A 70,566-nucleotide genomic window follows, 5' to 3' on the forward strand; every position below is an offset into this window, starting at 1 on the left:
GCTCTGGTCTTCTTCTCCAGCATCACACTGGTCTGTTTGTCACGCTGCTTGGTTTTAGTCAAACACAGAATCCTGAAGGAAAAACATTAACGTCACTTTAAATAAGGTCAAAACTACCAGCATTAAATAAAGAAATAAGTGGGTTACCACCACATCCAAATAGACTTGTTTGAGATTAACTTCAGCACATCTTGAAAATAGACATGAGGAGTTAAATGTGTCTCTCATCATCCTTGTAGTTGCTGAATCACTGGAAAGCACCTTGCTTTAAAAACTGGAGCATGTCTTATCGGAACTGGTGGCGCTGATCCAAACTGTGCATAACATGCTCATCTCAAAAAGATTTAAAGCCTCTGGCTGGTGGATGTGGCTTTGATGTAGGAAATGTGTCGAGAGTTCATCTGTAATTGGATGGACTAAATTATAAAGTCAATTTTTTTCAGCATGATTTTTGCAACTTAGTGTATTCTTTTTTCTTTTTTTTTAAAGATAAAACTGTGTCAATAAGAGAAACATAACATATGCTTAAAGAAAATGTCTTAACTCAGGAAAACAACGCCTTGTATTCGCCGTTTGTGCTAAAAAAATGCACAGCCAAAGAAAATTGGTGAGAGTGAGTGTTAATATTGTGATAACTATGAAACAATTACCATGGTTAGTTAAAATAATTGTATTCAGAATAACATAATCAAAACTGTAATCCATGTTCATTACAGTACACCGAAATATTCAAATAAATTATTCAAAAAAGTGTATTACCAGACAAGATTTTAGATTTCAGTAATATTCAGGTAGTTTGAGAATTAAGAACGACAACTTTAAGCCACAATAGTTGAATATGAAATATGATGTGATATTAATTGGTGCCCTGCTCTGGTAGAGGATAAAAAAATCTGTCAAGTAACTGTGAACCCAAAATGCTGTCTGCATGCCTCCTGCTAATCCTAGCCCCATTTCTGCTTGCATACATCCCTGTCTTAGTTTTCATTTATAGACTGATGCAACGTGTCAAACAGCCCACAGAAGGAGCCAGAGACAAGCTTTCCCCTGTGGGTTCGGTGCATCACTCACTTGCTCTGGAGCAGCATGTTGGACTGTCTGAGCAGGGAAACCTCTGGTCTCAGGCTCCTCTCGCTGTTTGTTAAGTTGCAGACGTGACTTCGAAGCTCCTGCTCGCTCTGCCTGGTCGCCTGCAGCTCACCCTTCAGCCTCCTCAGCTCCTGCTCCAGCCTGAAATATAGAAAAGAAAGATGTGATTTTTTTTGGCACCGATTTCAACATCGCATGACTAATTTCAAACTCAGCTGAACTGAATTATTTGTGACTTACTTGCTCATCTGTTCGGCGTGGTAATTCTGAGCTGCTGTGGTATTCTTGTCTGTCACATCCCGGTTGGGGCTGACTGTTTTTGAGCTGGATCTCTGTTTCTTCTCAGTCCTCGCTGCAGGTGGTGAAGGCGTGTTTGTGCTGCCCCTGCGAGCTTTCGGCGAGGAGCTTTTAGCTGCCCGTGTGGCTTTGCTTCCCTGCTCCTCTTGAGGTAGATTATCTGGGGTTGTAGAGGATTCTGGTCCTCCTGCCCCACTGTGGAGCAAATCTCTGGACTCACTGACACTGTGTTTGGATGATGATGATGGCCGTCGGTTTGATTCAGTTGACTTCACCTCCTGTGTTCCCTTCTCTGTTGCTCTCTCCTCGCTGCAGATCTGGAGGCAATCCACAGTGTGTACCTCGTCATGGGTCACTACAGCACCGTTCTGACACTGATACTGACTTGACTCTGGCTTTATCTTCCATTTCGAGTCTGCAAAAACAGACAGAAACAAACAAAAAAAAAAGGTTAATGCCATCATTGAATGGCATGTCTAGTACCAGCCCTTTTCTTCTCTTCTTCAATAATCTTATTGTGTTTTTATTGTGTTTATGTTGTTGTGTTTTTATGCTGCAAAAATTATTGTCTTACAGAACAGTAAAGATCTAAACTGAATTCTGCGCCTGGGATTGGAAAATGTACAACACAATAGGTTGAACAACATTTACACTCTGCTGCCTTTTGTATGAGCAACGGTAGAGGGAGTTCAGTTTGTTGCATTTAGGTGTTTTAGAGATTTTGCTGCAGTATTTATACCAAAGAACAATGTATAAGAAAGTATGAAAATGAGCAGCAGTCCCCCCTCATAGGAAACTGTTGTGTATTTGCTTTCACTTCAGCTCTGCTGTCATCGTTTTCATCTGGACAAACCCCCCAAAACACTAGTGAATTCCCTTATTCAACATGATTCCTTCCCCTTTAAATATTCTCTAAATCTCTGCAGGGATCCTCTTTGGTCTTGTTGTATGAAGAGTTTGCAAATTAACTTGTATACTAATGGGTGATGTATAGTTATATTTTCAGAGCTATAGAAAATCTAGAGGATGTCATTGATGCACTAAAGTAATATCGATTTTCATATCAATATCATTCATCAGCCACCCAGTCCAGTTGCAGTTTACATCCATGTGTGTCCAGTCAAGACTTTGAAGGACTTTCATAAAATGTATTAAATTTATTTTCTCATAATTAGCATATGAATTCTTGAGTTATTTGGCCAGAAACGTATTTTTGAGGTCACAGTTATCTTGACCTTCAACCACCATATTCTCACCAGTTCATCTTTGAGTCTAAGTGAACATTTGTGCCAAACCTGAAGAAATTCCTTCATGGTGTTACTGAGATGAAAAGAAATGAGAAACAGTGAGCGTGGTGGTTGAAGTGTAAATGAATGGGTGGCGCAGATGCACAGACTTACTGCTGCTGCCATCTGTGCCAGTCTTGGGGAAAACCTGCAGGCCTGGAGGGAGCGAGTGCTGCAGGAGGTGCATGTGGAAGTCGTTCTCACTCTGCACAGCTTTCTGTATGCGCAGCTTAAAGATGTTGGTGAAGTAGCAGGTGGCATCAAACCCCAAATATACTACAGGATATCCAATACTGAATGTGAACACAGACGGAAAGAGAGAGAGGGTTAGGATATGAGTGCCACATTATAAAGATACAAGCATCTTGGCTGACATATTTCTATTATTAATGGTTACTCTATTAATAAATATATGCATATTCTAAATATTTCAAATCATACTTGATTGGTCTTTAGCTAGAAGCATAAAAGTGAATTTACTCTTGTAATCTATGGTACACAAACATCTTGATGGTTGATTCATGATTTCACAAGGGGATTCATAAAAGTTTAATACAAATGCTTTTTATGACAGTTCAATTTATTTCCCTGCAAGAATTCTTAATCTAGAGAATTAGTTTTCCTCTTGCTAAAGGGATACTGGGTGATTTTGAACACATCAACATTACCAGTGTGCAGCAAAAAGATGAGAGAGGTTGGCATGAGAAGTTTTAAGGTCTTTGAGTCGAAGTGAAGCCTCTGTGTAGACAAGCAGAATCCACAGGGTAACTGTCGATATACAGATGCCCTTCTCTGCGAAAGAAATGTGAAATAATCAGACGTGAACAGAGGGAGAAAGAGTCTACTGTAATATTTATTCAAAGAAATCTTTGCTGATTAAATTACATTTGTAGTAGCTCACTAAAATGAAGCGTATCCATTACAAGCAAAACTTCATTCTTATGAGCGGTAAGGTTAAACATATTCTGTCATAGATGTGGGGAAAAAAATAAACAAAAACACAAAACAAACAATCCACATACTCACCTGTGTGCCATATGTAATTGAATAATACATAGGTGCTCGCCACAAAGAACAGCCAGTGCAAAGGAACAAAAATCAAACAAAAGATATCAAGAGTGAAGGCAGCACAAACAAAAACAATACAAATAACCTGCAAACAAAAGAAAACATTAATTTAGTTAAATGCACTGGAAATGATCCTCATCTGGCGTACTGCACACAATATAAAATCGCACAGTGGGGACTCTCACCAGCCCGTGGCAGTGGAAAGTGGTGTATACACTCCCGAAGAAGAGCCAGCATGGCCACAGGTACTCCAGTCTGAATTCAAGGATGAAATCTGCCAGCAACACCAGTGTCCACATCATCATAAACTTCAGGAAGGTGTACGCACTGGAGAAAAACAAAGAGAAATTACAAAAAGTCCATTAATGTGGCTTTCAAATGTCAAATATCAGCAATTCAGTTTGGACAGATGTGAAACAAATGTGTAGTCTAGCCTCTGATTGGAGTAAATAAAGACATTACTGACACACGAAAGCCTCTTAAGCCAAGGCTTTAAACACACACATAAGCCAATAAAACACTACAGATCGGATACACAGTGCTAAACCCTAATTGACCAGCTGCATCTTAAAAATGTAGTCAGTAGCGGCAGTAAAGAACAATGACTGTTCCCTCATTCGTTTTATTAGGCGATCACGAGCCAAACAGGAGCTGTGGTTTCCTCCTTTGTTCTGCTCGTCCATAGGCTGCTATCACATCGCCCCTTCTTTGTTTGGTAACCATGGCAATATTTCATCTGGGGGAGAGAGGGAGCACCACAGCATCCTATGACACATCCAAGCTCAAATATTCCTTTTGACAATAATGATAGAGGGGTTTTCATTTTGAATCTTTCTTACAGGCATTTTTATTATAGCTAGCAAATACTTAAGTTAATTCACAATTATTTTATTATTGATAAAAGTATTTAATCTGACAGAATGAGGTGGGACAGAGAGGAAGCACCATGGCATCTTAAAAACCCTATTACAAGTTCAAATTCGCCTTATAATGTCATCAAAAGGGCATTTTAACTTATCCCACTGGTATTTTAAACAGCAAAATATTAAAATTATTCCTCCACAAATTGATTTTTAATGTAACTGCAAAACATTAAAAGTTATTCCACAACAACAAAAAGCAATACTTCATATTTAAGAGAAAGGAAGGAAAACAGCATCTTAAATTCCTGATACAAGTTCAAATTTGCCTTATAATGTAAAAGGCATTTTTACAGTAGCTTTCAAACAGGCAAGCTATTTCACAACAAAAGGAGCAAAATTTTTTATATTTGACCTCTTGCAAATTCAAGTAAAATGTATTCAAATAAGACATGTTTGCATTTATTTTCCAAATAAATGATATAGCTTTGATTTTTTTTGGTCTCTCTTTTTCTTTTATGTGAAACAATGCACCATTAAAACAAGTGGTTTCTTCCTCCTGAGTCTTTTCTTGTCTCGACTCTGTCTAGACGCTTTCAAATTATGCTTTTATGTGCAAAATTAGCCGCTTTCCTTTAGTCTGGTATGAAAATACAGTTGTTAATATCTCGCATTATGTATTAATCGTGCGTATGATTCGTACAGAAGACACAGGAGACAGTGACTGGAGGGGAAGCAGGCCGATGTTAACTTGCACACAGCTGCTTATTTCTGTTTTTCTGTAAACAATGTAGGCTGAAGTAACTCGGCACAAACATTTCTACGCTCCCGTCTCTTCAATTCAGCTGTGTTGACGCCTATGAAAACCCCCAGAGTGGTTGATATAAAAAAAAAAAACGGCAGACAGGGATGAAGCGATGGGATGTGAGGCAGACAGGTGAGCGGGATGAAATTTCACACACAAAGACCACAACAAAAGCAGCCTCCGCCAGGCAGGCTACGCGGCTCGCGGCGCTAGCTACCTCTCAGACAGCTTCTCCGTTATTTTCAGTTTTTTCATTTTCCGTAGCCTGCTCGCGTCCACATAGCGTTTCTTCATCTTATGGCTTCTACTCCCTCCGTGCTGTTGTTTGACACCGCAGCAGCAGCGGCAGCAGCGAGGAAAGAAAAAGAAACAGAGCACAAGTAAATAAATAAATAACAAGACAGAGAGAGATGCCTCTTTGTGGGAGAAGATGCTCAGTTCAACCTGTGATGATGATGATGATGTCTGGGAACAAATACAGGCGACTAACGGCTCTGCGCATGCGCAGTAGAGGTTGTACCTACAAGTTGTCATCGCAGGAGGGGAGCAGACCAACATACTGTAGTCACTGCACTAAATCTGTTGTATTAATCAATCAATAGTGCCAACAGTATTGCATTTCTCTCAGTTGCTCAAAGACTATTTGTACCAAATTAACTAAACTTTTATATATTATACGTATTACCCATATCATTAAAAAATTATATGACATATCATTTACAATTTTTATTTGAATAGAAGAACTCAGATGTTGTAACCCTGGGGACAGTTGCAAACACAGGGGTGGTAGCAACATATTAAAAATACACAATTCACAAATTAGCTTGCTTTTTGTCTGAATGCATATAGTATTCTGAAAATATGCATTGTTTTATATATAATAATATTGTATATATTCTATCATGATGTTCAATGTTGAATACATGCCATATTTTCAATCATGGCTGACACTGATTCAATGCTGAAGCATATCTTTTTAGATGTTTTGTGTCTTTTTGTAGTCTTTTTGCATCTCTTTGTGGTCGTTTTGTGTCTCTCTTTGGTTATTTTGTGTCTGTTATAGATTGTTTTGTGCTCATTTATGGTCAATTTGCATGTCTTTGTGTTAGTTTTGTGTCTCTTTGTGATGTTTTTAGTGTCCTTTTGTGGTAACTTTGTGTCTCTTTGGTACTGTTGCATCTCTTTGTGGTCGTTTTGTGTTTCAGTATACAACAATCAGCCACAACATTAAAACCGGTAACTAGTTTTAATGTTGTGGCTGATCATTGTAGATCATCACTCCACATACACTGTATATGTGATCTATGCTTGTGTGTGGTTTTTAGCAAATGTTTACATATTTTTTATTATATGTTTAATGTATTTTATTATGTTTTAAGTTAAAATCTGTGCATGCTCTGTGTCACCTGACTGCTAAGCAAATTTCCCCTTGAGGACAATAGTCTTGAGTACACACATTAAAACAAAAAATGAAAAAGCAAGACAGATGAAGTTGAATTTTAAAGTTGACATCAGGATTATAACACTTTTATGATCATTAGCTTCTTTGCTAGCTTTCGTGGAACATCATACACTCGACTCAACCCAACCATGCAGACCTGCCCTGTCAAAAAGATCTCCATCAGCCATCAAGGACACAGAGCTCTGTTAGTTTAACTTTTTGATGTCATTTATATTTGATATTATCACAGTATAACTTAGATACCAGGTTCTTTTTGACATTACACACTTCTCCTGATAACCTTGAGAGCAATAAATGTACATTTAAGGATTTCTCAAAGTTGCCATGTTGATAAACTGTTATCTTCAGTTTGGCTGCTGTTTGAAAATTAGTATGCCCTTGAGTTTGTGTGTTCAGTTTCACCTGTCTTTGGTCCAGACTATATAAATCACACCTGGCTCTAGGAGGACAGTCCTGAATTTGAACATGACTATGTACACTTTCAGCTTCCTGTGCGCCTTTGGCCTCTTTGCTGCTCTTCAGGTGCCTGGCACCTTGGCAGAGGATGTGGTAAGTGAAAAGACATGTCCAATGAGCAGTTTAATTGTGGAGCAAATGATAAGGTATATTCTTTTGATATTTTAAAATTAGCTTTTTCTCAACTGATGTGTATTTTTGATGTGCAATAGATTAACCTCTATTTTCTCTCTCATCTCTGAAAATCATATGCAAAGGAGGGTGAGTGTTTGTAATTGTTCTTCATACACCAATCTTCACTAAGATTTAGTATTAGCAGCTTTTATCGTTTCTGAAAATGATCTCCATCTTGTTTTTTTTATGCTTTACTTGTGTTCATTTAGGCACCATCCTGGCCTCCTCCTCAGACCAGAGTGAGATTGTGAACAAACATAATGCTCTTAGGAGAGGAGTTCAGCCTACTGCTAGCAACATGCTGAAAATGGTAAAAAATATTAAGTGCATTATTATTATTTTAAAATTTCAAAAGCATAATGTGCTTCACTGGACATCAGTGACAACATTTGATCTAACGTATTAGTGCTGGATTTGATATTTCACATGCTCCCTCATGCAGCATATCAGCGCAGAATAAACTCCTCTTACAGATAAGCACAAAGCACTTTGAGATTACATGGTGTACATACTATGGTGGTCTACATGTGCCGATTTCTCCTCTGCTCCCCACAGAGCTGGAACGAGGAGGCTGCAGCCACCGCTCAGAGATGGGCCAACACCTGCTCCATGAAGCACAGCCCTGCCAGCTCCAGAGAGATCAGGAGTAAGTTCATGATAACACCTCTCTCTCTCTTTAAAAAAAAAAAAAAAATACTGTACCTTTTAAAAAGTCAGCCTCACTGTCTCTTCAATATGCACGTAGAGAGCCAGAAATAGTGTGTTATTCAAAAGGTTTTACAATGTTATGTGAGAAATTAACAAGGAATCAGTATTTCTTTTGAGCAGTAAATTCTTATTAAGTGTAGTGAGAGCATAAAATCATGTGAATCAGCATCATGTGACATTGAAATGTCACAGGCTAAGGCCAGGCTAATTAAATCACTCTGAGTTAGCAGCTATTTAAGGCACTGTGTCCACCACATCCAAAGTATTTTAGATATGAGAAAAACTCAGCCACACATCAGGCCTTAGTGAATAAATGAAATGTGCAGACTATTTTCACATGGTAGTTTATTGTGTGTTTCCTCTAATCTACCTTGACTGAATCAAGTACAAGCAGACTTTATTAGGTACACCTATAAAACCTAAGGTCATAGTTAGTGTTGGTGCTGTACTGGACTGAATTATACTGAAATGTGTTTCTAATATTCTTCCCACCTCGTGTTTGTAAATGGGGCAAAACATTAGAAACATCCCTGCACACTACAACCAACAATGAATGAAAAGGAATTACATGACATTATATTTAATAAAGAGGGAGTATAGAGTGAACATACAAACCACTGTACTTTATCACCACTAACTCAAAAAAAAAAATATATATTACAAAGACCTGAATAAATTCAGAGTGGAAGGAGTGATAAATGGAAGAGTGGTTATTGATTTGACCCTGGTTTTCAGAAAGACAGTGGGCAGTGGTGACGATTGAGCCCATAATAGTGAGGACTGAAGTGTCTCTTTTACTCCTCTTTTTTTGACTGCAGGTAGCGGTTGTGGAGAGAATCTGTACATGTCCAGCTACAAGAACACCTGGAGCAACGCTATCCAGTCCTGGTACGACGAGGTGAAGGACTGGCGCTACGGAGTGGGAGCTCTCAACGGAGGAGTAATTGGACATTACACACAGGTGCAGATACATTCAGTTTGTCACCAGTTAATACTGACTTATTCACATACACATTTACCATCACCTGCTGGAAAATACAGTCTATTTAAAAACTAGAATGAGTTAAAAGGGGACGAATTAGCCCAAACATTAAAAACAGTAGTGACTGTGGATTTATGCACCGAGCTCCTTGTGATTTTGTATTTTGTCTCTCAGCTTGTTTGGTACAGGTCCAACCAGATTGGCTGTGCCATGGCCTACTGCCCCAACTCTGCATACAAGTATTTCTACGTCTGCCACTACTGCCCACCGTAAGTAAAAAATATTTTGCAATATACAGTATCTACGTATGTCTCTCTTGTTAATGAAAATTGTAAGTATAGCACGTTTTGTCACTTTAAATGTACATGATTATTTATATGTACATTGAGTTAAATGAATGCAGGGCATCTGATACATTTAGTCCTGTTATGTAATACTAAATTTAGAGAGTTAAAAGGAAAATAAGGAATGGAAGAATCTACTTTTCGATTTCTTATAAAAGTGTCATGGTTTTTGTACATTTTATACCATGATAGCCTTCTCCAAGTTCTGTTCCAATACAAGTAATGTTGAAAAGATCATTAGTAGCAGTTTGCAAAAAAAGATGACTAATAAAGTGGATGCAACAATAGAGCTGTAATGCAATGAAACAAATGGGCAATTTGCATCTAATTTCCTCATATGCCTTCCTGAGTGGTCATTAAATAGTCATTCAAAGCTCTGCTGTCTCAGATCACATCCCTGACATGTTTGGGCTGATTTCCAGTGTGAGTCTTCATGCTGTCAAGTTTAATATTTGGTGGTCTGGCCTACATTACAGTGGAAACTACCAGTATGCTCGCCCCTACAAAGCAGGACCCTCCTGCGGTGACTGCCCCAACGCCTGCGACAACAAACTGTGCAGTAAGTGGCAAATACCGAGCTGAAAGATAAAAAATCTTCTCATCTATTCTCGTGAATCACAGTGGTAGATTGGAGTCACAGAATACACAGGAATTATTCTATTAATGCACTTCAGAGGCCAATAAATGGAATAATAAATTATTATTATTTTTTGTGTCAATAAAATGACACCAAATCAAGTCAAAAGGCAAAAGTAAATAATTGAAAATACATACAAGTTATAAGTTGATGAGTCAAACCTCAGTGAGTGGAGCCAGCAAAGTTTCTCTGAGCACAGACGGAAACAAAACACTTAAGTATCAACAGAAGAAATAAATGGCAGTTACTTTTTTTCTTTTTTTTTTAAATCATTCATAATCATTGCATTCCTGATCTTTATTAGCACGGCAGCTAAGTAGTATAGAAAAGTCAGTCATGGCTACTTCCTGTTTCGTGGGGATATATTTTACTTCAGCAATCCCTTTGTGAGATTTACTAGACAAAAAATGGAAAAGAAAGGTCAAACAAAATACTACAGATCATTTCCATGCAGTCCTTTATGCATCCATTAATTTTTTCTTTTTCTATCTCTCTCCCAGCCAACCCCTGTCCCTACGCTGACAAGTACAACAACTGTGCTGACCTGAAGCAGCAGTGGGGCTGCAGCAACAAGGATGTGGCCTCTTGGTGTCCCGCCTCCTGCAAGTGCACCAGCCAGATCATTTGAATGCCACATGTGCCCATGGGCTCTGACTCATCAGTCAGTTTTAATAAAGATACTCATCTTTCAAGTTTGTGTTTGTGTTTGTGTTTTGTATCCTCAACTTACTCACCTAAAAACCGCAGCCCAAAAATGTCACCTCTTTGTGTTAGTTGGGAAATAAATAAAGTGCTTCCCACTGGTTTAATACTTGAGGCGCTTTGACCTCTTCAGTAAACAGCAGAGGTTAAGGAGGAAATTTACATTGGCACGCGACCTCTCTGGACAAACACAGCCTGCAGGGACAGGAGCCCTTTGAGTGTATGAGAGGTGTCAGCTCACAAAAGAGGAAGGAGAACACACTGAACCGGGTGGATTTGGCAGAGGTGGAGAGGAAAGGTTAATTCCACAAAGATTTCCCAAACCTGAGCCAAGAAACAAGCCACAATTTGAGACCACACCTGAAGGCAGTGGCCAGTAATACAGACTAATAATGTGTAATCCTTTTGTCATCATTGAATATATTCAACATTTAAGCAGCCCAAATCCTGACTTCCTGTGATATTTTTTGCATCGTGCAGTAGCATGGGTTTAAGTAATGTTTTAAAGACAGTGAGAGCTTTACTTTCATCATGACACGTTAACAACGCCTTTGGGTTAGTTCTGGGAGCAGTGGAGGATGTTGAACTAATCTGAGCTGCCAGGATTCCAAAGGAAGCTGGAAGGTAACTTCCTGTTAGATAAGATTTTGAAATACACCTATGTCTATTTTGAAGGAAGAACTGAACCACCGAATATAAAATAAGCCTAACTAATACCCAGTGGTGGAATGTAAATGTATTTAAGTATATTAACCCCAGTTCCGTATGTTTTGAGGTACTTGTGCTTTATTCCATTTTATGCTACATTATTCATCTACTTCACTGCGTTTCAGAAGGGAGCATTGTGCTTTTTACTCCATTATTTATTTGACTTCTGTAGTTACTAGTTATTTAGCATATTTTGCAAATTATTTGTTTATTTATTTTTAAAGTATTTAGTTTATTTTTTTGTCAGAGCAGTAGAAATATTTCAAATTGGTTTCAAAAGACACGAACTTCTTTCATATTTTTTGTAATTCTAGTACAGCGACAGTTTCTTGTTTCAAATTACAGACACTCACAACTCTAATACTTTTTAAACGAGTTGTTTTAAATTAAAAACAGGTTAAAATATTCTCACTGTGCTGTAAATACGGCTTTTAGGACTCAATTGCTGACAGAAATGTCTTTTTAACATTGATGTTTTTGCAGATAAAACAGACTTAACTACAACAATGTTGCTTACACATTGATGCATCAATGACAGTAATCCTATGAAAGCGTTCATATAAAAAGTACTTTAAGTACACTTTGCTGTTCAACTACTTACATGTACATTGTTAAAGATCTAAGACTTTTTCCGACCACACAAAGGGAGTCTTTCTCTCAAATCTTCTTCACAAATGTGTTTAAATCCTTGTTAGTGAGTGTTTCTCCTTTGCCGAGATCATCTGTCCTCCTCACAGGTGTGACATACCAAGATGCTGATTATACAGCGTGATTACTGCACAGGTGTGCCTTGGGCTGGTCACAATAAAAGGCCACTTTAAAATGTGTAGTTTTATTTTGAAAAAAGGCATTTATTAGGTACTGAACTGTGTGTGACTTAGGATACAGATGTGCATTTGTTTCGGAAGGAGGGTCGAAGATCAGAAAAGTCAGTATGTGATGCGAATACCATTTGCCTCATGCAGTGCGACACAGCTCCTTTGTACATAGTTGATCAGGTTCCTGGATATTGGCAGGAAGTGGAACATGCTGTCGTACACGCACGTCCGGAGCAACCCAAACATGCTCAGTGGGTGAAATGTCTGGCAACTACGCAGGCCATGCAACAACTGGGATGTTTTATGCTTCCAGGAATTGTGTACATCACGATGCAACATGAGGCGATGGCGGCAGATGAAGGGCATGACAATGGGTCTCAGGATCTCGTTTTTTTTTTGCATCTATTTAATAATTATAGTACAGTAATGTTACTGTTGGGCACCAACAAGGGAGGAACAATGAGGGGAAAAATATGTAAATAAAATTATGTGTTATATAATGGTATTTTAAAATTATGACAAAATTACCCTTAAGAAGATGCAGACAATAGGAAATTAAAATATAAAAAGTTTTAAAATATAAAGAAAATTGTTATTGTTGCTGGGGAGCAAAACATTAGGCTTTGAATTTTTGAAGTTCTTGGTAGCAGACTCTTCCCTCCATGACCAGCAGGAAGTCCTTCATCACGCCAGCCTGCGACTCTTCTTCAAACTGCATGCTTTTACTTTGTTGGCTCACAGACGAGCAGAAAAGATGCTCCTACATACCCACATCTGAGGCTGAGAGAGTGTGCCTCTCTTTAGGGGTCCACCACACATGCTCTGGCTGCACAGCAGGCTCCTGGTTCAAGTAAGGCTGTGTTTGTGTGAGCTAGACTCGGTCAGTCTACCGGTACATCTGAGAAGCACAGATGGATCTACAGGCTCGGCTGGTTGGAATCCATCCAGACCAATTGTTGTGGTTTCTTTATCTGTTACAAGCCTGTCTTTGGTTTCCACTCTGCACTTACAGAGGAGGTTGTTTTCATTTTGGCTCATAAAGTAATCCACTCTAATTTCAACACTATAAAGCAATAGTTAACCTATTGCCACAGCGTCACATGCGCTGCTATTGTGTTGGAATTTCCATGTGATAACAAACTTCTCTCAATAAAGATAAACACTTGGGCTGAATTTCTGTAATCTTGTCTGCATGCCAAGAGAGTCTCTCCACAGCATGTAGGAGTCACACAAATGTCAAGGCCTCTTGTTTCTGAAATTCCCGTGGAGTTAACCGAGGAGACACATGAGAGAACCACCTGAAGTGAGTGGACAGGGGAGCTGGAAGGAGTGTTATTCCCCCAGCAGAGGGGAGATAAGGGGATGAGTTTTTCCTCTGCCAGTGGGTCCAGTGATAGCAGAGGTCCTCTGGCTTGGCCAAGCTTGATAAGCCCGGCCGTGCCATCCTGTGGGGCTTATCAACTCCAGCAGCGAGCCTCAACAGTTAGTCCCAGGGCCAGAAAATGTTTATGACTTTGGCGTCAGTTTGTCTTCCTGAAGAGTAGATTGTGTAATATGAAAAAAAATAATGACTACGCACATCTTCTGCATTGTTAAAGCCTGTTGTAGATTTTATATAAATCAATGACGTGAAGAGGTAAATCCTGAAGTTTCAGCAGCAAAAGATTGGCTCATGCTGGTTGGTAACCTCATCTAAACTAAAGTTAAAATAAGACAGGATGAGTTAGCACATCTTATTACAGCTCCACCAGACAGCTCTCTACATGTTTAGTGACAGAGGAAATAACCAAGAGCAGAGGATGCTTTTCCCTTGCTATTTTTTTTTAATGAAATTGTGTTAGAGAGGAGGGAGAAAAAAGTGTGAAAAAAAAAGAGAAACAGAGAGAGAAGAGGAGAGAAAGAGGGAGGAAAATAAGTTGGCAAAAGGGAGGACACTTGGAGATCAGTTACATCGGTCTGTCCAGACTAAAGACAGTTCATTTAGTCTGAGCTGTTATCCTGCCACATCACAGTCCCTTTGGATTAGAAACAGGATGCTGAAAAAAAAAAAAGAGCTCACTCCATTTAAAACTGACCAAAGATCTTAGGGCTCAGTGCAGCAAACTGTGCTTGATTCACTGTGTTTATCTTGACTTTTAAACCCGATGAAATACTACATAACATTGAGTCAACAAGCATTTCAAAGCAATAGTTACTGTAGGTTTGTTTTAAATTGCCTGGAAAACCAAATCAGAGGGTTTTACTGTCACTTGTGATCGTCCAAACCATCAGGTGCTCAATCTTCATTCACATCTCCTACCAGGAGTAAACACATCTGGCACAGATGTTGTCTAAAAGAAAACACACTTTATACAAAGTACTACTACATCTTGCCACCGTCTGTGAGCCAATGGGAAGAGAATCGTTCCACATACATGAGATGTGTCACTTCCTCTAGTGGTCCTTTTTATTCTCGTAATGAAAACGGTCATGTTTCTCTGCTCAAGACTTTAAGCAGTGTTAATGTGATGAAATTTTTGTCAGGTTAAAAATATCCGTTGTCGTTATGCGTTAGGTGTGAACGTTGTCACATGTTCAGGTTACATCTATTTGCCCTCCAGGATCTTTATGTGGTCTGAGGTCCAGTCCTGGATCAGGGCTATAGGCCTCACACAGCCACTCCACATTGTATTGAGGTGTCACCTGTGTGAAGTGAGGTTGTGCCCAGAAGCATTCAGAGAGGCCTCTAATGAAAGCAGAGCACTGTAGTCGTGCAGCTTCCTTCCTTTCATTCACTGCTTTTAGATGCAGCAAAACAAAACTTGCTAACAAGTTCGTCAGCTCGCCTCTTAAGCTTTCATCGCACACAAGGCAACATCTGAACCAAAGGCCACTGAAAATAGATCTCCTCTTTCACATGCCAAAGCACCGACAGATCACTTTCATTGATAAAGGCCTGAAGGAAGGAGGACTGTAGCCATGGCAAACACTTTATTTCTAATCGGTATGCGGTTCTATAGTAACCACATACTTCCCTATATTGTCCTGAGAAGCTCATAAGCTGTGTACTGGGTGCACAGTATGGGGTTTCCTAAAGCGCCTGTTAGTGGGACTGTGCTTGAGGTTTTATGAGCGAGCGTGATGGCTATGAGTTCAACCAGTGGCCAAAGACTGAGCTCTCCCAGCACACCCTGCTCAATAAAACTAGCCTGGTTCACGTCAGCCATTAGCAAACGGGTGTTGTTCTTTCTCCAAGCCGCTGCCTGTTTGATAGCTATTCTCACTCAACTGTCCTGCAGCAAACGTACATTAAACAAACATTTGGAGAGGGGTCCCAAGTCTGGAGTCCGAGATGCGGAAATGGCTAAAATGGGTGTATCCTAAGTACAATGTATAGCAAAACATTCAATCACACACAACCACAACTGTGAAAAAAATAAAATCAAGAGTGGGAAGGGACTCCACAACACAAGAAATGATTTGCAGGTTTGAAGCAGCATCCAAATTATTTTTGTGGTTATTTTTTGAGGTTTTAGTTCATTAAAATAAGCAACACAAGGTTGATATTGATTGAAGATGGATTGACTTATATATTTACGTTTTGATATTTTTAATAAAGTTAGAAGCAAAACAAACTCACAAAGTAAAAGGTTGTTTTAAAAAAGTTTTAAAAAGAACCAGCCCAGGCAAAGAAATCTCTAGTCTTACTTTTCATCATTGCTGTTCGTTCGTAGTATATTCTGCAACTAAGCAACCAGTAACCAACTGCAGAGAAGACAATCTGCATCCTGTTTACAGCGACATGCACATGCCCAGTGTATGTGAATGTTCAAGTGATATGTGTTTTAGAGATTGTTTTTTGCTAAAACGCTCGTCTGGACAGAAATCATTTTCATTTGAAACCGTTTTAAAATGAAAACGTATTAGTGTGGATGTAGCTTTAGTGCCTTCTTAAGACATACTTTATCTATTTGATTTACTTTCATCTAATTCTTTTTTACTTAATCTTTTTATGTATCCACAGTTGTTTGTTTGTTTGTTGTCTATGATTAACTTGTAATTTGTTACTGACTGCGGTGCCGCTATTATTGTATTATTGCTTGTTAGCATATTTATTATTGGTAAAGCTTAATTGCCAAATAAATTGTTGACTATGAAAAAAAAGAAACAAATTTTAACCAGTATTTATTCTTTTTATTAGATAATAATGCAGTTATAAATGATGATGCCTAATTAGGAAGTCCTAAAAAAACAAGTAAAAAAAAAAAACGGAAAAAATAAAGCAACTATTTTACAAGCAGATCTGGTGCTACAGTTAATTAATCGTTTTTCAATTTTTCAGGGAGAGCGAGCTGTAAAGATGTTACTAAAGCCATATTTACATTATTGTGGAAAACAGCTTTTGTGCGCACCTCCTCCATTATATTGCAAATTGTACAGTGTGTTGCAACAAAGTCTGCTGTATATGGAGTGGGGGTGCAATGAAAGTAGAAATTTGTTGACCTTTGACCTGAACTGTGCTACTCCTGTGAGTGTTGCCAGTGCTGAAAGCCTGTGCTGCGATTAAAGACAGAGGACAAATTCATAGGAGGTGTTTCTGAAAGAAACTTCCCAGTAACAAATCATCACATTGAGACTAAAATGAAAACATTTTCTGGGCGAAGCAGTGTCCAGATTCTGCGCCCAGGCTATTCAGAACAGAGGAGAGATTATAACACAAGTGACATGCAAAGGATTTTTATAATAATGTGAAAACGTGACTACAATGTTAGGATGTTTTAAGCAAACGTTTCGGGGGTAATATTAACATTTAATGCCAACAACAGATGCAGAATGTCATAACTCACATTTTTGTTTTACATTATATTGTGCTATGATATACTGTTACACCCCAAGGATTGAGTGCATGTCATTCACCAACATAGCGCAACTTCAACACAACCACAGCTATTTCTGTGCTCAGAATCAAACACATTTCTGCTCAGAAACTATGCAGCGGCACCCTCTGTTTTTTCAAAGGATTATAAATGGCTCCTATCCCTTATGCAAACCTCCATGTCAACTTTCATATTGCTTGTTTCCTGAAATATATTTCTGTATGAAATTCCTGAAAATTGTTGTCTGGGAAAAATTCACGAACTGTATATGCATTTTGGTGTACTGTCACACAAAGGAGGCCCGACGCATTATTTTCTCCAGAGCTCTGTTCTCACTGCAGTTTTCTTCCCACTCTTGGTCTTAATAATAAATAAGCCCCACGGGTCTTTACATCTGCTTATCGCTGCTGCCACAGTAATCTGACACAGACGTTTGCCGGGCCTGACATTTACACAGACGAGCGAGTGAACATTCCTTTTTCTCATCCTGGTAAATCTGTTTGCCATTAGCCGGTGTCAGACAGATGCACGGACCAAATCCATACGCTTCACTCAGGAATGGCTTGGTCACGCAAGGGTCAATCACTCATGGTTCATTTTTTTCAGCGGCAGCCGATACATTCCCTGTACAGCAGTTATGTGACGTGAGAGAAGACAGTTTGGAAGATCAGGTCTTCCGGGAAAGAAGTTCAGGACTGGGTTGCACCAGCTAGTTGTAAATCTTTCTTTTGTATGTAAAGTTTTTACTAGTTCATTTTAAACTATACTGACCACAACTATTTTGAACAGAGTTACTGTAGCATCACAAGATGTAATATAACCTTTTTATGCGGCCAAATGTTATATTATACTTACTAACATGTCCTTTGTAAATGTGGGTATGACTTTGTTTATTAATATATGCGTTCATGTAGAAATCTGTTCTCTAAGAGTGAGTTGGAAATATCTGATTAAGCTAACCTAAGCAACACTATTTGCTAATTTAATGTAGATTATTATGTTAATGTTTGGTAATTTGAGGTAAAGTGTGTTTTCTGTAAACTGTAATTTAAAGTCTTGTTAAATTGTCAACAATATTACCTCTTTTAGCCCTCAGTCTAAACAGGACATATATTAGCATCTTAACATTAGCTCTGTCAATAATTTATGGTTCTGTTTGTCATAACCAACTGCAGTTTTTAATACATATTTGCAGTAATGTGAAGCATTTTCATTGTTCTCTATAAATGAATGTATGTAATTTAAAGGGTCGGATCAGCCAAATTACCAAAAAAGTTGAAGGTCACTCTACTTCTTGCTGAATAGACGCTTTTACTTACTTTACTTATATCCTAGCTTTTACTGGACCATATCTCACAACCTTTATTGGCGCATGGACCTTGTTCAGCTGCTATTATATGACTAAGTACAGACTTTCAGCTGCAACATTGACAGGGACAGCATTAAAATCATTGATCAGGACACACTGGACAGCTGGAGAGAGACAGAAGGCCATTCACATCCGACACCAAAGACAGGGGTTATATCTGATGAGATATTTGTTCTCAAGGTCAAGAGTAAATGGTTTAATTACATTAAAGTTAATCAGTAGGAGCACATATAAAATTAGGAGATCCATTCAACGATAAAATGACAAAAATAATAAATTCAGAGGAATTTTTAAGTTACAGCTAAACAGGCACTTTTCTATACAGCAAGTTCAGTAAGTTCCCATGAGGAAATCCCATCTTTAAAACTACCTTGTAATCTACCGAGCATAGAGTAATAAGATGCAACAATTGGCATAAAATAATAATAAATCTGGGTGCTATAGCAAGACCCATCATAATAACTGAAAATGTATGCAATAGATTTAGAGGTTGAAGCTTCAGTCCCTGAACTTAAACCAAACTACATGCACGCACGCATATACAAACGCATACCTTCTGAGAAAATTGCAAATATTATCATGTCGAGCTGTTTGTATAACCCAAACACGGTTTGTTACATTTGAAGTTAACCATGTCTTTCCAAATTTATGGTGTTGCTATCACAGATTTGGCTTGAGGTGTAAATCTGTCATGAAGAAAAGTTTCAAGAGGGAAGAACAAACACATGGTCTCCCATATACAGTAAAAGGTCTCTGTACTGTACATCTGCGTAGCTCTTATGTAATCAACATGCCTCCTGTAATAATTAACATGTGGGCAAACATTTTAACAATTTAAATTGCATATAAGTAAATGCAGCAGTAAATTGCTTTTAATTAACATTTTATTGCACAGCTGACACTTGCATGACCGCTGTTTGTTTCTACTGGATGCCAACCACTTCTGCAGAGTGTAAACGTTTCAAATACTCTTGGTTTAACAAGACTCATTAATCTTATCATATACACAAAGCTCCTCCCAGTTGTGTGGTCTGTGCCGTTGTTTGCGTGACAAGCCAATTTCTCTTTTTTCCTCCCTTCTATACTTCACCGACATGCCTCAAACCACCAAGCTCTCTACATCCTGTGCATTGAAAGCACACTCCCCTTGTCGATTAAGCCAGGATGTTTTCTCGGTTGCTTTTTTTTCTGCTCCCCCTCCTCCTTCGTTTTCCTATTTCTATGGGAAGTCCTGGGTTGTGGCCCAATCATTTTAGTTTTTATTAAGATGCGGTGATAACATTTCAGGTTGATTGCTGCATGAGGAAAGGGTGCGGCGAAAGCCCTCAATTAGGCGTCATTTAAAGAAGCCTGCACTAGATAAAGCAATTACAACATCACTGCAGGGAGGTTGTGTGTTTAAAAAGCAGCATGACATCAGGATGTGCTTCAGAGGAAGCTGCAGCGCAGACTACCAAAGGCTTTCATCCAACAATAATGTGACAGTGATTCCTTTCAGGTTGGGCGGATTTAATTGTATAAGGATAAGGAATAAGGACATGGAAAAAAAAAAGAAGGAAAGGAAATGGGAAAAAAAACAAAAAACAGAGGTGGTATTATGTGTCCTTAAATGCATCTCCACACATAGTGTTACTCTGCTATGCATACAATTAGCTTGACATTTAAAAGTCAAGAGAGAAAAATGCAGCCTTGCAGTGACATTATGAGTTAAAGTCTAGCTCTTGACCTGTCACGCGTTGCCGCTGTTTGAATGCAGTGCCTGTCACTTTCCCTACCAGAAGAAATGTCAGAATTAAAATTTTATAGAGTTTTATCATACATTTCATACTTGCGGTGGCCTGGGACCACAACTTGCTTGTGTTATCTTTGTAATTGAGGAAACTAGAAAGTAAAGCAAAGATTTATCTCTGTGTGTGAGTAAATAAAAGAAGTCCCACGACACTGCAAAGTAGCCAAACTACTCCTTCCCCCTCTGCCGCCTCTCCACAGCTGACGGATTACACATACTCCCTCAAATAGACTGCATACTGTAGCTGTAAACAGTAAGCATGGGTTGACATGTATTTGTAGACAAAATAAGTCTTCATGGAGCCAAACTCAGAGAGGAAGCCAGCTAATCAAAGTATTATGTAATTATAATTACCAGACCATGCTCAAAATTTGATGCATCTTTAATTCAGTAACCCTTACCCTAGCTGCATACCCTGCTGCTGAAAGTGACCGTCCAGTACCAAAAAAAACCCAAAACATCTTTAAAAAGCATGTGCAGCTTCAGAGGGTCAGTTACTGTACATCTTCCTGCTGTCAAGGAAAAATGCATAACAGCAATTTCTCTGTATCACGTTTTGCACATGTGGCTTTGGTCCCACAGTGTTCATACTGTGTGCACGCTCCTCTGTCTGCACTCCGTTTTAACTAATGTCTGTGGCACATCCAGCGGTAACACGATAGGCACAGCGCTAAATCCTGCACCCACCTGTTAAACATTTGCTCTCGGCCGTCTTCAAACAGTGCTGCCTATCAGCATCTGCAGTTGTGTGCAAAGCTAGGTGCTGGTGTAAGAAGGCATGTTCATGTCATGAAGAGGCAATGTTTGACTGACAGAAAGGGAATTGGTTTATCAAGACCTAATCTGACAATTTATCCTATTTGGCCACTATTTGTTGCCATAGTTTCTGTCCATCACACCTGTAACTGAAAAACTCAACTAGATGTGTGTCCTCTTAACCCGAGCACATACAGAAGTGATGGGGAACACTATGGGATGCTATATAGGGAAATAATCACCCGTCACTTAAAAGGTATAAATGGTCACCACAACCTAAACACGATGAGAGCTTGCGATTGTTCTTGATTGCTAGCAGCTAACATAGTGATTACGCGGCTGCATAGGCTTCCCTCTGAGCGGCCTTATCAGGGAGTGCAATTGTTCCCCTCAGCTACAGCCACAGGAAACGAGGGGTGGGGTACGTTCAGGGGGTGTGGTGACAGTGCAGCCTAGGGATGGAAAGGAGGAGTACCTACGCACTATCATCCTCTGCATTCCTGTTCACGCCCCCATTGTGCATCTGGGCTGAAGGGAATGAAATGTTGAGGCCAAGAACCTCACAGCTAAGATTTATGCAGTGGTAAAAAATTTTGTGACATTGGTAGTATTTTATATTTTTGTCCTGATAGCAATGGCGCGTAAGGATGGCGTTGTTCGTCACTGTGGTTCACAGCAAGATTTCTCAACAACTAAGAGGATGATTTCCAGCCTCTGAATCGCTCTTCTCATTTGTTCAGGGATTTAAGTCTGGTGTTGTGCTCATCGGTGGCTACTTCCACCAACCAATCAGAGAGTGGCAGGCAGGATTAAGAACAGTTAATTGATAATCATTTCAGCCGCTGCTGGTTCTGAAGCTAAAAGTCCTGTCAATTTTTTCCCATCGACCACGTTACATGCTACACAGTTGGAGCAGTTGGACTTGGATCAGTATGAAACTCTAGTTGTTGAAGTACATCAGTACAAACGATTAACAACTGTGTTAAAAAAATATCTCTTGTCTTGATAAGGAGTGAGAGGTACAAGCATGTATGTAAAAGCTTTGTGGGAGGGGTTAATTATGACTCAAAAGGTTTAAAAAAAGTCACAAGTGCCCATAAAAGCAAATAAAAATGATCAAATAAATTACAGCAGTTGGTTTAAATGCTATTCGCTTTGTAAACAAGTGAAATTAGTTCATCCACATGCATATTTTATCACTTGTCTTAAGGGGAATTTCCAGAATAAATACAAAATTAAATAGATTTGTATTAGGGGAAATAATATGATGCATTTTCCGCTACACACAATTCATCGTTCTCTTCAGTCCGATTCCTTTGAAATATGAAACGACCAGATCTTTTCAAGCTTCTAGTTGACATCTTCAACAACAGTCACCCAGTGAGAGCGACTGCTCTTTAACCCAACTAACGCTGACCTCTGCTCCTCACTGTCACATTGCACCAGGATTAAAAGGCTGCAGTTGCACATAGAGATAATGACATGAGTAGATCAGGAAAAAAATGACTTGGACTCAAAGCAAACTGCTCAAAGCTTTTCACAGAAGCAAGGCCGCATGGAGTTCCTAGGAATGTTTACTCTTTACATTCGTCTCCACAAGAATTTCAACGGCCTTCAGTGAAACACCTGCTGATTCAAGGACGACAAGAGTTTGGCAGCTGGAGATATACAATATGTGCCGCACATATGAATACAATCTGAACATATGCATTCATTTTCCAAGAGATTTCTCTGCTAATTTCTCAGCCGCAATGTTTGAGAGTAAAGTGGTATCCACTGTATTATCTATCAGACACTAGAGAAACAGTACAGACAGAAGCTGTTTCATAACTGCCATAACTAGAGTGTTTGTCTGATCTCAGTGGCCAGAGTCAACATTTTAACACCTGTCGAAGTGTCCTTGAGTAAATCACTGAATCTCCAAGTGCTCTAAGCTGGCCCTGACCTCCATGCACAACATGCATACAGTATTTTTAACTATGTCACAGAGGGATGTAGACAAATGACGACTCTTTACATCCATGTCTTTACTCTTTACAGCAGATATTTTAATGACATTTGAGAAAAAGACCCTTTCTCTTGCAACTGCTGACAAGAATCAGATACAGTCCAAAGGTAATGTACATGTCCAGAAATGTTGACCAAGCTGTACAACATAATCCAGCATTGTTTTTAATATGTATCAATAAAAATCTATTTTTCTCACCAGTTTACTTTTCACAGCTCCACATTGACTGGTTACCCTCAGATAAAAAGCACTTTATACTGAAACCTTATACTTAAACTTCCAACTCTGGGTAATTTGCAGCGCTGTTTTGACCCTCCTCCATTTATTTACTAGGCCTCATAAATCTGACTGGATTATTGAAGATACTGCACATGCAAAGCTGTGTGGAGCTGCATGTGATGTTACATACTCACCCCCACCCAACAAAACACTGATTGCTTTACAGTTTTGATTAATGAGGAGAAAAGACCTGCATTTCGTCTGTCACACCAACTGGTCTCTGTTTCTAATCAGCCATATACATATCTCTATATGGAGGGATCCTCCAAACTGAGGAATGCACTGTTGATCCCCTGAGTAACCATAAGAGGCCTGTACATAGCTTCACATGAAAGCAGAGGTCTGTTTCATGCAGTGTGAAGAGAGGGCTCCTCTTGAAGACATACTGGTCCTCATTGCAAGTGATAAGAAGTTAATATGTTAGGAGTTGGTAGTTGACCTTTGCATGAGAAAGAGCTGAACAAACAAAGCCACATGGAGGAATATACAAAAATATCAGCTGCAAGCTGATGCCCCCCACACAAGGGGGTCAAAGCAACAAGTGAAAGTGCTACTGAAAAAAATGTACTTTGATAGGGTTAAATGAATAACAGCTTGTCGGTTGTTAGTATATGCTAAATTTCTATACATTGTATGACTTTCCTATAAATAAATTCAACTTTGCCATCATAAGAACAGACCTTTGAGCAAATCCTTTGAGCTCAGAAAAAAGTAAGAACTTTTCCTTGATTTGGGGAGTTTCATCAAAAAGCAATTATTAGAAAACTATATGAGGCAATGAAACTCCTAACCTCAGTTTGACCTTTACATGTGGCAGACTAAGGCCTGTCCAGGAATGTCCTGACGCAAAAACTGAAGTGAACTACAGTAGTCGTCCATCATCCACCTCCTTCACTCTTTGATCCCTTACATTCACCCAGTCGTCTTGCCATTACAGCGAGACTCACGGCTGTGACAGATTGGCAAAGTGAGCAGAGTATCATCTGTACAGTGAGTCTGGTTTCAGAGTCATGTATGTTGCATAACGGCACGTGTGGATCCAAGACAAAGGATGGAGCACATTCAGGCTGATGGCTTGTTTATTTTCCACAAATCTGCGCTTTATGGTGGAGTTGAGATAAATCACTTAATGGCTTTCCTGGAATGTAAGTTCACAAGAAGGCTAGATTAAAACTGATTTGATGAAAGAAAAACTTTTTTTTCTCTGCTCTTTGCTTTAATGTTCAAACCTCAGATTCTGTGAACCTAAACAAGCCAACACTTTTACTTCCACCAGCAATAATAGGGTTTGTTTGATGAAACTACCAAATTATTCCATTTAAGACTGCCAGAGCTTATTACAACTTATGCAACACTATAGGGTCACCTGTAAACTCCCATCTTTGAGCTCCAGTTGCCTCAAACACAACTACTCTCCAGGAACAGAGAAACAAACAAAAACGTCAAACAAAGCAAGTATTTATTCAGATACTCACATGGCTAGTTCCTGCACAGCCATAGATGGTGACCCAACCATTTTCATGCTAGCAAGCCAATACTAGTGTTAGTCAGTCAAAATAGCTCTCCAACCTTTCTCCTATTTTCTCTGCACTGTGTCATTCTTCTAGCATTTTGTTCTACGTACATCTTTGTAATGTACATCTTTCATTCAGGAAGGAACAATCAGGCTAATGAGGGGAAAAAAACATTTCCAAGATAGCTAGCTTGCTAACCTGTCAGTTAAGTTAAAGTTAAGTGTTAACTGTCAGAAACCAGGCTAACAGGCTTGCTAACTGCCAGTTAGACTGCTTGTCAGCTTGGTTGCTAACAGTAAAATAAGTTTGCAGTGTTTATGAAAAAGGCATACAGTACCTGCACTATCAACAATAATAGTTTTATGAAGAGGAGCGTTTGTGATCTCTTGTGAATGGAGAAACATGGCTAATAAACAAGCTTTCTCTATTTTGGACTCTGGATTTCTGTTCCTGCAAAAGTCGACACTGTCAAGTTGCTAATGTTCAACAACACAAATGTGTGCATCAAAGTTCACTAAAGTTGAACTTGAAAAACTTTCATGAAGATAATGAACACTAAAATTAATACAAATATGCGACTAATATGTTATCAGCCTTCAGGCCTCAGCATTTGTCTGTTTGGATCATGCATAAGCAAAAGTGACAACCTAAGAGCACTGGTACCTCTGGGATACTCTGCTGCGAAATGTGAGAGTGAGAACGTTTACTGTTATTGAACAGTCTTGACTATGTAAATAGTTCTCATGATCTCTGTCAAAACTCTGACCAAATACAGCTGAGAGGAGAAACATTGATTCCCAGGGCTCACGATGACAAACTATAGACATAATAATGGGTTGAATAATTGCGGGTTGGAGTTTCACCACTGTACAAACATTTCTCAGCAAAAATAATTAGTTAAACGGCAGGAGTCAAAAATCCACAGTTTATTCTGTAATAGACTTAAATTCAATAAAAAAGACGAGAACTACAAGAGGAGGAAGCTGATGTGAGGGAGTATCTGTAACCGTCATGAATGAATGACTGTGGCAGTTGGACCACAAATCCTCCTGTGATGTTCAAGTTGTCTTAAAAAAAAAAGAAAAAAGAAAAGAGAGTGGCACTATGGCTCCACCCACTGAAAAAAGCCTCCACTGTCTGCCAAATATTACCGCAAAACTCTGTCGTGCAAACTGATTGAGTAATGAGTCAGTGTGAGTAGATTAGTACTAGCAGTGCTGCAGAGTGTTTGATATCTCTCAACATTTGGAAGTAATTTCCTAAAGGGTCTGGGAAAACCCTCACTGTTCTCAGCTCCAAGACAAACAGAAATGTGTTGCTGGCAGTGATTAACTACTCTGCTCATTCATAAAGCTCTTGGCCCAAATGAAGGACCTCTGGCCTGAGGTAATTTGGTGAGAGGCCTAAGATTGTCACCACACTCACTGTGGGAGCCACTTACTGGATCAGAACCTCCAGGTCAATCAGAGGAGGTGTAAGCTTGGATAGTTTCTGGTGGTAAATGAAGCAGAGGCATGTACAGTGAGTAACAATGACTCAAGACAAACAGTTGATGGTAAGGACCTGATCTCTGAAGTAACCTGATTACAGTTACACATACTGTCTGCAGGGGTCATGGGTGGAATGACAATGTGCAGCATTTGTCAAAGCAACATGATGGAGCTTAATTACTGAACTGATGCGCTTTACTACAAATTTTAAGTACTTTATATTTCAACTCTAATACATATCAGAGAGAAATAATGTACTTTTTACTCAACTCATTCAACAGTTATAGTTGTCCTGATTTGTTTTGGTCGTCTAAAAGGTCTTATATTGAGTTAGCTTTTTAATGAGGAGATTAGTTATAATCTAATAATATCATATTTTCTGAAAGTTTCCATTCAATATTTTTTTTTAATTTTGACATTAAAGTACATTTTGTTGATGATACATCTGTACTTTCGCTTAGAAAAACTTTAAATGCTACTATTACTTAAGTGACGTATCTGAAACTGCAGGTGCATCATTCAAAACACTGCAAAATGGTTTAATATCAAGGGGACAGGCTCTTAAGTCATCTGCACTCAAAAAGAGGAACAGTGTTCAGCAGAGTGGATAAAACAGAAATAAGAAAAAAATGAAATTGTATAATAGCTGCTTGCGTTTGAGTTTACAGAACAGATGTAAACAACAAATGTAGAAACATTTCTATATTTCAGTCATCTACTGTATTTTAAGACATCAAAACATCAGTCAGAAGTTAAGTCAGTAAATCAACAAACATAACTTTGACAGTGAAAAATGAGTGGGAAGCAGCAGTCATTAAGTTTTTCTCCCATGTCCGCTCACTGACTGGGTGTCATTACGCTTGTGTTTTGCTTAGTCCCCTTTAACATCCAGAAAGGAAACCCATCCCCGTGAGCAAAGTGCATGAGGGGGGTGTGCACCACCCAGGCCGCAGTCTTCTGGCCTGTCATTGGTCACCACCAAATCTGCATCAGTTTAAAACCAGACACAACTTTCTTCCCTCCCTTCACACAGCACAACCCCTGAAAAACAGACCGAGTTGGTGAGTGTGTGTGTCACACTGTGTGAGAGATAACCAGAGTTGGTCTCAGGATGCCTGCGTACGCCACCAACATGAGGTTCAAGTTCCCCATTGTGGCCTTGGCTTTGGAGATTGTCACCATCATACTGTTTGCGTTGTTTGCGGTCTATGATGACGGCAAAGGTCACGGGCACGGCGCACACTCCAATGAAACTCATCATGAAGCGAACCCTATGGATCTCTATCCCAGTAAGTCTATGTGGGGCTGCACGCTGAGGGATGCTCTGCTGCTGGATATCTCTATGTTTAGTCACTAGACTGCTTAAAAATTATGGATTATCAAGTTTTGGCTCTAACACAATGCCTTTGTTGCAGCTTTGAGGTTAAACGTCTTGTTAATTGGTGAAAATTCAGTTCAAATATCCAGCAGAGCTTTGTAACACCTAAGAGAGGCAAAGCTAGATTATTTTTCAAGCTTTTTTGCTGCCTGTAGCAAAAATGATCTGATTTAGAAGTTTAGGTGAAAATGCTTAAATTTAGCTTATGTTTTATTTTTTATTTTTTTAAAAAGGAATAAATCTACAAATATTCCATATTTCCAAGCTTTGGTTCTTAAGTCTTGAACTTTGAAGTGTTGAGTGAACTAAAAACAGTCTCCTTCCTTTATTCGAATAATGTGAATTCTTTTTGAGAGTGTGATTTTCTAATTACCTGCGAACAGAAATAGAAGAAATTGGAGGCTGTTTCTAGAGCAGATCTGCTGAATGCAATAAGAGGAGTCATGGGGTCACATTCTCGTCCGACACAAAGTCTATTCACACGCATTCAGCTGTGGAGTCAAGAGGATCCTGCAGGGAAAAGTGTCAGTCTCATGCAGTGGGGGCCACATGTGATTTACATTGATGCCTCAAAACAGTATAACAGATAGTAAAGAGAGCAAAGACAGATGGTGGAACAGAAGAATGCTGTTTGAATTCTGTGTAGCATCTAAAAGCGTCACTTTCAAGGTGTTTTTGTTTAAATAAGGATATTTAGTGAGTATGGAGCAGTTTTTACAGTTGGCGCGTTTATTTGCATCTTGACCACTTATCTCCATTAAGACTGCTGCAACAATAACTTCTCTTTCACTGTGTGTTTGCCTGTTCATGATTGGGTGGGGCAGGTGTGACCCATGGAGATTAGCTCAACAGTCAGTGTTACATCTGAGGATATCTTCCTCTTCAGATGGGATGTTTTAACCACATACATTGTCTGGAAACATTCAAAATTTCTATCACTGGAACTTAGAGCTACAATTTAAAGATCCCATCTAGTCATGTTTAAAGACAAACAATACTCTGCTTTGAAGAATAACTTTGAGTGACTGAGATGGTCTTTCCAAAAGACTGATGTTGCTTCATCAAATATTCTTAAAATTAATAGTCTCCTTTCGCTGTCATTGAAATATCCAGAATATACATATGCAAATATTGTTCATTTCAAAAACACCCAGTGTATTTTCTACATCTTAAACTTGTTTAACACAGAAAATGTCCCTCTGATGAATGTGGAAACAGCCTTCGATAAAAAACCCTGAGCATACAAGTGAAGTAACAATAAGCACCTAGAGTGGAGGGAGACTTTAAAAAGAGTTTTATCTACATGTGCCAACAGTACTAACCTGCCGTTATGAGATGTTAAGCATCTAAAAAATACATCTTATTTTGGCACAAGATGCTCAGTTAACAATTTACATTATGCTGCTATGAATAAACTGAAGCCATGGCCATTTAAAATGCAACAGGGTAATGTGGAAAAGCACAGGGCTTATGGTTGCGTGCGGAGATCCACGATCCAACGCATACCAGACATCTGTAATTATAGGTTCAAAGCAAGACAAATAAGCAGAGAAATGAGGACTGGAGCAAGAAAAAACTATAAGTTTATCTGTAAAGTAAATTTATCTTAATAACTGGTTGATTAGCAGAATGAAAACATCAAAGGCGAGGAAATTGGTTGCTCCAGCATTTCAAAAATGACTTTTTTTTTTTTTTTGCACTGATTGCATCACTCAGGCTGCAGCACAGTAGGTCCTGAGGAGATTCTCTCACTCTTGTCTTGGCTCACCCAATTTTGCAGAAGATTACTGAGCGTTACCTAACATCTGGGCGTGGAGCCAGACTCTGTGGCTGCTTTCCAACTTTACCTCCTCCCCATCCTCAATCTGCTGTTCACTATAGAAGACCCTACTACAAGGGAAGCAAGTCTGAGTCACCCAGCAGAGAATGGGAGAAGTGGGGGGGTGTGTGTGGGGGGGGGGGTTTAAGTGCAAGCTGAGGGGCAAACAGGTTCTCTTCAAAACAGCTCCATGGATGTGAAGCACACTTCTACTCACAGCTGCATGTATCAGTGTAGATAAAAAATGTTGATCACGTTGCGATGCGCTGAACAATGACACAACGGGATACTTTAAGATGATCACCACCACAAATTTTGTGATTATTCTCTTTCAAAGTCACTGAAAGTCGTTCTGTGCCACAATATTTGGCCCCATTCTCCCCTCAGTGAGCATGAAACAAGTGAACAATCTCTTTTCAAAGAGAGAAATCGACATTAAATTGGTGTGTTACTTTTTTACCAAGCAGTGGCGACTGTAACTATTGGCCTGACAATATGAAATATGACTTTAATCATCTCTGAATACAGACTGTATGAGAGTCCTGTGGATGAACCATGGATCATTATTCTTTCTCTCTAAGTAAATTATGGTATTTAGAATAATTTTAAATGAATCTGTTTATACTGACGACAATCAATCCCATGAAAAAAAAAGTAGTAGCCAGGCAACAGCTCTGAGTGAACACATTTGTGCACCTAGCAGCCAGATTGGTTGATGAGTATTCAGTCGTTTAAAAATATAATTTAAGAACACGTCAAACCGACAAAGTGTATGAAAACCATCACGATTAAAATGTTCCATCTTCAGCCTCACAAAAGTAGATGTAGGCGTCTTCAAGTCCAATGTGTCAAAAATGTGCCGACACACTATATATGTAAATACTGTTGACAAAAATAGATGTGGATGAATTTAATCTCCCTCATTAGTCTATCTTTGTAAAGCTGCTCCACTTTACACAGGTGCTCATGTTATTGTCTGTGTTTTATGGAAATGTACTCTGAGGTAGAAAAACAGAGATATTTTCATGTCTGATATCTAGACATGTAGCATGTGTGTGTGCATTGTGTTTTTAGATAAGTGGAGTTAAGACATGGGTTGACACTGTTATTTGTTAATTGTATCAGTTGTCTTCAATGGCTCAAAGGCCCTAATGTTACAATCAGGGGTTTCTCACTTAGGCCCACAAATAAAAACAGTCAAACACATGTTCTCATAATAATATGATGTGTAATGGATACAAGTGTCCCAAAAGGGATGTTTAATGTTATTTAATGGAATAGTTCTGTGAAATAAGCTTATTTGCTTCAAGAGAGTTAGATGGACTAGACTAATACCACTCTCTTAACTGTAAGGTAAACTGGAGAGAAGGGGAAACAGCGAGCCTTGCTCAGTCCAAAGGTGACAGAATTCCTCTAGCAGCACCTCTAAAGTTCACAAATAAACACTTTATGAAACATCCAATTCTGAGCACAAAGTCTAAGGCACATTTTCCACCAAAATACCAACAATTTGCTTTGCACTGCCTCATGTGAATGAGCCTCATGTGTCAGCGCCTCTCCTCCCACCTGTTCACACTATGTGTTCTGCCCTTGACGCCAAATTACTGCAAAAATGTGCAAAGCAAATTTCAAGCTAAAGAAAATATCAAACGGTCAGAACACTGCTTGTGCTGGCCACCATGAAAAGTAGGGCCCTATTACAAATGCGTACAATGCAAATTTTATCAAGGGTTATGGGTCCTGATCTCATCTTACTCTTGTCAAGAATGCAAATATGTGCACTTCCAAAACTGTCAAACCTTCCTTTAAGACTGCAGAGCAGCAGTAAAGACCTGCCTTTTCAAAGTTGAAATGTGTCATGTCTAGACAATAGTGGCTACCTTAATGTTTACTATGAACTAAGGAAATGAAGCCCATTGTTCCCCGGCATGTACACATCTCCACCTTGACGTATTTTCCATATGAGGGTCTCATCATATCAAGCTTAAAGGCTTTTGGGCCATTTCCTGTCACTATGACGACTCTTTGAGGGAGCGCCCAAAAGTTTTCTTGTGTGTTCTTACAACTGAGAATACAGATAGTAAAATATGGTATATAATCCAAACCGAGTCCCAACCCTAGCATTCTTGTCAGCCTAACAGCTGAGACTAATAGATAAGGGTTTGCTGACAAGCGTCCCCTCCCGCGAGTTTAAACTTATCAAAATCATATGCACTTAATAGAAACAGCTCAAGGGCCACAAACTCAACAGAAACAGCGGGAGCATTTTTCCCAGAATCCCATTAATAGTGTGATTGAATTGCTTTTACAGCTAACAGGTCATGGTTGACAATGCAGCTCCTGTGTCAAGTCCAGTAACTGCTTGATAAATCATTTAAACTACAAAGTCCAAAGAAAACCACCGTGAACAGAAAAGTCGTAGCAGATGGCTAATTTCTAATTGAAGGCAGCATTTTATGAAAGTATTTGATCTGATTCAATTTCATGTCCACATTTAGCTGAGGCTAAAGTGGGGCTCTTATAACAAAGCAGGGTCCTGTCATCAACTCAGCAGCAGAACTGACCTCCTCTTTCGTGTCTCCAGTGTTTCAGGATGTCCACGTCATGATTTTCATCGGATTCGGGTTCTTGATGACCTTCCTGAAGAGATACGGCTTCAGCAGCGTGGGAATCAACTTACTCCTGGCTGCATTCGGCCTGCAGTGGGGCCTCCTCATGCAGGGCATCTGGCACCTGGATGACGGCAAGATCAAAATCAACATCTTCAAGTATGACTCACTGGGGATTTCTATGTTCCACCTCCTCTCCTTATTATCCTATCATTTCGTTTTCCTAATGATTTATTTCCTTCCATCTCCTGCAGAATAATCAATGCAGACTTCAGCACAGCTACAGTCCTGATCTCCTTTGGAGCTGTTCTGGGTAAAACCAGCCCTGTGCAGCTCCTCATCATGACCATACTGGAGATCACCATCTTCTCCATCAATGAGCACCTGGTGGCAAATGTTCTAAAGGTGAGTACGCAATGACACGTGCGTGTGTTGTTGAACTACATGAGCAAAACACAGCATTATGACCATATACCTTCACTGTGTAAACTGAATTGTGTTATACACACATTGCCACAACTGTATTGTTACGGATCCACTTTCTTTTTGCAGGCTAATGACGTTGGGGCGTCCATGATCATCCATGCTTATGGAGCGTACTTCGGCCTGGCAGTGGCTCGAGTGCTTTACCGACCAGGTTTAAGAAACGGACATGAGAACGACGGATCTGTTTATCACTCTGATATGTTTGCTATGATTGGTGAGAGCCAGTTACACTTTAAACTAATTTAATTTATTGATCATCTGTTTAAAACAGTAATGTGTTTTATTAGGCTCCAATTTTCCCTCGCTGGGTCATCACTGACCTCCTGCACATATATGGCGTATGCCACCTAGTGGACAACAGTAGTCATGCAGCATGTACAGTGGTAAAGCCATATCGACCTCAGCTGTGTATTAATCCTGTTGAGGAAAAATTAATATTGACACTTAATTTGTGAAAGTATCTAATTTGCAGCGCGGTTTGATGTGAATGAGACTGATACAAATGCTGTGTCTTTATCACCCTCTTTCTACAGGAACCGTCTTCCTGTGGATGTTCTGGCCCAGTTTCAACTCGGCCATCGCTGACCCGGGCTACACACAGCTCACCGCAGTTATCAACACCTACCTCTCCCTGGCTGCCTGTGTGATGTCTGCCTACGCCATCTCCAGCCTCGTGGAGCACAAAGGAAAACTGGACATGGTCGGAAAACTTTCCTCTAACATTCACAGTAACACTTGTTCAAGAATAAACAAAACAAAACAATGAAGTTATATACTTATATTTACATCTTCATGCTGTATAGGTGCACATTCAAAACGCCACTTTGGCTGGTGGCGTTGCCGTGGGAACGTGTGCTGACATGAACATCGAGCCATTTGGGGCCATGCTGATTGGATTAGTGGCTGGCATCATCTCCACCCTTGGCTTCAAGTACCTAACTGTGAGTTGAAAATCAAAGCAAAGGTGAAAAATAAAAAAAATGAGAGTGTTATAAAGTATAATTTTTAAGTTTGAGAATGTATGGTAGAAACTTAAGTTAACATTGATAACAGATTAACTGTGTAAGTAATTTCTAAGAAAAAGATGGCAAAAAAGATTGGCTTTTCAAGTATGAATATTTTCTAGTAATATTGTATGAAATATTTTCTTCAATGACAGTAAATTGAATATCTTTAGGTCAAAACAAGACATCTGAAAACATCCCCATAGACACAAGGAAGCTGGGAACATTAATCAATAATCAAGATATTCATTAGCAAACCACTTGATACTTCAAAAGACTGTATCTGTCAGCCAAAAGCAATCAATACAGAGCTCGTGATCATTTTTTAGTATCAAAATGCATATTTCACCTTTTAAAAAGACATTCATTTGGTTGCTACATGATGCCTCTTTTCCTCCTCTGCAGCCCATCTTGTCATCCAACCTGGGCATCCAGGATACCTGCGGTGTCCACAATCTGCACGGCATGCCCGGCATCCTGGGTGGGTTGGCTGGTATTGTGGCCGTGGCTTTGGGGAAGAAAGCGGGGTAAGGGCCATCTTCTTCACCACAATTCTTATCCATACATCTTGTAATATATGTATACACACATAACTGTATTGCAGCTTTGAAACTATTTTATACTCCAACTAAATGTCAGTTTCAGGCTCTTACAATCTTGTCTCTTCTCCTCCTCCTCCTCCTCCTCCTCCTCTTCAGAGGTAGCGCTGCCATGCAAGCTGCTGCCTTGGCTTCATCCCTCGGGTTCGCTTTGGTTGGAGGTTTTCTTACAGGTGGGTGGAGATGAAAATTAAATCATGAACGTGACACATAACAGTTATACCTTTGTGACTCCATGAAAAGGGCAGGGTTCAAACAATTCATTTTCTTCCACAAGGTTTTATAATGAAGTTGCCGATCTGGGGACAGCCTCCAGACCAGAACTGCTTCGATGACTCTATTTACTGGGAGGTGAGAAATCCCGTCCCTCATAAACATCATCTCTAGTTTCTGTCTGTGACAGACTTAGTAGCCTGATGTTTTTGTGGTTTTGGAATCATGTCAGACAGATGTGGTTCTCTGCATCAGTATGTAGATATTATCACTATTCTCATAACTATGTCAACTTTCTGGTATTAGTGCATATAAGCAAATGATGGTCTGTTTCATCATGCTACATGAATAATTTGGATTGCATGCTTTCCAGGTTCCTGAGGAGGAGGACGAGAACGAGGAGAGCTTGGCTCATGCTGATCACTCAAAGAACAAAGCAGAAGCTTAAATGTCTGCCCATCATCCACTGAGCTCAAAACTGAGAAGTAAAGGATTATTAACCAGCTACATGATGACCACAGACATCAATTTAGTCAATTTTGAGACTGTTTTGTGAGCAAAGATATCTTCACGCAGGGTATTTTTCTTCTGACATTATTTACATTAATCCCATTTACAGTAAGAAAAAAAGAATATTTTAAGACTTTGAAAAGACAACATCAACCTTCAGGGATTTATTTTTAACACTGAAAGTTTTGATTAATTATCTACAACAGTTGTGGGCCACACCAGTTAGTTTCACTGCTGATACACAACTACTTCTATAAGCTTTTCTTTATGTCATTTTATATTATAAAAAGCATAAAAGCATGTTTCAAGATATTAGCTTATTGTGTGTATTTTTTCTTCATACATTCTTTTATATTTCCATACACTTGGAGTAGGCATTTTCTCTGCTGAGGCTTAGGTCAAAGAGAAGAGATGAACTCAGCTTTGATCTGCAGCTTCACGTTACCTCACTGGAGCCCATTCCTTCAACTCGAAAAGGAGTCAGAGTCAGACTGTGAAACCAGCAACGTGGCTCTGACATGGGCAGGGATAGTCGCATGATATTCTTGTAACTAATGAACCTCTGCGTGTCTTATCTCCTGTTGCTTCCAAGCGTTTTCTGTCTATCAGAGGGCAGCTGTACAACTTCTTTTAACGCTACGCATTCAGAGCTGTGCATTTACCATTAGATTGGTTGTCACACAAGCTGAGGTTTATGGGTTTTTTTTTTTCCTTTTTACTATTTACATCAAATGTATTCTTACATGTACATACAGTTTAGTTCTTAGATGGATTGACATGGTCAGTTTTAGCAAGGCCCTGCAATGTCAGAAAAAAGAGCAACTGGTACTGAACACATTTTAGACATCATTTAAGGAATGCAACATGAACTTGCTCACTGAAAAATGAGGAAGGGCTGGCATTTTATCAGGCACAGATGACATTTTTTAAATCCATTTTCACACTCATGTACACTATTAAACATTTTTATGCATCAGTTGGTCTATTTTCATTATCTGTAGATCTATTTTCTATTTTTTATTCCGTTTTCCCAAACAAAATGCATGGTGTTGCAGGGCTGGAGGACAGGTTTTTAGTGGCTTAAACATCAAAGCATAGGACTGCAGGGCTGGATAAAACTGACTACACATAGCGTTAATCAATATTTTGGTTTGTTAAATGATTTATGATGCCCAGAACACTGAAATGCATCAAGATTTTGTATTTTTATACAGCGGGCATATGCTCTTATTTGTATAATATACTAATACTGTCATAATAAATATGTTTTTGTACAATACCAGTGTTTATGTGTGATTTTATGGAAGTATTTAGTGTTTCCACATTACCAACCATTCCTACACTTAAATATGTGTGGAAATGTTAGTTTTTTGGTTACTATTAAGCCACAGTGGACCAGAAATGCTTGAGGGTTGAGTGCTAAAAAAGATGAAATTTTAAAGATTAACAATGTTCATGACACAAATTAAATCTGCTGATGAAAATAATGTGACTCCTGAAAGAGCTTTTAGTCAAATGGACTTTAAGGTGAGGTTTTATTTGACTGAGTAGCCTTTTTAAGTTACTGTGGAAAGTGAGGAAACATAGTAGACACATAGCTTCGTCCTCGGTTTGAGATCACTTTCAGGCAGTTAAAAATTAAACTGGTTTACAGAAATCCTCACCAGGTGACATATGTGTTAATATGATGTAATTTACAACTTTATCTTACCTGTTTAACCCTCTGTGATGGAGCAAACAATTAGCATCGTGGACATGTTAGCAGGTAGCATTAACTGTTGTGTTCGCTTGGTTACCGCTGGGGGGCGCTGTCACCGTTTCTCTGTAGTTTTCACTCCCGTGTTTTGAACGTAGCCAGCAGCGGTGCATTACGGGATACAAAATGTCTCCTCAGAGTGCTAGCTAATGCCAATTTATGAGGGATAACCGCGAATAAATATATATTTTACTCTTTTTTTCCCAGCGGTTGTAGAGTCAGTATATATGTGATACTTTAACTGTATTCCGTTGAAGCCATGGTGAGTACAGAGCCTCTTCTTTCTGTAGCATTAGCAGTTTATTTAATATCTTCAAGCGCATTTTAGCGTCAGCTTAAGTAAACGTAGTCCTGCTGAAGCGTTCAACACCACATGAAGGACAATTCATGTATTAACGACTCTGTAAATAATTTCATTTAAACTTGGGATATGTGTTTAAAACGGTAAGGTGCAACTTTATTGCGTGTAACTTTTATTAGCTAACGCCGTTCTCCAGGAATGCGGATCAGATTTCAGTGTAAAACCGTCGCTCGACTCACATTAATATCGATTAGTGATAGTTTTTATTGTTAATAGCAGCTAATGTAGTGTCATGTGGCGCAGAGTTTTTGACAATATTTGGGATTTGGATGTATTAAGTATATGCTACTTCTGACTTTATTTTAATGACCACCGAATGATTGAGAATTTTGTAAAACTATCCATGAAGTGAGCTAACATGTGATTGATCCATCTTTTTGTATTGATCATGTTGACACTAGAATCGATCTTTGAATAAGTCTTAGTATGTTGTGGTATCGATACTATTAGTGATTAATCCGCCCCACTCTTGGTAAACATCTGTTTTTGTTCCTAGTCAACAAAAGCGGAGTGCAGAGTGTCCAGCTCCACTTCCAGAACAGATGAGAGGAGGAGATCGAGGAGCAGAGGCAAGACAGCCTCAAACACCGCAACATAAAACTCACCATCACAGTAAACACTTGACTAGAGCGAGGCATCATCCACTGTTATTTGTGTTAGTTATCAATGAATGTTGTAAGAGACAACGAAGGCCTGAAGAAGAGACTGCAAAAGTTGTTTAAGTTGTTTCTCCATTTTGACCTGTCATCTTATGGTTCTCAATAACTGACTGCTAATGCACTGTATCTGCTAAAATGCATGAATTCTGATATTGTCATTCTGACACAAATCTTGCTTGTGAGGACCAATATCAGCATTAAAGAAGTCAGGTTTTTTCTTGGAATGTAGCCTAAAATCACAGCTTTATCGACAAGTGTATACAATTTATATTAGTACTAGATTGCAAATCACAGTATATTCTAAATTCGATTGTTTAAATTAAACTTTCGTCAGTCAAGGTAAATGGTAAATGACTGCATTTATATTGTTTGAAGGTGTATATGTAGCACTCTACATCTGGCTTATAAGAATGTATAGTGTCTTGTAAGCCCATACATGCTGGACATAGTCATATATGTGACACAAACAAAAATTTAATTGATTATTCATTCTATATTTTGGTCTCTCTTTATGATGTCTGTTTTATTGTTTGTGTCTTGTTTGTTTTCAGGGCGAGAAAAAAGCAAGCGGAAACGCAGCCGTAGTAGATCTTCCTCATCGTCCTCTTCCAGTTCATCGTCATCATCTTCATCATCCTCTTCCTCATCATCCTCTTCTTCATCGGGTTCATCACACTCATCCAGCCGCAGTCGAAGCAGCTCCAGCAGCAGTGGTGAGTGAACAAATGAGTCTGCAATAAATCTGTGAATCTTTGGCTGATAAACTTTGTTTGTGGTTTGTTGAATTTCTTCTAAAATGCTATTTTCTTCCAACAGATCTTTTTATGTACAGAGTGCTTTGTAAATCTAGGTTGTATGTGTATTTTCATCATCATAACTACTAAAATCCATGGTCAGGTTTGACTCAACACATTGTTTTGTTGTCGTTGTTGTTGTTGTTTTTAGACTCCCGCAGTAAATCCAGAAAGCAGTCTAAGAAAAGGAAAAAGGAGAAACAACACAAAAAAGTAATTTTCTGCTCATTTGATTTCATTCATTTTCTTAAGTCTCTCACAGAAAACTGAGTGTTACTTATTTTGTATTCTGAACCAGAAGGGAAAGAAAGAGAAGCGGCACAAACGTAAAAAAGACAAGAAAGCAAAAGGAGGAGAGGAAAACTCGGGACCTGTACAGATCTCCAAGGTAGCAAAACAGCTCATTCAACACCATTCATTAACAATCCATTCACATTCATTAGACAAGGAATGTTTTACCATACATTGTGTCCCACAGTATATTATTCCTCTAGCTATGTATGTAGTACATCCATGTAAAATGTGTTCGTGTATCAACAACGTATATTACAACTTACACACATTAATGTAGAAACTTTTAGATCCAAGTAATTCTTCTTAATCAATCCATATTGTTCCGTTATCACAGACTAATTATGTAACTTTGTCAGTGTTATTTTAATGTTTTTGTATTGCAGCCCCCCTAAACTTACATTTGTTTTTCTTTCAGTACTTGAAGGACAGGAAAAAAGGCAAGTACAGCATGATTTCAGGGAAGAAGATAAAGATGAAAGTAAAGAAGTCAAAGAAAGACAAACAGGTAAACTCACCTTTTTGCTGTCAAGTAGGCGAATAAATGTGCCTTTAATAGTTTGTGAATTGATTGTTATTTGCTTTGGTTCACATCTCCCCTTTTTTTTCTTTTTTTGTTACAGCGGGATAAAAATCGGGCAGAACTTCTTGAGTTCTTGAACTCTACCCTGTGATGCCACTGGACGCCAGTAGCGGTGGTCGGGCTCGTCAGCAGAACTCAGGAAACAACAACTCAGCCTTGAGGACGAGATGATGAATACGACTTGAATGAACACACGGGCAGCACTGAGCCAGATGGAGGGAAGGAGCTGCAAAGTGAGATGCTGCTGTCCAGGTTCCCCATTCTTCAATTTTTACTCCGATCGCTTTTGTGACATGAGCAGAGTTTTTGTTGAACGGTGTCTTTATCTGTGGCCAAATAGATCACATGAAGGTGTAATTGTCATCAGGCAGCGTCAGAGTGTTCAAAGTGGGTAAAGTGCCAGTCATTGGCTTCTCAACTTTGCCTGTGGTTTGAACGTATGCCATCCCTCTAAAAGAGTACTCCACCGATTTCGCATTGCACATTGTTGGACTCACATTTGAGAATAATCATTGTAAAAATGATCAGAGTTTATGCAGCAGAGGCAGAGATATTGTCTGTTTTTTGTTCCATGCATTCTTCTGTCGTGTCAAAATCTGCATTATCCAGAATGCAACTTGACCACTGACGGGTCGGTTGGAGATTTGGGTGTGTTACGCTAGTTGTGGCTAATGTACCCTCAAGCCTCTAGCTTCATGCAGAGATGAGGAGAGGGCTCCAGAGATCTGGTGAGCTCAGTTTTTTCTCCATACCAGTGCGGACATGAGTAACCTCACTTGAGGACATCAGATTTCATACAGCTCCCTCTGGAGCCACAAAAGGCTTTATAAACCTTTTTTTTTTTTTTTTTTTTTTTTTTTTTTTACCATACATGCAGAAGTACTCCCTAAGACCTGCAAACAGACTTTGATGTGTAAAATCGGTGAAGTTCTTCTTTGAAGTTCCAGATATTTTTTTCCAGCTGTCAATCATTCATGTCAACTTTACTTCATTTAGAACTGTCCATTCTTTTGTAAATACCTGCCCGTTATGTTTTCACAGTAAAACTTGGCTGTCGGAACCACAGTGTGTACCAATACCTTAGTTTTTAATGTCTACATTTTGTTTAAAATGAAATGAAAATCGACTCTGCTTTGTGTTTAATGATTACTGTACCACTTACTCATAACATTCATTCCCCGAATTCTGTCACCTCTGTTATCAATCTTGTTTCAGCATCAGTTACTTTATTAAACTGAAATACAAAACAAAATTACTGTTAGCCCTTGTATCAAACCAGTTAAAAAGCTTTATATGGACGATGGAGTAAACCTCTTGTGAACTGTTGAATTTTGCTGTGTGACAAACAGAAGAGAAACGGCAATAAACTGGTGGGAAGATTTTACTTCGAAATGTTTCACTCAGAAAGATCTTTTCTCATACAGTGATCATTTCTTGGTGTGTTTTCGTCTGTGGCACACTCTTTCAAATGAAGAACACGGAAGGAAAGCTTTGTGTTTGCTGACCTTGGATGAAGAATCATTGTGCGGAGTCCTTGTGCTGTTGCGAGACAACAAAGTGCTGTATGTGGAGAGAGCATGACTCGCTCTCTGAATGACCTTAATGTGAACATTAATATTACCTGCAATTTGTTTTAAGACTGTATGGGTAACATCTATACAGAAATCTCTTGCAAAACTATCTGTCATAAAAGACCATTCACCTCTCAGGCCATTTGTGAAGTCATTTTGTCCTGCAACAAGAAAGCTTAAAATTACATAAATATCCCTACCAAGCTACAGTAAATAGCCCTCAGTGCTTGGATGCCAAATCTCTACAAAATATAAAAGGCATCACTGCAAGAGCTGATAATCTCAGTCAGTAGAAACTGAAACTGTAACTTAGTGCTGTCAAGGTACAGAAGATCTGAGAAAACACCTGGCATTAACCCTTTCAGATGAAAAGATAAGTAAACAGATCAAATGCTGAGTGGTCTCATACTGAAAATCAGGTGTAAAGAGGATGTACTGCAGCAGAGTTCTCGAGATCAGCATCTGTCCCACTCGAATGTCCCGTCATCACTCTCCTGAACGCCCCGCATCAGACAACCTTACTGCCACTGGTTCCTTTGTATCTGAAGTCAGGCACGCTCCATACTCTCTGCGACCTCTCCATCCCTTTCTCCACGTCCTCTGACACCGTTTTGAGGTCGCTCAGCCCCGCTCCGTCGGCCGCAGCAGAGGTCAGACCCACCGTGCTTCCGAAGGGGTTGATCTTGATCCGGGACTTGAAGTTGATGAGGGACATGCTCATGGCACGCTTGTTGTTCCACTGGCGGGCGAGCCGCTGCGTCTCCTGCTCCTCCTTCAGGTGGTCCAGAGCCTCCAGGAGGACAGAGCGGAACAGGCTGGACACCTCCTGCGCCTCGGGCTCATTGGCCTGCATTACCTCCCTGAACCTGTGCAAAGCAAAACACAAGTACGTGAGCTGATGAGAAATTATATAATAACCACTTGGTTGCACTGTTTATTCTATTTCTATTTCTATAATGATGGGACTTGAGCTTGAACTGTTGCTGTGCATCAACTGAAATGTAAGCGTAACGTAGAGCAGCTATAATCAATATTTTTATACAACATATCAAATATGTTTGCCCAGTAAGCCTCCTTAAATCTGAAACACAGATGAAGTTAGAAGAGCTACTCTGAGTTCATGTCGGTTCAGTTTTGAACCAAGCATATGAAACGATAATACGTAATGGAATACCACAAACAAAGGCAAGGATAATGCACCAAAACTATGTCAATACATTTGCAGTATCTTTTTCATTTCTCTCAGAATAAGTGCCAGTGCAGGCAACTGAAGAGAGAACCTTTCGTTTGTTGTACCAGAGTTTTTATTCTGGCCTTTGCACAAAAGAACATGTGCACGATGGCAAATGTTATAAAAGGCAACCCGGATCAAAGTCATCAGTGCATGACCAGCACGCTCCTGCTAACCCCCCAATTACTCCTCCTCCTAACGAGGTGCTGAAGCCCTAACAAGCCTTTAAATAGACGTCTGTTTGAGGACCTGCTTGCCAGTAAGTGCCTCCAGTTCAGTGATGATTGGTCTTATTCCTTCTGCCTAGACCAGAGCCATAAACACATGTTAGCGCTGAAGAGAAATTATGTTGTTTGTGTCACATTCAGCGCAGGACTCATATTTATTACAGTGCACTGACAACAACTGTCATTGTTAGTATTGGGATATCTTTTATTACATTTTTTTTCTAAGCCTTTCTAAGGGCAAACATTAAATTTTGACTATAAGTTTCTGATTGAGGGTGAAATAGTTGTGACAAGAAAAAAAATCCCAACTCAAGGCTCACTTATTAGCTTTATCTGGAGCTTTCAACTGCAATTCTGTTATGAGCAAACTCCATCTGCTCAGGAAGACAATGAGATGTGGTTAAAAGCTCTTGAAAAAAGCAAGTAATGGACCTTGCAGTAAGATATTTTTAATGTTTTGTAATTGGTTTCCTATTTTCAATATTACAAGGGAAGATGAGCAGTCATTCTGTGGAAGGTAATGGGTTTCAAGTAAAGAACAGGACAGGCTGACATTTGGGAAAACCCAAAGTATCTCCCCTTCTGAGAGAGCAGCAGTTAATTACTATTCAAGGCCAATCTGAGAACTGAGGACTCCACCTTCATGCAGCTAATTAAAATCTCAAAAACATGCTCCAGTTGGTCCCTGTTTTGTGTGTGTGTGTGTGTGTGTGTGTGTGTGTGTGTGTGTGTGTGTGTGTGTGTGTGTGTGTGTGTGTGTGTGTGTGTGTGTGTGTGTGACTTCCACATAGTCTTTTGCCCCTCACTGCTAACCTACATTAACACCTCTCAAACTGCTTCCAAAAAAAAAAGCTGTCAAACTCTAACAAGACACCTGAGACCTCAGCAGCTTCCTGCGAACAGATGCTCAAACAAGCTCAGGACGACTGTGCTGCAAGGACAGAAACACCGAAGTGTTACAGAGTTATGTGTGGGATGACAGAGAGGTTGGCCATCTGATCAGTTTCCATGGCGAAGCGTCTCCCTTCCTCTGCCAGCGATGATGAAGTGTGTTTGTCAGCAACATGTCTTGAAATCATATGAACAGTGGGGGTGTGCTTTAATGCAGGGGCAGTAGTGAGGGGAAAAGTGGAGCCTGGAGGTCAAGGTCAATTTATATATCAGTGATTTTGAAATTTTACATTGTTAGCACCACGACTGTTGGCCGAATAAAACTTTTAATAGACTATTCCTTGTATCTAAATGAATTTTAGAGCCTCTAAGCGAGTGTGTTGAGAGTGGCAGCAGGTCCTCACCCTGTGTTTTCAGTTTTTATACTGGTCCAATGTGATCTGGACTTGACAAGTTTAAATATAGTGGTTTTGAAAATCTGAAGGTGGGTTTAAAAGGTGGGTCACAAGATAAATGTGAGGGGTTGTGAGATGATTAATCAGAGAGGAGGTTCTGTGGCACAAATTTGTATTTGTTAGACTTTGATCTCACTTTTATTTATTTATTTCTATTTGTGAAATGATGAATAATTTGACCTCTTTGAGCCTCAAAATCATAGACATCTGAAACATGTGAAGAGGCCTCAACCAGTCACTGCTTTTTTTTGTACTTTAGTTTCATCTTTAACGATGCATCGTATTTTATAAGATGACTTTGTGCTTTATTTCTTGAAGTACTTGTCTGCATTTTTGTGTCGGCTCAGTGTCTCCTTACTTCAGTATGACCAGCCCGCAGCAGGACGGCGGCACCTTGGAGCAGAGGTCCTCCAGGCCAAGCTTCTCCCCGGTGCTGATGCTGTAGGAGGAGCGAGGCGTGCTGGCCAGCCAGCTGTAGTCCACTCCAGTCTTGAGGCGCCGGTACTCGTTCTCCCTCTCCCTCTGCTGCCTCTCGGCCTCCTTCAGCTGCCAGCTGAACTCCAGCATCAGGGTGTCGGTGACCACGTCTGCCGGGTCCCGCCGGGGGCTCCGGTAATAAGGCTCATTCCAGCTAAACCAGGAGGCCATGGCCTTGTCCTCCCTCACAGGCCCCTGATGAGGGAGAGGTAATCAGAGGGAGTCATCACACTGAAATGATTAGATGTGACCTCAAATGAAATGAGATCACAGAATATTACTGCCAAGCTTTTGAAATGCTTTCTCAGATTAACTGATAGCAGAATGAATTTTTGTTTTGCAAGCGGCTGGATGATAAAACGTGAGTGCTCACTGCTTGTTGTTCTTTCAGTGGACCCACAGATTAGATTTGCTGCTTTTATTAAAAGTAAAGTAATGAGCTGACAGTGAGACATTTTAAAAAAAGTTAAACAGTAATTGAAGTCTATTTGTCTTCACTTTGCAGAATTTGAAATGTGAGACCAATAAAATAAAACAGACAGCACAGTCAAACACGCTGAACTGTTGAACATGAATGATTGTCTTCGCTTCTATTTATAACATAGAGAACATGGACATGTTTGCATAATTTGGCATCATTTACTACACCACGTCCTCTGAAGTCTGTCTCTAAATCTGGACATATTCCCAAAAGAGAACGCCCCCCTCCCCCGTCTCTGCCTCCACCGGCTCTTTGTTCTACAGGTGTCATGTTCACTCCCACAGATGCTGCATTCAGTTCAATCAATACTGAGTCTTTTGTTTGCATTGCTTTTTGTGATGAAAGCACAAATAACATAAGAGCAGAGGCCACTGATGAAGGTGTCGTGAATCATTAACCCAGAAGAAAAGGTTTTAGTTTATCATCCACATCCTAAGACACGAATGCCGCATGATTAGAGCAGAAATGATTAGTTGATTAATCGATTAGTCGATCGACCCAAGAATATGTATCAGCAACAACTTTAATATTTGATTAATCGTTTGAAACGTGCTAAAGCTTCAGCTTCTTCATTGTGAAGATTCTTTTCTTTTGTGATAGTAAACTAGAGCTGAAATGATCAGTGCATTAATGGATTAGTTGATCAACAGAAAAATCATCAACAATGATTTTGATAATCGATTAATTGTTTCAGTCATTTTCAAACAAAAACTAAAAATACTAAACGCTGTCTAGTTCCAGCCTCTAAAATGTCAGGATCCACTCCTTTACTGTTAACTGAATATTGCTTTTGGACTGTTATCCTAACAAAACAGGACATTTTTAAAACACCACCTGAGGCACTTGGTTATTTTTCACCAAGGATTAATCAAAAAACAACTGCCAAATTATAAGATAATGAAATACTCATTAGCTGCAGCCCTGAGGAGAATATCTCTGGGTGTTGTACTGAGAAGACATAAAAGTCAAGCAATTTGAGGAATTGAGTGCCTTGAGCTTTGGGCTCAAACAACTAATTAATTAACTGTGAAAATAATAGGAAAGTTAATTGACATTGAAAATGCCATGACCTCCTCATAAGTGCTTCAGAGACACAGTTTTATGAAGCGCTGTATATGTCAAGCAGCAGTAAACTTTACTGTACCTGTGCACATCTCTTTGTTCTGTAAATTGTCTGCTGTTATTAGGTGTCTGTTTGGTTTTGTGACTGTCCTCTTTGAATCTTGGGTTAATCTGTTGGCATGTTGAGGTTGTCCGTCAAACCGTAGCTGCCGTACATGCTTTATGCCCCGCTCTACTGTATCGTAGTGGGTAGTGATTATCAGCATGTGCAGAGAAAAGCTTTCACAACAAAGTGAGACGATAAGATTAGTGGCAGTCCTACTCTTACCTCAGCACCCGTCTGTTTAACCCTGAGCTGATTAACCCTTCAAGATGGAGTCAAACACATGGCAGTTACTGAAGCGCATTGCATTCCCAAAAACAAAAGTATTTAGAGACCTTAATTAAAAATGAAGACTTCTGTATCTCACAATTATGACTCACAATTGCGAAAACTATCTCATAATTACCAGATAATGTAGACTAATGGGACAGGAATTGTGACGCTTCAGAACTTGCCTGAGAATAATTGTGTTTTTAAGATTTCTTCAGTATCAAAGTAATTCCTCAACAGTTATCAGTACGTCCAATGGAAAATACCAAAAAGCAACTGTTAATAGCTAATTCGGCGTACTTCATTTTCCAAAATGTAAATAAATATAGGCTAAAAAATGGGGCTCAAATTGTAGTTTGCAGTGAATCCATGGCAATGTTCTACTGCCTGTTCCTTGTAAAAGTTTACATCTGTTCACACGAGTGAAGACTTATGTAACCTGTTATTCCATGAATTTGAATATTTTATGTTTCGTTATCAATTGAATTGATTCTTTTACAGAAAGAATAAATAGGTACAAAGATAAATAAATAAGAGTAGGGCTGAAACTGACAATTATTTTCATTATTGATTCATCTCATTCTTCATTCTTTTTCTAGAGTCCAAGGTGATGTGTCCACGTATCTTATTAAATTTACTACAATGTAAGGCCAAGAAAAGCAGCTCTTCTCAGAACACGTTACCATCAAATTTCTAGAATCCTTGATTGAAAAGGACTTAAGTGATTAATTGATTAACAAGATATTTGCAGATTAATTTTCTGTCATTCCACTAATCATTGCAGCTTTAAACAGGAGATGCAGTAGGTCATCTCTATCTAGGTCAAAACATGAATTTTCTCTCTTAGATAACAGAATTTATTTGTTCCAAGCGAATAAATATCCTGGCTTGAACTTCCTCTCTTTCTTTTTTTCAATAATATCTCTGCGTTTAAATTTCACCAACATTTTTTATTTTTGCTCTGCTTCCTACTTTTGTCCGATCCAAACACAGCCTCTGAATACGCTGAGGCATCACTGGGCGACATCTGTTTGGTCCAATCTTTTGCTGTTTACTCCAAAGCAGAATGGAGAACGAACAGTAGGAAAAAAAGAAGCAAATCCTTACCTTTTCTTCTATTTCTCGTTTCTTAAGTTTGTTTTGGACTCCACAAGAAACAAAATCACTGTAAGCAGAAGTAGAAAAGTCCTCAGAGGGCAGATAGCTTGGTGGATACCAAAGAGACAAGACTGGCTGATTGAAAAGCAGAGAGAGAAGAGAAATGGTTTCTCTCTCTGCTCAGCCGTCCTCACACAGCCCCACAGTATTATCTCTACCTCTCTCTCTCTCTCTCTCTCCCTCTCTTTCACTCTCTTTCTCTCTCTCTCTCTCTCTCTCTCTCTCTCTGCACTCCCCTCCTCCTCTTCCTCCCAAGAGCCTCTCTGACCTGCCTTTACTTGTTGCAGGAGGTTGGGGGCACCATCTCCAATGGGAGCCATTGGAACACGGCCCCTGATGAAGTGCTTATGTAGCTTTTTACGATTCGCCGTTGCCATAGTGATGCTCCTAAGCCTTTTTGTCCACAGTAAGCTCCATCAGCTGAAAGGGAGATAGAGAGCGATGAAGAGGCAGATAAAGAGGACAGAGTGGGTTTGAGCAACGAGATGGAAAGAGGGAGATAAATGAGAGGATGTTGTTTTGAGGACATGGTTAGTGTAGTGTGGGCTCGACATGCTGTGACGACAGCGTAGTTAAGCAGCGAGTGGCGCAACATCTGCAAGAGGTCAGTCAGCCTCTGTAAATTAACTTCCCACAGATAATGAGTCTCACTGGCCCAGGGCAGTCGTGCATGAATTATAGGAGGGTTGGAAAAGTGCTAATTGCAGGAGGAAAATGTTTCGGTGGTGTGTGTGTGTGTGTGTGTGTGTGTGTGTGTGTGTGTGTGTGTGTGTGTGTGTGTGTGTGTGTGTGTGTGTGTGTGATGCAGATGATAGAGAAGCAGAGAGAGAAGAAGTCCAGATTGCATGTGCAGTCGTTGTGTAGGTGGATATCAAGGTTTGTTGGTTTATTCTGTGTGTAGGTGTGAGCAGCTAACCTCAGACGGATTCCTTCTGCACATATTCACAGTAACCTTAAAATCTTCGTCACACTTCCACCACATGCACCCACCCCCCACCCCCCACCCCCCTTCTCCTTCTCCTTCTTCTTCTCCTTCTCTTCTCTGAGTGTTACACTGCTAAATAACAAGCTGGGTGCATTGTGAACTCAGTGTACTCACTACAGAAACATTAACATCCACCAGTGTTATCACAAACCCTCTGTGTTGTCCAGAGAGTATCAATTTATTTTGTTTGCTCTTCAATAAAAAACAAATTCAAGTCATTTAATTTCCTTGGGGCACCTTGTGATAATGGAAAAGTAACACTGACCCCAAATCACACATTTTCTTCAGATCAAAATGTTTTAAAAATATTCACCATCCCGATATATTTACAGATAAGCAAGTAGGCTGTGTGAGATTTGTCTTTGATAACCATCTCAAAGCAAATAATTCAATTAGCGTACCATAGGCCTGTTTCACAGCAGATATTTTAACTTGTCATACTTCATTATAATAACAGTAACAGTGACAGCCCGCGACAGTGACAGTGAGTAAGCATGAACAGTACCAGGACCCTGAAAGTCATTAAGCTCAGTTCATATATTTAACTATTTACACCTGTGATTTTTCTACTGCAACATGTCTAAATTTCCTCTTTGAAAAAGACCTATGAAAACTCACAAATCAGTTGTTAGTCTTAGTACTTCCCAATGAATATTAGGAATGTGTGGGCTACATGAAAGACATGAAAGAATTCTCTAGGCATATTTTTTATTAGGATACATTAACACACTGAAAATCACACTGCGCATGGTTACAATGTTACCTCATAAACACCATAAAAATACTTTCCTATTTTTACTTCAGATGCCGTTTTCTATCAGCCTTCCATCAGATTTTTTCAGTTTAAAAGTTGTAATTTACTATCTAAATAATTATTATTAAATAATTAATTAATAGAACATTATGTGTAACCATATTTATTGTGATGTTCCTTCGTGCCCTAAATAAATAAAGTTTAACTAGGAAGGACAACTTTTGGAGTGTCAGTTTGTAAAAAGAACAGCTCCTTAATTAACCTTGAAGACAGTTTCCCCAATGGAAGAGGATTTAATATCTTAAAGCCATAGTTACACCTTATAAGCCCTTTAAACCCTAATTAGAAAATGGTATTGATCAGTCTAACACTGGATAGTGAAATTTTATTGTCTTGTAGCTCACATGAAAAAGGGAATCTGAGGTGAGTTTTGGTGGATTAACCCTTTATTACATTTCTGACTTTCCTTCTCTAAAAGCCAGGGGCCCCTTCTGTAATGCAAGCAGTGTTTACATACAGTACATGAAGTACATGAAGGCACTGCATCCAGACAAACAACACTGTCCATGTGTCATGTTTTTAATCTGTCTGAATAAATAAATATCCAGACAGTATGACATGTGGAGGCAGTCTGTCCACCTCGGCTCAAAGGTGACATATGGGCAGGTAAAATCTCCCTGTAATCCAAATAGTGCTAATCCTCTAAAGTGATTCCCTCCATCAATCCCATGTTAACCTCCCTCAGCGAGCAGCTGCAGGGCTCTGACGGTGCGTCATCCGGGCACCGATGTTGTTTGGTGAGGTTTGGCAGATTCGCTGTGAATGGTGCTGAGACACCTGTGTGTTCTGATGCACGACATGAGCTTTGACACCCCCACCTCATATTATCTAATGTGTTTGTCACCACGCATATGGTGGTCACACTAGTCACACGAGGACGTCACACTAGGTGTTTGTGTTTTGCACTGACCCATAATGTTTTTACCAGATAGAGCTCACTGCACTGGGGCCATTCAGAGGGTGTTCCCCGATAAAACTGACTCTGAATGGTTTAATTCACTTATTTGTTCTCGAACAATAGCAATATATTTATTTATTTATTTATCATCACCTAAAGTTATAGGCAATAGTTACCTTGTGGTACCTTGGTACACAGTAGTATCTCATCAAAATTATTCTAATCTCTTTTAAGTATGAACATGATATCTCAGGAACGCCTTGGACTTCAAAGGTCAAGGTCAAAAATGAATTTAATCAACTTCACTCAAGTTAATTTAATTGAGTAAGTTTAACTTTATTAATTTCACTCAATTAAATTTGAAAAATTTCACCCAATTTAATTTAATTGGGTGAATATTATTAATTCTTTTGTTTCAATCACTGTAATTAATTTCACTCAATTTAAATTATTTCACTCAATTCAATTAATTTGAGTAATTGAGTAAATTAAATAATAAAGTAAAATAAAAAGTAATTAACTTAATTAATTGAGTAAAATTATATGAATTTAATTGATTTCACTCAACTCAATTTAATGAAGAAAATATAATTTATTTAAATCAAATTTAAATTCAGTTTACTTTGAATAATTTTCATTTATTATTATTATTTATTTTAATATTTCAGTTTTCACTTAATTCAGTACATGTAATCTAATTTAAATTAGTTCACTCAAATGAATTAATTTCACTCAATTGAATTTAACTAAGTAACAGTAATTTAATTTAATTAATTTTACTCAATGTAATTAACCCAATTTAATTCAATTTAATACAATTTAGAAAAAAAATGTAGTCAATGTAATTGACTTAATTTCAATAAACTTAATTATATTGATTTAATTTAATTAATTTAAGGTTTAATCTAATTTAACCTGTTCTGTGGAATAATTGAATTTCTCCACTATTTTCCTTTCTATATTTTTTTTTTCTTTATTGTCAACCACATGACTTTTTTTTTTCTGAAGCTGAAAATAACCTAGATTGCTCCAGGATTTTGTCAGCACTCAAGCACACCACTAGAGGGTAGAATTTCACTATTTTAGCTGCTAAGAGCCTCCACACAAGCTGTTGGTTCTCTTTTATTTCTTTATCTTTGCTGTAACATCTCAGTTTGTTGGTATAATAATCATCACAGGTGGTATGTGTTGAGTTATACAGGTTTTGGGTGGAGAATGAGGTGATCCCGGTTGGAGTTAATGTTTTTGTTTTGAGAACTCATACTTCACATTCTTGAGATGAAACGGCAGTTTGATCAAATAAACAACTCACTGCCTCACCTACTGAACAAATATTAATACCTGAGCACATTCTTTACTGAATTGCCATAGCAAAAAGAAAAGAGGGATTGTGGCTTCAGAAGAATAACCGACAGACACTTTAGGAGACAAACATTTGCAGTAAAACAATGTGCATTGAATTAACACTAGATTTCACTGCACATGAACTTGTCCAGCACATTAACAGACAATCGTCCCTTTGCACTCCTCCAGTGAAGAATCAAGCAGTGAAGTATGATGCACAGATGCAGACTGAGCTGAATGTGAGCTTTGTTTGATTGTCAAGCTGCTTCGAGTAGAGACACCCCCCCCCACCACCACCACCACCCCATCCCCCCAATCCCCCAACACACACACACACACATACATGTGTCACGCTGTGTGCACTCGACACTGAAGTGAACTGAGTAACAGTCACATGATGAGCCGTGCACAGAACACTCATACTGACCTTAGAGGCTTATTCCACGACAACAGTTTTTGTTTCTCTATATCTGCATGTTTTTCTTTTTCTCTCTTTTGGGTGATGAGTTTTGACTGATAAACTCTAGACAGACAAAAAAGACAATTATGCTGTTAATTTGGTAATATGTTCAACTATTCCCGTTCATGATGCTTAATGTTTAAGATAGTGGACATGCACTCACATAACATCCCTCACTAACGTCTGAAAATGTATTAATGTCTATCTATAATATTCTTATCCTGGTTTACCATATTGTAATTTTACTTTTCTTTGTTCTATCCTGTACACAAATCTTTCATATGTCTGTACGTCTTGGATGAGGTATCCCTCCTCTGTTGCTTTTTCTGAGGTTTCTTCTGTTTCTTCCACTCTTCAAGGGTTTTGTAAAGCTTCTTCTTATGACCTTTATTTTTTCCTCTTCTTTTCCTTTCTGACATCTTCCCTTCCTCTTCCCATTTAATTGCTGTCTCAAACCTTCTTTAGTAAACATAAATCTAATATATACAGTACATATCTGTTTTGTTTTTTGTTTTTTTACATTTACATGAATATTTAATGAATTAATTTATTGTTTTATTTATTTATTTGTATGTTTTGCCCTGCTATGTCAATCCTGTCTTCTTGTATCATGGTTTGTCTTGTCTTGTCTCACCTGTTTGTCTCTTCTCACTTAATAAAACACGCACACATCCAACACACTTCTTACATAAATGTATATATGTGTATATATAATACAACACTATGAACGGAGCCATTTTTCACTATGACTTCTTACATTTTGGAAAGTGACACAAGAAAGTACATTACAAGTGAATGGGAAAGTGTGTCCAAACTTTGACTGGTATTGCACATTTACCAAAGAGGTAAAATGATCCAATATTTTCCCAAAGAAATCTAAGATTAGAGGAGACCAAAAAATGAACACAGATTTCTGCTACTGAACAGGTTTTTCTTCTTTCCTCTCCCATTAATTGTCTCACTACCTTATCTTGTGACCCTTTGGAAGGACCTGACCCCCAGGTTGGGAACCACTGAACTAAGCTACTCAATGTATATAAAGTCGTTGCAACAACAGTAAATTACAATTAATGTATCAGTATTAACTAATAATGTAATTTGTTATACATATCACAGGGGCCATTTTACTGCATAAGTACTTTTACTGATATAATTAATTAGGCTACATTTCACTTCTGTACTTTTACTTAAGTAGGATTTTGAATGCAGGAACGTTGGTTGTAATGGAATATTGTTATATTGGTTCTTTTACTTACATAAAACATCTGAGTAGGCTACTTCTTCCACCACTTATTTGTGACGTTTTAATTTGCTTATAATAGCTATGAACCACTGAATGCAGGACTTTCACTTGTGATGGGGTGTTTGCACACTGTGATATCACTACTTTCGCTTAAGTAAAGGATTTGACTATTTCTGCTGCAGCATTAAAAGGAAAAGGTGGAGCATTTTACAAGAAATGTGAGCAGGATGATAAGAAGAAGGGAGGGGAATTCCTGAAAACAAAAGGGAAAGAAACATAAACCTTAGTGTTATGATATACAAAAACAATAAGTATTAACTTGAGTGTAAAAAGCTGTTTCATCTTTTCCCTTACTATTACTCTACCATAAGGGTTTCTTCATATTTCATGTATCCAGCTTTTTCCTTGTCTGACTCAACACACAGCCTCTAAAAAATTTCCCCTTGCTCAAACTTCCTTACATAATCCCAAAGCCGTGCAATAACAGACATGTTCTGTAACATCTGACTGGAACTGAAATTGTCTCAGCAGCAAAGTAGCAAGCTACCCTCTGGTTTGATAGGGAAGGAAGTTCAGGGCAGATCACATGAGCGGAGCGAGAAAAAAAAAAAACTCTGATTTGCTGACATCCCCTTTTTCATTGGCCTTTGTCCAGCGTCCCATTTGACTAGAAAAGCCTGTGTGGACTGCGGACTAAGGTCAGTGAATCTGCACTGGGAGCTGAATACACTCATAGCTCATCATGGTCTGAACCGTAGGATAAGCAGGTGTAAAGAAACTGTAAAATGAAGCTCAATAAGACCTCATACTGACCTATAGGTGTAACATTTATAAGTTCAAAGTACTTTATACCATTTATTATCATTAGTTTATTACCTATGATTTGTTCTCTTGATACAAATGCCAGAACAGATTTATCAGTTTAAAGAAATTGTTTGACATTTTTGGAAATTCACTTATACCACGTTCGTGTCATGTTTACATCATGAGAGCATTCATGGCATTGGACAACTCAAGATTGCAAAGTTTTTTTGTGTGAGGGTTGAAAATACTGTGAACTAACAATGTAGCACTATATCCATTTAATTATATTTAATCAAATGATGAACTTCAGCTGACACGAGATGTTAATCTTAATGAATCTTTTGAGAAAATCTAAGTTTTTCAATTGTAATTAATTACATGGACGTTGATGATCAATACCACTCTCAAATTTGTGTTTAACATATGACACTAGAGCATAGAGATGGTTAGCTTCACTTAGCATAAGGACTAGAAGCAGCTAGCCTGGATCTGTATGAAAAACAAAAACACACCATCCTGAACCTTTAAAACTCACTAAAAAACATGTATTTTGTTTTGAGTTCGGTCATGTAACTATTTTTTTAATGAACAACAGTTTATCTGTCTGCCCTGCATGTCTGTGCAGCATCTCTGTTTGAAACCACAAACTTGTCATTTACATTGATGTGTGTGTGTGTGTACCTAATTAACATATGTAAATATAAATAAAGTATAGGATGTCAATCTGTGAGATTTAGAGATGCTGGTAGTCATGTTTTAAACATGGGACTTTCTTTTTCTAGTTTTTATGCTAATCTAAGCTAATCACTCGAACTCCATGCTAGCTATTTGTAAGTTTTGCGATTGCTACATAGCCAGTGTTAGCATTAACAGCTGTTTAGAAGAAACATTGAGAGTTTAGCATCAAACTTTATTCCTTTATTGACCAACAGCTGTCTCCAGCAGTGGAAAGCAACGTCAATGTTAACTCTTGTCTCTACCATGTATTTTCTTCTATTGAAGTTAGCATGCTAACCAGCTAACCCGTGTTGTCACTTTCAAATAGCGACTCACTGTAGTCTCCTATCTGCCCTGAAGAATTAGGGTGCCCTCAGAGGGCGTATTATAACCTCTTGTCTTGTTAATGCAACAATGGCTGATGCACAATCACCACCACCTCACGGCAAAAAAACCATTGAGAAAACCTATCTCTTTTAATGTACAGATATGAGAGTGGTAACTTTTAAACTCTCTTATTTCCCCAATTTTTTTACTACTCCTTTTTTTCTCCTTATTTACATATCCAACAGAAATCATCAGTCATTTCAAGTTGTGTTTCTGATGAAAGTCCAATATTCGTTCCCTTTTAGCTCTGTTGTTGAATGCTCCACTGTGTTCACCAGGTAATATAAATTGGGCTTATCAGAGCTTTACTGCTGCCTGCTACTGGTTGCTGAAATGGCTCAAAGTGAATCAAAACAGCAAGGTTTCAATAAAACCAAAAAACCATGAGCTCTGGAAGACACCTTTCACATATTTCACCCAATTCTGATTAAAAAATCTTAATCAGAAGTTTTGAGAAACAACATCCTTTAAGAAACAACAACACATGAACAAGAAGAGTGACACACTTTATAAAAACATGTTATATAAATCTTATCCCAGTTTTCCCTGCTCACTCGACTGAGTTGAGATCAGCATGCTAGCTTGCAGTCAGATAGTCAGTTTGGCAGAGACAGCCCAAGGCCTGATTCTCTGCCTGTTACACTGCCATATTGCAAGGCCAGATGGCTGGAAATGTAATGAAATGAAAGAATAAATTCCTCTATGCAAATTGGAGTTCACTTTCTATGTCTATGTTTTCCCTTTAGCCCAGGAATTCCCAGATTACTAGCTGACTGATTTGGTCTGAAAGCCTGTGTCTTTAGATAACTATACAAACAATCTCAGCTTGACTCATCAGCAGTGTGAGTCAGTGGTTGCTCCACAGTTGCGTGAGAACTTCTAGTTTCTCCCACAAACTCTGCAATAAAATTATAGCACCATGAGTTTGCTCTTTTGTCTTTCACTTCAGGTAAGAGAAAGAAGCACACAAAGTCCAGAAAAACTCACACATTCTTTAACTCTTGTTGCCCTTTATGAGGCCCTGTAGAACAAAGTGTCTTTTTCAGTTTTCTCCTGTTGGTGTTGTTGATAAAGTAAAATCATTGGACTTTGTGTGCTGCCACTTTTCAAAAATAGGTTAGCAGTTTACCTAGAGTTCAAGAAAAATGTACATTTTTAAATCAATCTGCACTAGTTTGACGAAGGATCCAGTCTACATGAAGTAGGGCCTCAACTAGCAATTTTTTCATTATCGATTACTTTGTTATTTTATCAATTTATCAAATCAGAAAATGGTGAAAAATGTCCATCACGATTTCCAAAAGTCACAATTCACATGTAAGCATTCACATGCTTGTTACGTCTGATAAACAAAACCCCAAAACATTTACTTTATTATCGTAGAGGACAAAGAAAACCAGCAAATATATTCTGTCATTCAACTTATCAGTTAATCGCCCAATTATTTCAGGTCCAACATTAAGGTGACAAGGCAGTGAAGTGAGTAAGGAGCCGGCTCATGTATGTCAGTAACAAGAGGCTTTCTGCATAACAGTTAATAAAATATTTAATCAGGTGAGATTATCAGAGCTTCTTCTTTACATGCATTCAAAAAGTTTTGTAGTCTCATCAAGTTATGAACAGCGCTATTTTATTGGGTAGAGTGGTGGTTTGATTGTTATCACATGACAGAAAGAAGCCCTCAGGTTTATTTCCTTTACCTCGTCGTTTCTAAATGATATTTGCATGTTCACCTGAGTTTCCTCTGTCTCACATTTCAAACACATGCATGTCAGACTGCGAGGGTGTAAACTAAATGTTGAGCTGTGTGTGGACTCCTTGTTTCCCACCCCGTGGATGTCAGGACAGCAGCAGCAGACATCGGAGGAGGGAGGGCAAACAGTGCATCTCTCTATCAAGTGCATCATGAGGAAAGTGAAGTGAATAACAAAAAGAAGAAAAAAATATGACCCTAGGACAATGTTCTTGTTGACTATGCAAACATTTTGTACAAATATGAAGTGTTTGCACAGTTTGTGCGAATATGTAAGAAAAGGCAGTTTTCAACTGGTGAACTCTTGCTGTGCAGCTGTTATCAGGTTAAATCCATGCAAGCATTTCATACTTCCAGAGACCAGGCCAGGTTTTATCCAGAGTGACATTGCTTTTTACAGACACCAACAAATGTCACCACAAAATGAGAAACGTCCAGGGAGAGATTACCATCCAAACATTTGCTTTGACTTTCCTTAATGATCAAGCTAAGACTTCACGGCACCTTTAACACCAACAAACACAAAAAACTTGTACTCCATGTTCTACATACATATTTTTATATTTAGATTTAGAGTCTGAACACACTGACCATTAATTGTCAAACCATGGGGTCAAACCATGAATGACTGAGTGAACACAGAGGAGAACAACATTTGTTTAGCTCAGATTCCTTGGGAACAAAGTTGTATTCAGTGTTTTTCCCCAAAAGACATTGTGTTAGACCTTGTTTCACCCTGAGGTCTGACAAGCGTGTTGAAAGCATTTCCTTCCTTTTAAAATGTCATTAAAGCTGATGTTTGAAAATATTTTAAATAGTGCATTGCATACATCCATGTTGACTTCCTATCAGTCTTCTTCTTTGACTTTTGTTGCCACATTATTGCGTTTCTTTGCACATTACTGCCACCATCTATCAACCAATATGAAGTGTGTGTACGATACAAACTATTCATAATACAGTGCTCCATAGCGCTACTAGTGGTTAAATACTTAACTGTGTAACTTTCATTTTGTTTTTTCACATTTATTATGCCTATTAGGTAATATTGTGTGAGTAAAATGATCAAAATCGAATGTTAAGATTGAAAATTCATTCTTGGACACGACAGTCCAGGAGATGGTGTTCACCCAGTTGTCTCTATGTTCACATTTCAATTTTTCTTTTCCTTTTTTCAGGTAGTGAAGTGAGAGAGAGAGACAGGAAAGTCAGGGAGAGAGAGAGAGAGAGGGGACGACATGCAGCAAAAGGTCGCGGAGTTATTAGAGTTCATCATGACGGGGACACGTACATCTTTACTGAATATCATAGCAATCGATCCAACTGCTTTCGAGAGATTTCCTTAAAAAACAGAGATGTCAGTCTCATGGTGGCGCTACATGAAAATTCAGATGGTCACCAAAGTCATTAGGTTTCATCCTCTGGACTTTGAATGTCAAATAAAACTTCATGTCAATCCAGGTTATAGTTCTTGAAATAATTCAGTCTGGAAAAAAATGGTGCAACCAACTGACATTTCCATCTCTAAAGATGCTAATGTGTTGAAAAAGTGGTACATTTCTAAAATGACCATCAAATGTGTTTTAATTATATGATGGGAATTTGATAGATTTCACAGAGGGCAGAGAGACAGAAGATATAGTGTGTAGAGCTTTTATTTAATCATATTTCACCAGGCAGATGTGGGTAGCCTATATATCTATGTGTGTGTGTGTGTGCGAGTGTGTGTGTGGGAGAGGAGCATATCAAAACCAAATCAGTTATGTGTGCGGCTGGTTGGGAGCGTCAGTTCTCCCAGCAGAGAGTCTGTTGTTTTCAGACTATCCCTCTTGTTAGTTATTACACACATCCTCGTGATAACGTGTGTGTGTGTGTGTGTGTGTGTGTGTGTGTGTGTGTGTGTGTGTGTGTGTGTGTGTGTGTGTGTGTGTGTGTGTGTGTGTGTGTGTGTTGTTGTGTGTGTGTATATGGGTTTGTATGTTGGTGGGGGGGAGGGTAGAAGTATGTACAACAGCAGCGTTTGACTGTGTGTTTGTTTCCAAAGATAACCATAAAAATCTGTGAGCTGGAGGAGGAGGAGGGAGAGGAGGAGGGAGAGGAGGAGGGAAAGGAGGAGGAGGACATCAGGAGGAAGGAGAAGCAGCAAACACATTGTGTAACAGCAGAAATCTGTTTGCAGCTTCATCGTTACGTACGACAAAATGCAGAGGAGTCACTGATCTGGCCTGGTTCAGTTCTTATTAAATCATAACATGACAGCCTGTTTTGAATACCTCTTTTACTAGTGTAATAAAAATAACTTTATTCACATACTGTTTGATGCAGAGACAAGCTGAGAAAATCTGTTGAAAGTGCTGATGTGGGGCTTTCACACTGTCTCTCACTTTAATATCAGATTTTTGAATTAATACCATATTTGCAGTGATTTAAAAGCATACTTGAAAAAGGCACAAAAATAACTTAAATTTACTTACATGATCTACATTATCTACCTTGAACCGCTCTATAATAATATTTTTGAGTGATTATCACTAAATATTGCAAATTTTTGTCTTGTATTTTGGGTTCCTGGCATCTTTAGGCCTATACTTTGTTAAATTGACAAAATAATGAGACCGAATTATAGGTAACTGATAACAATTAATCAAACTCAAACAATTCTGCTAATGTTTAACTTTCCCCTTTAGATCACTTATGATTTGATGAGCGGCCCTCACACTGAGCAGTCGAGTAGCTGATCGTGGAAGGGGAGGGATTGATTTTGAGAGCTTGTGTTTGGTGTTGAGCTCCTCTTTTCTCTTCCTGGAGTTTGTTAGCTCTCTGTTTATCAGTGAGGAATTCATTATTGCTGGTTGAACCCACTCAACCTTGTGATCAAAGTCTGAGAGGTCGCCGAGGGAGGCACGGCACGGTGGTACGGTACAGGCAATCAGTGAAACATTAACCTAAAGTCTTTTCCTCAACGCCTTCACAGCCCTGAGAAAACAATCATATAACAAGGATTCAAAACATTGAGACAAACACTGCACTCACGAATACACAATCCTTTAACTCACTTCCTCCTACTTTATATTTCTATTGGCTAACTTTCTATTTTTAATCCTAAATCATAAAAAATATAATTTTCCAAGCTTAACACTGCATTTATCTGTATTTATAATTCATTTTACAGCTGTACCTTCTTTTCAGATTAATATTTCAGATTTAACATGGCATGGGATCATTAAATATTGATGTTATCAGATGTGGAGTTGTAGCCATGATTTTAGGATTACTGAGGCCACGAGATGAGATCCACCAAACACCCACCTCAAAGACATCTCTTCTCTCAAGGAGATTTCTCTGGAAATCAAAAAATGGCTTATAAATTCAACAGAGTAAATTTTGTCTTTATATTCCCTATAATTAGTACCAGATTAAAAAGTTATTTTCAGAAGACTTCCTGGGAAATTATTAAGAAATGATTGGCCATATATTTCCATCAATTTCCTCTTGTCATTAGGGTCTTCTCACTTTATCTGAGGTTATTTTTGTGTCTATATATTTTATAGTTACTGTTTATGTTTGGTGTTGTATGAATTACCTTTACTCTGATTATTTCAAAACCCATCCTGTACATAGTAGATGCTCATAATGTAGGCTACACAGTTTTCTATCTGTTATGTATTTGTTCTTGTACTTCTGCTGCTGTGATGCTACACTTTCCCCTGGATCAATAAAAGTTTATTTTATCTTACTTTCTAGCTGTTAAAAACTTGAATTAGACAAACCAAACCAGTCTCTCGCTGAGATACATCACAAAGTCAGAAAGTTATGGACTTTACTACATGTTCACTTTATACCAGACTCTTCTACTACTACACTAAAGAGTCATTATTGATAAAACTGATTAAACTCCTCTTTGATCATTAACTGGATGTAATTGGATTGACTGGTCAGTCTCCAGCCTTGCAACATGTCAAACTGATCATTCATACAGGAAACTAACCACTTCCTCCTTTCAGTTAGATGATGGAGGTTTGTTTGTGCCTCAGAAGTGAGAAGTTGGACAAACTCAAAGGATAAAGTTCTGTCAACAGACTAATTCAAAATGTTAACGTTCACATTTTTATAAGTCTACACTGATATTTGAGCACAAGAAATATGTGTATATATTCATAGTGTATTTCTCCTGTGGTGTTTCTATTTTTGCTACAGATTAACGATCCAAGGATTTCCTCCTCTGCTGATCATCCTCACCGGAGAGCTGGTTCACATTCCAGCCCTCCTAATCTCTCTCTGAGACGGACAGGTCTTCTGTGGGTACGAACCTGCCATGTTGTCAGATCAAAGGTTTCTGGGAGGAGTGTGGGAGAGGACAGTCCTGTAGTAAAGGTCCAGAAGTTATTAAGTCATTCTGAATTGTTTTCACTCTGTGAGCCAGCAGTTTGGACCTCCCTGTTTTTAACTAAGTGCTTGTATACTCCTGCCTCGGACTTCCCTCATCTGTGTGTGGAGCATCGCTGGATCACCATTCAGGAACATCCTCAGACGTGGGGAGATTAATTAACTTTTTTACTCAGGTGGCAGTAATGATTAAACTTCATGTGACACGTATCACTCAGAGAGGAAACTATAAAACAGACATTTGTTTCTCACATTTAGTCATGGGTAGGTCTGATCTGTCCACCACTTTGGTCCAAACTTAAATATCTCAACAACTGCTGGATGGATTACAGTTCAAATTTTGTACAGAGGTTCATGGTACCCAGAGGATGAATCCTAATCACTTTGGTGAGCCACTCACCTTTCCTCTAGCGTCATCATCAAGTTGACATTTTTGGCTTTAGGTGAAAGCAACAACAAAATTTGTTTTGTTTTTCACAAGTTTGAGTAATTGTACTGTCTCTAGATTAGGAAGAAAAAGCTTTTCTGGAGAATTTGATTAATAGTTTTAATGCTACAATGTATGCTAAAAAATATAATGAAGTGTAATTAAAATCTAATGTTTTTTCATTGGTCGTTTTAAATGTGTGTGTGCTGCCCCTGTCCTGGATAGATATTTCTAACACATTCTACACATTCGTTCGTAAAATCCCCAAAGCTGAATAAAGGAAATAAAAGACGTGTGAGAAAGTGTCAGAGAGAGGAAGTAAATCCATCACATCTGCGTCATCAATTCATCTTTACAGCCTACACACACACACACACACACACACACACACACACACATACACTGACAAACACAAAACCATGTTGTTCAATCACATTTGCACCAAATTCATTTCTTCAAAGGTCAAAGTTCTGCTTTTTATCCACATGTCAGCATTTCACCAAACCACCAAGTTCAGTTTCACATGTGAATCTGAAAGTTATTTTTTTTTATTCAAATATTCTTCATCTTTGACTGTTTATATCAAAATTCAGATTTGGAGACATTTTATTTCCAGGTCAATAAGTAAAAATCAAAACCGTCTTTAACATCAGGCACTTAAAAGACTCTTTCAGTCAATTTTCAGTCCAGCAGCTCCTGAATTGATTGTATTGAGAGTGAATTGACAGCAGCAGCAGCAGCAGCAGCAGCAGCAGTGAAACCCCTGTCTTTGTTCTATAAATGGGACTATATGTGACACTGTGGACTCTTTCTCTGTAAACAAAGCTCAGAGGTCACTGATTGCTTCGATAGTCACTTTCACTGTTAGTCCCATTCTCCCTTTTTCTTCTAACAGGACAGAGGACAGAGCGGAGTCCAAAATTACTCCCTATTTGTTACCTGCAGGTGCATTGTCTCTATTTCCAAACATTTTATTTTAGCTTTCAAAGTATAAAATATATAACATGTACAGTTTAAGACACACAAACATTCCCATAATGGAACAAAAAATTGTGTTGATGGTTTAATGTAATCTGTTCAAATTAACTCTTTTAGTGACAAAACAAGGATACGTCAATAAAGTCTGAGATTTATTTCAATTGTGTTTCAAATGATGGCCTTACACTTCCTGGTGTTCCATAACCTCCTTTCTAAATTTTCCTGATAATTCACTATAATGGTTTATTCACCTTAAGAAGTATTTTCTCAACCCACAGAGAATCTAATGAGGCATCTAGAAAATTCGACTCCATCACCAGGTCTGGAAATACTTGTTTATGTTGTAAAGAAATGTTTGTGACGAAAGAAGAAACTACATCCATTGATGTTAGTAGGAGACATGAAAATTACACAGTCACGCAGCAACTAGAAATCTCACTAATTAACAGGTTATATTGCACAACCCTCTGGGCTTTTCAAAGATCACTGAGTTTTTATTTTTCAGAAAAACCGTCTGTGTAGCTCTGTGACTTGAATGTAATGGAAACACATGAAAGGCACAAGCTGGGGCTAAGGTTTATCAGGATGCTTCTTTTAGGGTATTGTGTGCTTTGTTGAATGACTCCAGAGTTTTAGCTTACGCATGATGACGCTGCTGTGCCTCCAAACGCTGTGCTGGCAAAGGTGAATCCTTTAGTAGCAGAGTGACCTTTCACCCTCAAGTCCCGCCCCCCCCCCCCCCCCCCCTCCTCATGTCCAGTTCACCATGTAATGAAAATCCCAGAAACAAAAGCCAGGGAGACAGATGGCCTGGTGCGACCACACACAAACACCACCACACCAACTCACACACATACACCACACACACACACACACACACACACACACACACACAAATTAGTGTAACACCAACATGACACAGGACTTTAACTATCCAGCATTGTCAGTAATAGGGGACTGTCCTGCTGTCAGAACAAATCTGAAAGTACACTTTTTTTTGCACCAAATGTTAGTTTGTTTAGGTCGATAGGTTCATCCAGACAGGACGGGGAGTCTTTAAAGGAAGACGTTGACCCATTTTGGGAAATATGTATATTCCCTTCCTGGCAGAGTTCAATGAGAAGACTGATACCACTCTCTTTCAGTGTCATACATTAAATATGAAGGTACAGCCAGTAACAGTTAGATTAGCTTAGCATAAATCCTAGAAACAGGGGGAAACAGCTAGCCTAGCTGTGTCCACAAGTATCAAAATCCACCGTTATGATTTATAAAGTGTTAACAATCGATTGAATAACCTTATTATAAACCATTTATAAATCCTTTATAAGGGTACTCTTATTGTAAAGTGGTGCCCATTTGTTTAATAGGCATATATATGGTCCAGATACACAAATATGTAGATAAAAGTCATGAAGGTTAAAGCAATTCATGTTCTACATTTTATTTGTCTATTTGTAACATTTTGAGATTATATTTGGTTTTCTTCTTGTCAGTAAACTACATAAGGGTGTGTAGAGTTCGGATGAGGAAAAAGGCATTTAGCTGTTTGATAGCATATACACACCATGTGTATTGAGGAGGACGCTCATGCGGTTGCAAAGTAGTTGTATAGAAACATAATTCATAGGAGGTAGGGTTGATGTCACAACCAACCTGGGTTACATTAAATTAAAATGTCAGCAGTGATTGCATACAGACCCACGTATTGCAAAGGTGCAAAGAACACCTGACTTAGACAGAGAGCACCACAAGAGAGCTGCTGTATGTGTGAACCTGTCTGTCCACATGAAAAGGGACAGACAGTGGGGAACGAGTGGGCCAGCAGCACTGAGGAATGCTGGGTAGAGCCCTGTGCTTGTTGCCTTTGGAATGCCCCTGGGCCTCTTATATAAGTCCCCTCAGGCCGTCGGCTGCTCCGACAGCTTCACATTGACAGTCAGCAGCCTCACCAGACTTGAAACTCAGCCACAGACCTGAGCCAGTATTCACTCCTTCGCACCGCAGAGGACAGTGGTGAAACGCTGAAATGATTATGGACTTATGCAGTTGCAGCATGATACTCCACAATTCACCTACGCTTATTATGTCAGATTTACTTCTAACCATTATTACTGTTTAGATAGTCTGAGGTTTTGTAGCTAGAGCCGCAGATATCCTGTTGGCCTTACAGACTAGATCAACACATTTGTTGTTAATGTGTATTTTATACGTTCTAGTTTCACCAGCTGGGTAAACTAGTTTCCTTAATTCTCTTAATGATGTCATATTAACTTTCTTTAATTTCACAGCCTTAATCCCTTTTTGTTGTATTAACATTCTTACTTGTAAAACGTAACCATGTATATTTACCCAAATCTCACACATGAATAAAGTTTTGAGGTACTTGTATTTTACTTGAATATTTCCATTTTGTGCTACTTTCTACTACTACTCCACTAGCTTCCAGAGGATGATTATCATTAAGTCATTTTAGTCAGAATTTTAATCCTTACAGTTTAGATTTTTGATAAAATATTGAAAATAAGTTCTGGCAGTGTGGTAGCAGTGGAGTATTTCAACTTGTACTCAACAAAAATCAATGTTTCAAGATACAGACACTTGTTTCTAGAATATTATACATTATACAAATATAGAATATTATATTACATAAAAAGTTGATTCAAACTGAAGGGAAAAGTGTCTCATTTTCAAACATATTTTGCTTTTAACGCTTCTGTACTCTTACAAAAGTAGGATTTTAATGTTGGACTCGTACTTATAATGGAGTATTTAGTACATTAAGGCAGCACTGTGTTTACAGGAATAAAGAATCTGAATAGTGTTTGAGATTCTGCCTGCTTGTGTATTTTGTATCAATTGTGTCAGACGTTTATATATTTAACTTGTAGAGAGTGCAGCGACTCTTTGAGCAAGTTTATAGATTTTTACATTAACACCTCTTGAAAAACTTCTCTGTGGTTGGCTAATCAGCAGAACAATCCCTAGAGAGAGCAGGAGCAAAATAGAGTTAATTACTTTGTCTCATTACTGCTTTAAGGAAATACGGGTTCAAATCATTAAACCACAAAAAAACAAAACAAATACATTTCTTCTTGCGACACTGTAGCAGAGAAGCACATGCATGTTCATTTCAGCTGGACTCTTAAAGGAAACTGGAATGTAGGCTTAGTGTAATAACGATATGCCGACCTGTGCACAACCCCTGTGTCTTCAAAACTAAATCTCCTCCTTAATCTCCTTCACATTTCTATGGCTAAAGTGGATTTAATAGGAAAAAGTCAACAACAGAACAAAGTCTGGATTGACACTGTGAGAAACTGGTTTTAAGCCGTTCAAGACTTAAATCACATGATGAACCAGTTTTAGTTTGTCTCCATTGATAAGTTTAGAAACTTTTGAATGGAGGGAGCCAGAGAGTAGTTTTAAAGAAGGGGGACTTAAAGCCCTGGTTTCTTGGCAATGAATAATATTACTTTATCAATAGTGACATGGTTTATTCAGTGTACTAAATTAATGCCAAATAAACTACTCTATTAAACGCTTATCAATAAAAAAAAAAACTACAATTTCTAACTCCAAACAGCACATGAAAGCCCTCCCATCTCTCCTACATAGGAGCAAGACCTCCCCAGACTGAAGGAGACACGAAACAACCACAGACAATGCAGCTGCATGGACGTTCTGCGTCTTTCTGCAGCAGTTTTATGTCCCTTTGTGAATGTTTTGTGTCCCTTTTTGATCATTTTGCATCTTGTTAATGACATTTTTTGTCTCTCTGTGGTTGTTTTTTATCTCTTTGTGGTGGTTCTTCCTGTAAAACATTTAATGACATCTGTTTTGAGAAGTGCAAACGGAAAAGTTTCCTTGGCCGCTAAGTACAAAACTAAACTGAAATATTTCTACTTAGAGAAAGCAGGAATAACACAAATGACAAATTTGGGTTCATCAACTGTACCAAACAGCCATATTTTTTTATTTCACAATGACACATTGGACAGGTACTGTAGATATTATATACGTATATATATATATACACATATATAATATCAAAAACACATCAGCTGACATGTCATATCTAAAATAAAAAAAAAAAAACACTTTTGTTTTCAATTTGCACATTGAGCTCAAGTCTTAAAAGACACAGAATAAAAGTGACCAAACGTTACAAATGAAGAACATGTCAAAATACATTTCCCAGCACATATTTCTATATTGCATACACATTTATTCGGGAGTGGAAATCTGAAACGCATTGATGATCACCTTTAAATGATATCTGTGGTGACGAGGGAAAATTTGAACTATTTCAAAGGCCACCATATGGACTTTAATTCAGCAAAAATAGCTTGCTCAGCTGCCCAAAGCAGAGGACAGATGAGCTATATGATGAGCCATTCCCTACACAGTTATGAATAATGTTGGAGGATACCAGCAGGTACTGGTAAGCAGCAACTGGAGCTCTTACTGGAGCTCTAAAAATTCAAACACCTGGTCTCAGTTTGGTCATGCAAACTTAGTAAAAGGTCCTGGAAATATAAAAACTCCCTCAGCATGGATTGTGACAAGGTGTCGCACACATTCATGAGGGTTTTAAAACGAAATCTACAGCCATCATCAGACAGTTTCCAGTACAGATTCACACAGAGAATAGTGTTTCACTAATGGCATACAGTGCTCACTTCTTCACAACAGACACAACCCTCTGGCTTGCAAGGCATCAAATTTATGAATGAACATTTAATTAGGTGACTGTGCCATTGCAAAAAGTTCAGTTACACCATGTCTACTATATTCAGTGCTATACCACAGCAGTTTTGTATTTAAAAGGCAAGGTGAGAGAGGTGTTGATACGGCTTCTGTATCCAACTAATAACTGCAATTAAAACTGAGTCAAGGCCAGAGAAAAGTCTGAAAAAACAAAATCATTATAAAAACTTCACATTTGTAAAACTGACTACAGCATAGATGGTCTGTCAAAAACTTCAATACAGAAAATTGCAAAAATGTTTCTATCATCCAAACTAAATATTACAAACAGCATCTACAGAGAGAAATAGATCATTTCTAATAACTTAAATACTTAAATTATTATGCAATACAATACTCTTCCATTTGGGGCCAGAGGGTAAGAAAATAGATCTGCTCAAAGCCTACGCAAAAAACAAGAAGGTAGACTCTTTGCCAACAGGTCCATAGGCTAAACAAAATAACCTAGTGATGTGTGCTTCGACTTGCATGTGTTGTGTGTGTCCTTTTGGAGGAGAGGGCATCTCTCCGATCCCTTCAGTCCTGCAGTGAGAAGCTTTGGCACAAAAACACCATGGGACGAGATGACGCATCACAACACGGTGCTAATGAGGGACACTCATGCAGGACTCGCTCCAGTCCTGGAGGAGATGAGGTCAGTGAACCCTAACATGCATCGCCACCATACTGCCAGGGCAACAGACGACAAGAGAGGGGCTGAGCAGCAGAGGAGAGGCTGGGAGGGAAATAAAGGGTTGAACATGAGAAAGAGGGGGAAAAAATTTCAGCGGGAGCAATGACAGAGAGTAAAAGGCTAAGGAAAATTATTTCCTTATCAGGGCAACTAGAGGTCATAAAGAGAACAGTGTCCTACAAATGACAATGATAATTTCTGCCCAAAGTGGTAGTTTTCCAGCTTCTCCTCCGTTCCTCTCTGTCCCCTCCATCTCACAGAGACGACTCCACCTCTCTGGTGATGGTAACCTCAGCCTCTGACCGAGGGCACACCTGAACGCCTGCAGCCTGCTCCGAGGTCTCACTGAGCACTTCCAAGGCTGGAGCAGCAGCTGGCCTGCAGTCACTGCTGGCCTTCTTGTCAGAGCCTGTGTTCTGTTTGTCGGCAGAGCCGCAGCACAGCTTGGGAGCACACTGAGTCCGACAAGAAAGCTCACAGAGGGAGTCTCGAGACTCCGAGTTGAAAGTGACAAACTCTGGCTGGATAGTTGTGGCATGGATGCCCTCATCATGGAAGAAGTCCTTGATCCGTTTGGCAACATCCATGTAAGATGTGGGGTCATGGCATTTGATGTGAGCTGTGGCAATGATGCGGCTGCCGGCTAGCTGCCAGATGTGCAGCTCGTGGATGGCCAGAACACCGTCCAGACTCAGTAGTCGCTCATTGAGCCGGTGCATGTTGACCTGCTTGGGCACGGTCTGCAGCAGGATGAGGGCTGACTCTTTGAGCAGCGGGTAGGTGGTATACAGCAGGATGCCCACCATGATGATGCACAGAGTGGGATCCAAGTAGAGGACCCAGCAGGGGCCAGCAGTCATCACGGCCGGCATAGGACCATCGTTCCGGTCGACCACCGTTTCATTGACATGCCGGTGGTCTGTAGCGTGACTGTTGACACACGGGTTGTCACACCCGGGTTCTTTGCAGGGCTGCCACACAAAGGTAAATATTATAGCATTAACAACCACGATGACGGAGCCCAGGGCATCGCCTAACACATGCAGGAAGACCCCGCGCATGTTGAGCTGAGATGACGAGTCGTGGTCATGATCCATCTCCTCATAGTGGGTGTTGCCATTCATCTGCACCTCTGTGCTGTCTTTACAGCTGATTTCTGTAGATAAAAACAGGGAGGTTAGTTTACTTTTCTGGACCATGAGGTGACAGTGAAATAATCTACTGAACTTTAACGCTTAGATACTAATATAGCTTTCAAAATATATACATGTACAGACAACAGGGGGACTATAACAAAAGCAGAAATGTCTACAGATATTACAGTAAAACAAAGCAATAATCTCATTATGGTGCAAAAAACAAAGCTATAAATAATCAGCTTGCAATAAGAGTCCAAAAGGATGCTTTCAGTAGCAGCCAGTGGGTAATTGTTCAGTTACATCATTTGGGGTCGAAGCACAAGTCCATCTGAAACTTGAAACAAAAGAGGCAGAACTCAGCCTGTGATGTTATCAGGTGACATGTGTTGGAGCTGCTCCAATCAAAGTCAAGAGGACAGTGACTACAGACGATTTACATACAGTCCATTAAAGAGGACATATATTCCAATAAGGTGTGTTGTTTTTTCTTGCAAACAATGTTCTCACTTTCACTGTGGAAGAGAATTCAGCCTTGTAACTGAGTCTGTGCTATAATTGCTCAGGGCTACAACCAGGAGACACACACCAGACAGTCATGGAGGACTCCCAGCATGTGGGATCCTAAATGCTAAAAAACACTCTGTAGAAATTCTCATTAAGCAAATTCAATTAGTAATTGCAGGCAGCGAGGTAGCATACACAATGTGCTGGAGGGAAAGGCACCTGAGCAATGGCTGCTTTCTTCCATCCCAAGACTCTACGGGTCATTCATCAATGGCTAATGGTGCGACTTGGGCTGTCGCCTTCATGGTTACACTGATGTATGACCCAGTAATAGCGATCAGTGCATGGGGTGGAGGGGTGGGAGGGGCACAGCCTTAATTTATTGAAAATGGCAGAGCTTAACAGTGTGGGGGAGAAATGGTCTCCTGTTTAACCATTCAGTGAGCAAGGATTTCCAGTGACATGCCCAAGGATGCTTTTGCGGGGGTCTTTTGACTCACAGACAGAAGGAACTGTATACATACAGTCCCTTCTGTATGTGTGTACACATACTGTGTGTGTATGCCTGTGGTAACCAAATACCACAACATGGCTGTGTAACAAACAAGCTATAACTACTTTATAAACATTGAATTCACTTGTACAGTAACTGTGGAAATTCAAGTACAATGTGACCATGAAAAATAAGGCACAAGAGCTTTGAGAATTTAGCAGTATTTGACTCTTCCACGTGTTTCAACTTGTCAAAAACCTGTTTCTTGGCAGAGTCAGCCAGAAGCTTCTACATCTCTATTTACAATCCAGCTGATTGTCGTCAGCCTTTACAAAGACTGAAACCC

At 39.0% G+C, this 70,566-nt stretch overlaps 6 protein-coding genes across 9 annotated transcripts in view; 3 read left to right on the forward strand and 3 right to left on the reverse strand.

The window, feature by feature from the left end:
• Positions 1-5,890, reverse strand: part of LOC111240310 (macoilin-1-like) — a 10,506-nt gene extending 4,616 nt beyond the window's left edge. Inside the window, exons 1-9 of the mRNA XM_022770272.1 lie at positions 5,850-5,890; positions 5,623-5,723; positions 3,926-4,067; positions 3,699-3,825; positions 3,341-3,464; positions 2,787-2,965; positions 1,330-1,801; positions 1,072-1,230; positions 1-72 (exon numbers count right to left, since the gene is read on the reverse strand). The exon at positions 1-72 is cut by the window's left edge and continues 99 nt beyond it. Of these exons, the coding sequence (XP_022625993.1) occupies positions 1-72; positions 1,072-1,230; positions 1,330-1,801; positions 2,787-2,965; positions 3,341-3,464; positions 3,699-3,825; positions 3,926-4,067; positions 5,623-5,699 (1,352 nt within the window). The 5' untranslated portion in view covers positions 5,700-5,723; positions 5,850-5,890. The remainder of the gene's footprint in view (positions 73-1,071; positions 1,231-1,329; positions 1,802-2,786; positions 2,966-3,340; positions 3,465-3,698; positions 3,826-3,925; positions 4,068-5,622; positions 5,724-5,849) is intronic.
• Positions 5,500-10,839, forward strand: LOC111240309 (serotriflin-like). 4 transcript variants are annotated; one of them, XM_022770268.1, is made up of 9 exons: positions 5,500-5,537; positions 7,353-7,416; positions 7,581-7,584; positions 7,707-7,807; positions 8,053-8,143; positions 9,024-9,166; positions 9,362-9,456; positions 10,008-10,090; positions 10,669-10,839. In XM_022770268.1, exons 1-9 carry the CDS (start codon positions 5,518-5,520, stop codon positions 10,794-10,796), a joined length of 729 nt encoding a protein of 242 aa, XP_022625989.1. In that variant the 5' UTR covers positions 5,500-5,517; the 3' UTR covers positions 10,797-10,839. The 4 variants fall into 4 exon arrangements, with proteins under 4 accessions (XP_022625989.1, XP_022625988.1, XP_022625991.1 ...); XM_022770267.1 differs by lacking the exon at positions 5,500-5,537 and adding an exon at positions 6,979-7,051; XM_022770270.1 differs by lacking the exon at positions 5,500-5,537 and adding an exon at positions 6,979-7,051 and having other exon boundaries at positions 9,376-9,456; positions 10,669-10,746.
• Positions 10,840-27,469: 16,630 nt separating this feature from the next.
• rhag (Rh associated glycoprotein) lies at positions 27,470-36,354 on the forward strand. The gene is made up of 10 exons (XM_022737959.1): positions 27,470-27,746; positions 32,239-32,422; positions 32,518-32,668; positions 32,816-32,963; positions 33,283-33,449; positions 33,553-33,690; positions 34,159-34,280; positions 34,452-34,525; positions 34,630-34,703; positions 34,939-36,354. The coding sequence occupies exons 1-10, from the start codon at positions 27,569-27,571 to the stop codon at positions 35,011-35,013; spliced, it is 1,311 nt and encodes a 436-aa protein (XP_022593680.1). The 5' UTR covers positions 27,470-27,568; the 3' UTR covers positions 35,014-36,354.
• Positions 36,355-36,958: 604 nt separating this feature from the next.
• On the forward strand, positions 36,959-40,349 carry LOC111216433 (pinin-like). Its single transcript, XM_022737961.1, has 7 exons — positions 36,959-37,093; positions 37,689-37,761; positions 38,403-38,564; positions 38,797-38,858; positions 38,944-39,033; positions 39,355-39,444; positions 39,560-40,349. The coding sequence occupies exons 1-7, from the start codon at positions 37,091-37,093 to the stop codon at positions 39,608-39,610; spliced, it is 531 nt and encodes a 176-aa protein (XP_022593682.1). The 5' UTR covers positions 36,959-37,090; the 3' UTR covers positions 39,611-40,349.
• A 33-nt stretch (positions 40,350-40,382) lies between these two features.
• Positions 40,383-47,600, reverse strand: rd3 (retinal degeneration 3). The gene is made up of 3 exons (XM_022737960.1): positions 47,395-47,600; positions 44,253-44,566; positions 40,383-41,956 (listed from the first exon to the last, which is right to left on the reverse strand). The coding sequence occupies exons 2-3, from the start codon at positions 44,540-44,542 to the stop codon at positions 41,599-41,601; spliced, it is 648 nt and encodes a 215-aa protein (XP_022593681.1). The 5' UTR covers positions 44,543-44,566; positions 47,395-47,600; the 3' UTR covers positions 40,383-41,598.
• Positions 47,601-66,579: 18,979 nt separating this feature from the next.
• Positions 66,580-70,566, reverse strand: part of slc30a1 (solute carrier family 30 member 1) — a 5,321-nt gene continuing 1,334 nt past the window's right edge. The window contains exon 2 of the mRNA XM_022767572.1: positions 66,580-69,240. Within this exon, the coding sequence (XP_022623293.1) occupies positions 68,339-69,240 (902 nt within the window). The 3' untranslated portion in view covers positions 66,580-68,338. The remainder of the gene's footprint in view (positions 69,241-70,566) is intronic.

The sequence above is a fragment of the Seriola dumerili genome, unplaced genomic scaffold, assembly GCF_002260705.1.
Source record: "Seriola dumerili isolate Sdu_G_001 unplaced genomic scaffold, Sdu_1.0 BDQW01000025.1, whole genome shotgun sequence".
Classification (NCBI taxonomy): Eukaryota; Metazoa; Chordata; class Actinopteri; order Carangiformes; family Carangidae; genus Seriola; species Seriola dumerili.

Excerpts from the sequence above, each read along its gene's own strand:
- LOC111240309 (XM_022770267.1), top strand. The coding sequence starts at position 6,996 with ATGCAGACCTGCCCTGTCAAAAAGATCTCCATCAGCCATCAAGGACAC. Across the intron at positions 7,052-7,352 it reads CATCAAGGACACAGAGCTCT|CTTCCTGTGCGCCTTTGGCC; the intron begins GTTAGTTTAACT and ends GTACACTTTCAG. Across the intron at positions 9,457-10,007 it reads GTCTGCCACTACTGCCCACC|TGGAAACTACCAGTATGCTC; the intron begins GTAAGTAAAAAA and ends CCTACATTACAG.
- rhag (XM_022737959.1), top strand. The coding sequence starts at position 27,569 with ATGCCTGCGTACGCCACCAACATGAGGTTCAAGTTCCCCATTGTGGCC. Across the intron at positions 27,747-32,238 it reads CCCTATGGATCTCTATCCCA|TGTTTCAGGATGTCCACGTC; the intron begins GTAAGTCTATGT and ends TCGTGTCTCCAG. Across the intron at positions 32,669-32,815 it reads TGGTGGCAAATGTTCTAAAG|GCTAATGACGTTGGGGCGTC; the intron begins GTGAGTACGCAA and ends TTCTTTTTGCAG.
- LOC111216433 (XM_022737961.1), top strand. Across the intron at positions 37,762-38,402 it reads GAGGAGATCGAGGAGCAGAG|GGCGAGAAAAAAGCAAGCGG; the intron begins GCAAGACAGCCT and ends GTTTGTTTTCAG. Across the intron at positions 38,565-38,796 it reads AAGCAGCTCCAGCAGCAGTG|ACTCCCGCAGTAAATCCAGA; the intron begins GTGAGTGAACAA and ends TGTTGTTTTTAG.
- rd3 (XM_022737960.1), bottom strand. The coding sequence starts at position 44,542 with ATGGCCTCCTGGTTTAGCTGGAATGAGCCTTATTACCGGAGCCCCCGG. Across the intron at positions 41,957-44,252 it reads TGCGGGCTGGTCATACTGAA|GTTCAGGGAGGTAATGCAGG; the intron begins GTAAGGAGACAC and ends TGCTTTGCACAG.